Below are 72,089 nucleotides of genomic sequence, written 5' to 3' on the forward strand. Positions count from 1 at the left end.
TTTCATTCGGAAACCAAGGTCCTAGAGTCTGGAGGAAGGGTGGAGAAGCTCATAGCCCAAGTTGCTTGAAGTCCAGTGTTAAGTTTCCACAGTCTGTGATGATTTGGGGTGCAATGTCATCTGCTGGTGTTGGTCCATTGTGTTTTTTGAAAACCAAAGTCACTGCACCCGTTTACCAAGAAATTTTGGAGCACTTCATGCTTCCTTCTGCTGACCAGCTTTTTAAAGATGCTGATTTCATTTTCCAGCAGGATTTGGCATCTGCCCACACTGCCAAAAGCACCAAAAGTTGGTTAAATGACCATGGTGTTGGTATGCTTGACTGGCCAGCAAACTCACCAGACCTGAACCCCATAGAGAATCTATGGGGTATTGTCAAGAGGAAAATGAGAATCAAGAGACCAAAAAATGCAGATGAGCTGAAGGCCACTGTCAAAGAAACCTGGGCTTCCATACCACCTCAGCAGTGCCACAAACTGATCACTTCCATGCCACGCCGAATTGAGGCAGTAATTAAAGCAAAAGGAGCCCCTACCAAGTATTGAGTACATATACAGTAAATGATCATACTTTCCAGAAGGCCAACAATTCACTAAAAATGTTTTTTTTTATTGGTCTTATGATGTATTCTAATTTTTTGAGATAGTGAATTGGTGGGTTTTTGATAAATGTGAGCCAAAATCATCACAATTAAAAGAAGCAAAGACTTAAACTACTTCAGTCTGTGTGCACTGAATTTATTTAATACACGAGTTTCATAATTTGAGTTGAATTACTGAAATAAATGAACTTTTCCACGACATTCTAATTTATTGAGATGCACCTGTATGTTTGTTCTTTGTGTTATTTGTGAAATTCTGAAGTCCCACACACCTGTATGCAAATGTTACTCTGGCAGTAATCATTTATCAGTGTCATGCAGCCTGTTTTATTCAGCTGCGTGCTGAATGGGATGCCAAACAAACCATTGACAAGACCCACATCATGAGCGTGTAAACAGAATGATAATGCTTTCAGAATAAAACAATAAACTATAAAATAAGCTTTTAGAATCTATTATTGCTGAATATTTTGCTATTAAACCAGACTCCTGATGTAGTGTTAAATTGAATACTAAATTACCACTGCATTGAAGTATGGTAAAATAAACAATAATTATACTCAGCCTTTATTCAGTTTTACTAACACGTGATAGAAAAGTAGCAGCAAAACTTCAAGCAATCACAGAATGGTCCCATCAGTATGCACTTCAGAAAATTGTGCATCATTCATATTTTTGGGCTTAAAAGATACAACTATGCAGAAATTTGTATCTTCTCTTTTCCATGTTCTACTTAACGGCTGATATGGCCCTTGTACCAAAATAACTGCACACACCTGCTCAGTTGAATATCTAAGACTAATACTGTAAATTGGCAAGCAGATTTCTTTGAGTCCCAGCAAACACAAAAATCTCTGAATTTTGTGAACACAAAATGCAGCATCAATGTATTTCCTAATCTGCAGGTGCAGCATTTTGCTGTCATTTTCAGCGACAGATCATGTGAGGGGGGGAAAAATGAAGCAAAAAATGTACATGGAAAAACTGTTCTTTACGTTGTTTTAGTAGAATTTAAACGTGATTTAATCTATTACAAAATGTGTAATAACGATACATCTCCACTTTATACAGAGCACCCTCAGTGATTTTGATCTGGAACTGGGCCTGTTGTCATATACATCTAACTGGTGTTCAACAGGGTTTAGGTTTTGCTATCAATTATATAAATTCTCTTTTCATCATACATACATACTGGATCAGTATGACTTTTCAAGCGGCAACGTTTGATTTTAAGAGAGCTTGCTGCACGCCGATCGTTGTGTTTGGTGTGTAAAAGTGTGTGTGCTTTTCCAGCGTGGCGGCGCGTCACGTACATGGGGGACCCTCGTTCACATTGCTCATACGTTTATGAAAGTGTTTGCAGGCCCGATTATTCTCCTGCATTGGGAAATCATTGTCAATATTCATGTACGTTGATTATGCATATTACTTCGATGGACGTGGTCTGATTATCTATCTCCATTAAGTTAGAGAATGCTTTTCGTGTTCTATCGCTCCTATCGCACGTTAAAGATTTCCTTGAATTGCATAACATGTCTACGTTGCTGTTCTCTTAAAGGGGAAGTATCACATGTCGCTGTGTGCCTTCTGACACCTAGTGGTAGTCTATGGCGCATCAACATTACTAAATTCAGTCAAATATATGAGCAGTATACCTGGAACATTATCTAATATGGTGACAAACATCTATCTATCCATCTTCTATAGCCGCTTGTCCTGTGTAGGTTTGCAGACAGTGCTGGAGCCTATTAAATGCATTTTATGTTTTGATTTTTACACATTTTAGATCATAATTGTCAGTAGAGCTGTTTAGTCATGACGTCAATTTGTAGGTGAAGTCTAATTCGCCTTGGGATTTTCCTATGTTTTTTTAAAAAATTTTTTTTACTTATGTGTAAAATAAGATCAGTGGTAAACATTACTTGACGATACATGAACGTTTTTTTCTACAACATAAATTATACAGTCATGCCGCAAAAATGAATTTTGAAGCTAACGTGCATTTTGAAAAAAAAAGTATGTAATTCAATACGGCTTCAAAATTCCCGTTTGCGGTATGACTGTGTGTAATTTATGGTGGTTCGTTACAGGTGGTTCATCAATGTTCAACCCTCAGCTTCTAAGGGCAAAAACTGAAATGTAATTTTAACATTCTTAACTTGGGCAGTCATCTATTTTAGTTTGGCCTGTTTTTTGTTTAATACATCTAATAACCAATTTAACAATGGTGTCTTACATTATTGATAAGCTTCTATACTCTAATGTCTGACCAACGATGTCAGAATTGAACAAACACTTCTACTAAATGCTTCTACAACGTAGCTAGACAGTACTAACGTGTTTAGCATGGAGCTAGGTGTTGCTAGCATGTTGCTAGGTGTTGCTAGCATGTTCTTTTTTTTTTTTTTTTTTTGCTAGCATGTTCTAGCATGTAGGCAGAGAGAGAGAGAGAGGAGAGATATTCAATAGAGCAGCTGAAGGCCTTGTGTAGGTCTGTTTACATTTGAATTTTGACAGTTGGAGTTTGAATAGTCTTGGGTCATCTGAACATTCCGTCAGTTTAAGTGAATGGGATTTTTCCGGTTTTGATCGTCTGCTGTGTGGAAACCGGAAGTTTGATGAGTTTGAAAAGATATTATTAAAAGATTATATAACACTATTCCAGAACAGTCTGAAGGTCTGTGCAGAGTTTGGTGGATGTAGCTTGAAAGCTCTAGGAGTTACAATTACAAAATTTTGGTCAAGCCAACATAATTTGTGTGTTATTAGTTAAAACAGATTGTTTGTTCATTATTGTAACACAGATGATCAAACCAGATTTTAAGGCATACATAAATGCAGGTAATTCACATACTTTTTCTGGCCACCGTATATGAAAAAATAAACCTAAAATAAATCTATTAAATATCTAGTAAGATGGATTAATGCATTGTCAGTCAATAATGATCGATTTTAACATTTTAATCACTCCTCATACAGTATATAAGGTGTGGAGTTGCTGGTTATGTACACAGTATTTCACATGAAGCTGAATAAAAGCACACTAGTATGTCTTTATATGAGAAGATGGTATGCGTTAAGAAGACCTATGACAAGATAACATGACACACAATATTCTTAAAATGGTTGCTTTTTAATTATTCAATAGTAGGCCTGGCCATATTAATTTATAATAATATAAAATTATATTATATAATCTAAAAACACAATTTTAATTAATATTTTAAAATAAACAAGTCTTTATGTTCTTGTCGTGGACCTATTAATTCACTTAAAGTGTACAAATAGCTAATATATCAGTGTGTATGACATTCAGATTTTTTTTTTTTTTCCAGCAGTGGTGTTTGTTCTTGCTGTGTGAATGTCTGTAAATTCTTCTTTTATAGTCAGGTGCTGTGTAAATGTGTTTTAATTTATCAGATTTTATAATGACCTCTTGTGCTGTGGAAATGTGTTTAAATCCTTCCTCGAAAGCAGAAAATTAAATGACTTTGCTGCATGTGACTGGCTTTTCGGAACACATCATTCATTCATGTAAATGCGCTCGTGAACTAATCAGAAACAGGATCAAACTCTGAGTTGATAAAGCTGATGACCAGCATCTTGAAACCACTTAACCATAATAAAGTCTGGTTTTGGAATTTGTCGGGTTTTGTCAAAATAAAACCAATCCTGGAATCCTGCGTTTGTTCAGTTTTCTTTGATACAAAGTGCTTTTATTTAAAATCCTGTAACCCATTCTGACATATAGTGGCTTTTTTATTAAAACTTTGAACATATGATTTCATTATTATGTATATTAATTTAATTGCTAGGGCATAATAAAATTATACAAATCAAAGTTTTAAACTCTGTTCAGACTTGTCCCAAATATTGGTAACAGACTGCAAACCTCGTAATATAATAAATGACAGAATATGTTTAATTTGACATCCTGATGTGGATGAACCACATTTTCTGAAGGTAAGCACCTCTTTACACTGACATGGTCTACTTTGTTGAAAGAACAAAAATTTTAAGATGTTTTATAACCTGTTAGTGAAAAGTGCCAAGTCGGTATACAAGCACACAAAAGACATGGTACTGGTTATTTAACATGTATGATGAACTAGTAGTCAGGAACTCCATCATCTCACTGTCTGAGGTTATGAAAAAATAGTTCACTCAAAAATAAAAATTCTGTAGTTATTTACTCAAAAGGAGATTTTAAGCAGAATGTTAGCCTCATTTACCATTCATAGAAAGTCATACCAGTTTGGAACAACATAAGTAGATTAAATGACAAAACTTTCATTGTTGGTTGACCTATTCCTTGAACCTATGACAACAGCCGCTTTGATGAAGGCTGCTCTGAAGAAATTATGTAATCAAAATAAAATATAAATAAAAGGCACTAACCTGCAGCTTTCACTGCAACAAACTCAATGTGCACATTTTAAAATGACCTTTAACTGATCAAACTTAAGTAAATGACCAAACTACAGGCGTTTAACTGCTGCAACATTTCAGAAAAAATTAAGAAATTTCTTAATTTCATTAAGAAATGCTTGGATAGTTTCAGGAAGCTCCAGCTGTGCCTGATCCATACTTAGGATTTCTTGGTCTCTACATGAAGTTCAATCCCTTCCAGACACTATGAGAAAATCTATGTTAGTTTGTCTGGGTTTGAACAGTCAGACACACTACAGTCACAGAGTTCTCTGTAGATCCTCTTGCGGATTTGAGGCATGTCCTCTTGAGCGAACTGAAATGGTTTACTGAACGCCAAGCACTTACAGTACTGCAGAAAGAACACAACACTTTTTAAAGGGATAGTTCACCCAAAAATTTAAATAATTAAATGTACTCATTATCATATCTTTCCAAACTCAAATTACTTTCTTTTGTGGAACACAGGATAATTTTAGAAAAATCTTCTCACAGTTCTTTTCCATACAAATGTTCAAAGTAAATGTCTTGTAAATGTAAATGTAGTGCTTTACTGGTTGTTTAGATCAGTGTTACTATCAGAAATAATTAATAATTATTTCTTTAGTTATTAATTCATGTTTAAATTAATTAATTGAATCTAACTCATTAAAACCTCATATGGGGCTCCAGTAAATGTAGTGTGCTATGTTTAGGAGCAAGTTTGGTTATTAGCAATAATTAATAATTATCAAAGATAATTATTAATTATTAAAATCAATAGAACATTGATGAGAATCAATGTTAGCTTTTTTTAATCCTTTAAATCAGCAATTATCAAAGATAATCGTTAATTGTTAACATCGATGAAACATTAATTAAAATTAACACTAGCTTATTGATCATTCAAATTCAACAATCATCAAAGATAATTATCAATTATCAAAAATCAACAGAATATTAATAAGGATTAACATTGATGGGGCACCACCCTGGAATCAGGGACTAATAACCAGATAGTATAACAGTCTCAATATTAGATTGTTTTCTTAGGAAAATCGACATCCGAAGAATATCGATTTTCGGGAAAAAAAACAATGAATGAAGGCTTGAATCCGAGCACTGACATCCCGTCAGCATGACACAGGCGTATGCAAAACAAACCAAAACACTTCTCTTTGTAACATAAACAAAGTTTATTTATGCAGTAATATCAATTAATAATTAATACAATGCAGTCAATAAACTTCTGATTTACAACTACAAACTAAACAGTGATATGATTAGATATGGAAATAAAAATAATTCTATAACACGAGGGTGTGTATGTGTGAGAGAGCAAGTGTGTGTGTGTGTGTGTGTGTGTGTGTGTGTGTGGTTAGTACGAGAGAGAGAGAGAATTAAGTGATGGCCCTAAAGCCGATTTCGCGATCGTGAGAGAGAAAGCAGCTGTTAGTTTATCACTCAGAGACACGGTGGACGGCTCGTAAAAGTCCCGCGTTCTTTGACTCTTTAATGGATAACTCAGTTTGCCGGTTTCACCCGCGATGGCGAAAATGCACAACAGTCCAATTTGGTTGGACCACAATACAGCAAAACAAATTTGTGATAATTAATACCCTGAGCATTAATAATGAGCGGACATGGCGGTCCGTAAACTGTACAAGCAAAAACCTTGAAACACAAGAATAATACACTATAATATTCTATCTCTGCCCAGATGTAAACCTCTTACTTGAATCGCAAGAGGATGCAGAATGTGTGTTCATCCGTCCTTTAATTCCGACCCGGTTCCTTGAGGCTCATGTGATGACGGGAGGCCGTTTCCTCGCTCTGTTGGCGGGCACGGCTGTTGATTCTCGGCGGGCTGGCGGAGAACTTCAGAAATGTCGACTTGATTGAAGATGGAAGAGAAATCTTTAATCTCTTCACTTCTGCAGGCAAACGGATGAAGATGCGGATTGCTCGGCGGTCTCCTTCGGATCCATTAGAGTATTCGGTTGAACACAGAGTGATCTCAACTCGTCCAGCGAGATGGAGATTGTATGGCCACAGTTTCAAGTTGTACGTTACTTCCTTGTGCCACGAGGTTGCACCTGAGAGCAGCGATGAGCTACGTCTATACTCGGCGAACAAAGTTGCTAGAAGCAAATCCCGGAAGCATTTCAGAAGTATTTCTACTCCTGGTGATGTCATGGTTTGAGGGACGTTCTGTTGTGTGCCTCATCCAATAGGAGTTGAGAGTTCGATCCTTTAGTGAGCAAGGCTTCATGGGATTTGTAGTCTGTTTTGGACTCCCTTTGTTTGATTTTGGAACTATTTTTATCAGTATAATTTATGACCTAGTATGTGGGGGCTTGAGTTATGTTTTATGACTGTGTAAGGCCTGCCTTTGTCTTCTATCTGAATACATGAGGCCCAACACTTACAAGCTCCAAAAAGGACAAAAACACCATAAAAGTATCATGAAAGAAGTACATATGGCTTGTGTGTTACATTCTAAATCTTCTGAAGCCATATGATAGCTTTGTGTATGAAATAGACCAAAGCCTTTTTTTCACTAAAACCTTCCCCACTGCTGTAGCTCTCAAATATCATTCTACAATCCACATATGTGGTTGGTGTATTGCGTTTGGTTACAACACATGCAAGAACTAATGCCTTTTTGCATCAAACTTGCTGTGACATGCTGATATTTTTTAATCTGAACATGGACGCAAATGACATATGAGAGCTACTGTGTAGGAAAAGACTAGCAACTTAAATTTTGGCCTGTTCCAAATAGTGTTCCAAATGTTATTAGATGACTTCAGAATACTTGGAATATAGTGCATAAATCATGTAGACTGCAATAATGATACTTTTGTCATTTTTGGAGCTTGACAGACTGACAGTCATTGCATGGAAAATACTCAGGCATACTCGTTTGGAATGTGGACCCACCGGCTAGTCGTTGGGAGGGGCAGAATGCATACGATAAGTTTACTCTTAAATTGTAAAAGGCCCCGGATTCATAAGTAACATATATTTGGTATCATTTGAAAGCTTAGAATCTGAACTTTTCATAGAACCATCACTTTTGCACTTTTTGTATGTAAAATAACAAGTCTTAAAAACTTTGCATCTCAAATAAGCACCACCTAGAGGTGACGATGTAGAAATATGCATATGAATTAGTGCTGTCAGTCGATTACATTTTTTTATTGCGACTAATCGCATGTTATGTAGTTAAGACATAATTAATCGCATCATTTTATCACTGACAGGGAAGCGCTGCCAGAGATTCTTTTATTTATAGAGATAACAACCTCTATCATAGGAGAGAGCTTAACGGTCAACTAGCGTGTTAAGAGCGTGTTCCACCCACAGGATGTCAATGGGACCGCTGCGTTATTCTATTTTATGCTAAGCTTGTAGGCTCTCCTTGGTAGAAGGGTTCTGGCGCTGTGGCATGTGTGTCAGTGTAATGACTCCGAATGGACACATTACAAAGTTTCCGTCCTTCACACCAGTGTTTATGCTCTATTAACGGTATATGCGTTAATCGCGATTAAGCGAATTATGCGTTAAACTTTTTTAATTAATCACATGTTAACGCGTTAATTCTGACAGCTCTAATATGAATATAAAAGTTTTTCACATAGCACTTAAATAGACAAGTCATATATCAAATAAAAGCACTCATTCTCAGGAATTTTTCTGATCTGACATAATATATCTCATGGTGTAATTAAGGTAGCTCCGAAAAACTGCTTTCGTTTAGTTCCCAATCATGTCACCTGTAACTGAGTAACATTTTGTGGTGATACGACAAAGCAATCAAAAGATATAGCATTAAAAAAATTATTTATCCTAGTATCCAAAAATGTCTCCAAGTGTCCATGGTGTCCAAGGTATACTCTCTCTCCAAAGCATGCAGACATGAGTAACGAGATCTCATTCAGTTCCATTCTGTGTCATTTGAGCCATCATTGAGTCTGTACTTGCCATCTCCTGGTGGCCATATGTAATTAGAATGAACAATCCTCTCTGCCCATATTTGGATGACTTCCACCTCTGGTTGCAGCGATCCCATGATGCTGGACAATGTAGTAGATAATTTCCAATGAAGTCATCAGATCCAGAAAAGCTAACGTATTTTAAGCCAGATAGCACATTATGTGCTGTGTGCACATTGTGCTTTGTGTGGATTATCTAATGATCTATGCATTCGATTACGTTGTGTGGGCTCTTTTTAAAGAGAATCCCCTCCTCTAAGTTATATTGTGATATGTGAAATTTTATGTCCTGTTTATTTTTCATGAAGTAATAAGCGAAAACGCTGCTTATAAGCAACACCTGTTTACATGTAACGTATGTCAAAGACATGTACTTAGCTATTACTCGCTATATTTTTGTCTGTGAGTAAAACAAATAGGCTGGTTGTATTCTACTCTTTGAAAGCTTTCCAGTGACATAAGACACATGGCTATTTGATCAGTTTGATGTTTTTACAGATTACAATAATATGTACAGTAAAAATTATTAATAAATTATCAAAACAGAACACTTCTTATTTGTCTGCAAATTTCAAAACACTTGTTCAGTTTTGGTCATAATGACAACATGCATTGTAAAGTACAGCTTCTAAGCTTTAAAACTATACCTATTTTGTGTTGGTCAAGACTATAGTTATTCATATTTTGATGATTATTTTTTTCTCTGTGGGCCAGTTTTCTTCTTGGTGGGTCCAGAGCATAAAGGGCTAATGTCCCATTTCCAAAAGTAATTTAACTTTTTTTGTTTTAAAAGTATAGTTAATGAAAATGTACGCAAACATATACAGTATATATATATATATATATATATATATATATATATATATATATATATATATATATATACACAGTATATTACCTCCAAGACAAAAACTCCACAATCATTGTCATTCTTCTGCTGTGGAATGGGCTACAGAGGAGTTCATAAAATAAAACAATAATCACAAATCTGTCTCAAAGCAGAAACAAAGTTTTTCAAAACATCAGGCATCTTTTGATGTGAACTCGATTTACAGTGGAGCAATAATCTGAACACAAAAAACTAATTTTTAAACAGACCTTGTTGACAGCAATCTTCCAGCCCTTTTGAAAGACCAGTTGTTTCTTTTGCTTCTGCAAGAATGTATTTCAGGATGTTCTGTGGATAACAGTGACACATCAGGTGTATGTGAGCATTTTAACATAAATCACACTTAAAGAACACTCACATCAACAGCAAACTTGAACAGGATGCCCTGGGAGTCGTAGAAATTGATGTTCTGCTTGAAGACGTCCACAGTTATAAGCAACTTAGAAGAGGAGTCAAAATCAATCTTTTAGAGAATAGATCAACCTAAACACATCAACACATATGATATTAGACAAATAAAACAAATAGAATCTTACAGGAGTTTTATCATCATGTTGTAAATAATAACAAATAAGGTGTAACTTTTCTGCATCTATATATGATATTTTGCATGCCGTAACATCCACCTTTTTGGTCCATCGCCTCACTCCTTCATACCCTTTAGCTGCAAATTGGCGATAAAAGAAACTATTGAAGAAATGATCCTTGAAAAGACAAAACAATGTGGGTTAAATCAACAATATGAGCAGCCGTCACCCATCTGTGAGAAATCTGGTGCAGAAAATGTGCAGTACTAAATTTGTGAGACAAGGGCTTCATCCAAAATAATTGCAGTTTCAGGTTCATAGCGGCACAAACATTAATGCAAAAATAATCACTGTTCCTAAACATACAAAAGGCCACAGAAGCCATGCAATAATTATGTGTCTAATTTGTTTTTTGTTGTTTTGTTTTTTTTGTTTTTTTTCAAAAACTTGACAACAAGTAATCTCGAGCTGCCTTGAGAAAACAACACTAAACAAATAGCCTTGGAGACGCGTGATGTTCGTGCGAGGGTTGGACGTGTGAATGGCGAGCTCTGCGCACCTTGCTAGTTTTTAATACTTTTTATGTCATAAACTGGTGAGGTTCGATACACTCTGATTCTTAACTGTATTATGAAGACAATATGTCAAAGAATTCAAAATCCTCAGGCTCTGCAGATATTAAAAGACACTTACGTGCTCAAGCTGATACCCCAGACAGGGCCGCAGACCAGGGACTCAATTTGGACGGTGCGGCAGGAGAAATTCAGTGGCTACTGGCAAGCATGTCTGCAATGCTGGCGAAGGTCATCGCAGACTTGGAGGATCTGGCTGTAATATGTCGATCGATCACTTCCATGGAGGCGAAATTCTCTGAGTTGGTTACAAGATTGTCGGACATCGAGAAACGGATCGATTATCTGGAGTCATCGGAGAGGGAATTAGCTGCTAACCCGCTAGCAACCAAGACAGACTTGCAGCGCTTTTGGGAAAAACTGGAGGATTTGGAGAATCGTAATCGACGAAACAACGTCCAAATTGTTGGAATTCCTAAACACAAAAAAGGCCGAAATATGGTGAAATTCCTAGACGAGCTCTTCCCGAGTCTGCTCGACATAACAGGCTCACAGAGTCCTGGCTCAGAGATCCGTGGAGAGATCATCCGATAAAGATCTCATGTTACGCAAGGCGAGGAGTAAAGGAAGGCTTTCTTGGAAGAACCATTTTCTTGTTCCCATATTTTGCGAATTCGACAAGAGAGAAACGTGATCGATTTAGGGAATGCAAGAATCTCTTACATCAACGGAAGATCACGTTTGCTCTGATGTTTCCGGCCAAACTGAGAATAGATGCAAAGGATGGCCATAGAGAATTTACATGCCCACAGCAAGCAATGTCTTTCATAAAGACATTGGAGTGAGTAAGCCAATTGGTGTTTTTCATGTTGCTGTTTAGTGGGCCTGTCTCACTGAACATACACTCGACTGCCCGAGCAAGCTAGGCACCTTCATTGTTTCTTTTTGTGCTGGTTCCGCCTAGCGGCTGGAATTTGTTTTGTGTAATATAATTTTGTAGAGCCGAGGAGGGCGGGGCCGGGCTGGAATGAGACACACCCGGTCCCCAATCAGCCTGATGGGGCGCGCGAGGGATAAAGGCGGCCGGGGACGACAGTTCGAGAGAGAGAGAATTGCAGGCAGCTGTACTGTGCGTTTTGGTTGTGTTTTTCGTTTAATAAATTGTTATTTAAGTTGTCAAGCCGGTTCTCGCCTCCTCCTTTCCACTAAACCCCCTTACAGATTTCTTCGGGACAGCTTGTGGATAAATCTGCATGTTTTTGGTGCTTATGCCTCCTGTTGCTTGGAGTTTGTTTTGTGGAACATCTCTTGCAGGACATTGGAGTGATTGGGTCTTTTGTTGCACTCATTTATTGGCCGAATGGGCCGGCTTACTGACCATTCGTTTGACTGCCCGAAGAACTGAACTTTTTTATTTATTTATTTAAAAATTAAAATATTTATATTTTAATTTTTTTGTGCTGGTTCTGCTAGCGGTTGGAGCTTGTTCTGTGGAGGAACACACCTTCGGGACAGTTATGTGGATGAATCTACACATTTTTTGTGTTTATTCCAATTTTGGCTGGAGTTTGTTTTATAGACTATTTTTTGCTGTGTAATTCTGTCTTACAAAATCTATATAGAAACACTGGATTTGAGCAATCCGATGGAAAAGTTGCCTTGGGGACTCTCGTAGGCGTACATGGACTGTTTGAGTTTAGAGGGATGGACGCCGGTTAGCGCTGTTATGCGGGGGGTTAATGCGCACATTTTTCTTTTTTCTGTTTGTTTGGTTTGGGGGGAAGTTTGGGGTTTGATCGTTACACTCATGTTGGAATGTGGTCTTTATAATATTGTTTTTGACACACAATCTATTTTTTCTAATATGTCAAATGTTAATATGAGTGGATTATCTCTTTCCACATGGAATGTGAATGGGTTGGGGCACCCCATAAAAAGAAGTAAAGTTATTTATTTTCTTAAACGTATGAAATGTGATATAGTGTTTCTTTAAGAAATGCATCTTTCCCTGTAGAAAGTTGGAAGATTTGGGAAGATATGGGGTGGACATGTTTTCTTTAGTGCTGGCTCAAGTAAGAGCAGGGAACAGCAACAATTCAAATGTCTCAAACAGATTAAAGATAAATTAGGAAGAGTCTTTATTGTTTCAGCAGAAATTCAGGGACAAAGGTTGATTTTGACTAATATCTATGCATATAACACTGATGACCAGGGCTTTTTTTATAGATCTTGAAGGGATGTTGCAAGCCGCTGGCACCCCTCATGATATAATATTGGGAGGAGACTTTAATTTTTGGATGGACTCAGTCCTTGATCATAGTGAAGCAAAAATGTTGAAGCCCCCAAGAGCAATATTGAAGCTTCTCAGGATGTGTACAAATCTTGGCCTTACGGATATTTGGAGACTTTTGAACCCATCTGTTAAGGACTATAAATTTTTTTCATCAGTCCATAAGATTTATTCTAGAATGTATATATATATATAAGTCTTTCATTTCATCTGTTATTTATTGTTCACTTGGAATCATCTCAGTTTCAGATCATGGTCTGGTGAGTTTAGAGGTGTTGCCACATACAGAGAAAAAGAAATCATATAGTTGGTGCTTTAATGCATCCCTTTGCAAAATCCTGAATTTCAACAAATGTTAAAGGCTGAAATTTATGTTTATATGGAGACCAACTGGTCCTCAATATCCTCTGTGGGCATGGCTTGGGAGGCACTTAAGGTGGTTCTTAGGGGTCGGATCATTTGCATCATTCACAAAAAATCCAAAGCACAAGAACACGTGGAGTTGTAAGGGAATATTAAAAGTGCCGAGGCGGGGCCTGGGTAGCTCAGTGGGTAAAGACGCTGACTACCACCCTTGGAGTTCATGAATTTGAATCCCAGGTCGTGCTGAGTGACTCCAGCCAGGTCTCCTAAGCAACCAAATTGGCCCGGTTGCTAGGGAGGGTAGAGTCACATGGGGTAACCTCCTCGTGGTCACTATAATGTGGTTCGCTTTCGGTGGGGCACGTGGTGAGTTGTGTGTGGATGCCGCGGTGGATGGCGTGAAGCCTCCACACGCGCTATGTCTCCACGGTAATGCGCTCAACAAACCACGTGATAAGATGTGCGGATTGACGGTTTCAGATGTGGAGGCAACTGAGATTCGTCCTCTGCCACCCGGATTGAGGCGAGTCACTATGCCACCACGAGGACTTGGGAATTGGGCATTCCACAAGGACTTGGGGATTGGGCATTCCAAATTGGGGAGAAAAAAGGTAAAAACAAAAAAAAAGTGCCAAGGCAAAGCTGAAGTGCTGAATGTCGTTTGAAAGTCTCTGAAACCGATATAATACTATTTTGTCACGGAAGGTGGAGTTTTGGCTATTCAGGGCAAGACAGTCATATTTGAGTCGGGAGACAAAGCAGGGAAGCTTTTGGCTAGATACATAGAGCAGAGAGAGTCTTTTTCTACCATTCCCTCAGTGAAATCTGCTGGTGAAGAAATATATACCTCGGCCATTGATATTAATAATGCTTTTAAAGAATTTTATCTTGATCTTTATAGTTCCATGTCTTCGTCTACTTATGAAGATATTAGGAACTTTGTGGAACCATTAGAACTCCCTAAACTGATGACTGAGCAAAAACATTCTCTTGATTCTGAGATAAACTTGGAAGAGCTTGACGAGGTAATTAAGGCCTTGCCTGTAGGTAAGGCTCCGGGGCCAGATGGTTTTGCCGCTGAATTTTTTAGATCTTATGCTACAGAATTGGCTTCATTTTGTTAGAAGTTTATATGGAATCATTAAAGAATGGAAAGCTTCCGCCAACCATGACACAAAACCAGATCAGTCTGATCCCTAAAAAGGACAAAGATCCAAGCGAGTGTAAGAGTTACCGTCCAATTTTCCTGATCCAGCTAGACGTAAAAATATTGTCTCAAATTCTGGCTAACCGATTAAGTAAAGTTATGACATCCCTTATACATATAGATCAGGTGGGGTTTATTCGGGGCCGCAGCTCTTCTGATAACATTAGGCGTTTCATCAATATTATGTGGTCAGTGGTGAATGATCAGACTCCGGTCGTGGCCATCTCACTAGGTGCCAAAAAGGCGTTTGATATGGTAGAATGGGATTACCTTTTTAAGATTTTGGAAATATACGGGTTCGGGAATACTTTTATTGGATGGATTAAGTTACTTTATAGACACCCGGTAGTGGCGGTACAAACAAATGAATTAATTTCAGATTATTTTCCTCTGGATAGGGGCACCCGGCAGGGTTGCCCTCTTTCCCCATCATTGTTCTGTCTTGCCCTGGAACCATTAGCAGCCGCGATAAGAAGGGAAGATGATTTTCCAGGGGTGGTAGCGGGAGGTATGCGCATAAGGTTTTGCTTTACGCAGATTATATTTTATTATTCATCCCTGACCCCATTAGATCTATGCCTTGCTTCCATAAAATTATTAATTCCTTTTCTAAGTTCTCGGGATACAGAGTCAATTGGTCTAAATCCAAAGCTTTGGCTCTGACAGCGTACTGCCCAGTAACGGCTTTCCAGCCGGGCGCCTTCCAGTGGCCTAAACAGGGCATTAAGTATTTGGGCATTTTATTCCCAGCAAATTTGTCTGATTTAGTTAGATAAATGTAATGAAGCCCACCTGCCCACATCACTTGAAAATCTTTTTATTAAGGGGTCAAAATTAACTCTATTATTGGGAAGGTTAATGTTATTGAAATAAATTGTATTCCAAAATTCAACTACCTGCTACAATCTCTCCCTGTAGATGTCCCCCTCTCTTATTTCAAGCAATTTGATAGCATAGCGAAGTCCTTCATTTGGAATGGTAAGCATCACAAATTACATTTCAATAAATTACATAGGCCGATTGACAAAGGTGGGCTAGGCCTACCCAAGATTTTGTTTTATTATTATGCATTCGGTCTCAGACATTTGGCCCATTGGTCGCTTCCACCTGAAAGAGCCCCTCCCTGGTTTTATATTGAACAGGAAGTTCTTGCCCCTATTTTGCCATTGCAAAGCCTTTCTATCAAACTAATCGGAGAAGTTAAGTTACACCGTTATCTCGCATTTGCACTTGGTATGGACAAAAGTGTCCAGAGTGTTTAATTCAGACATTTATTTAAATGTTGCCTCAAGCATATGGCTGAACCCTAAATTATGTATTAATAAGTCCCCTTTCTGCTGGTCAGAGTGGATTGCGAGGTGGGTTACTACACTCGGTGACCTGTATGAGAGTGGAGTGTTGAGATCTTTTGAGAATTTGGTTCAACATTTTGGGATTCCCAGATATCAGTTTTATAGGTATTTACAGCTGCACCACCTGCTCTGTATTGTTTTTGGGAGTAGCACACAGCCCTCTAAAGTGGCAGATACTCTGGGAGAGGTGATTACTGCTTTTGGAAAAGGTAATGAGGCATCAGTGTATTACTCCCTGCTAATTCAGAGTCTGGGGGACGGAGCTTCAACTTCTCTCAAGAGATTATGGGAGAAAGATTTTAATTTGGTATTGGAGGAGGGAGTGTGGGCTAGGATTCTAAAAAATGTCAAGTCTGCATCTAGAGATGCAAGGGTTTGCCTTATGCAATTCAAGATTTTACATAGATTTTATTGGACCACCTCTATATTGTATAGGCTTGGTCTTAAAGACACAACCACCTGCTGGCGATGCCAATCAGAAGCTGGAGACACAATCATGTCTTTTGGGGGTGTGTTAAGATCCAAGATTTTTGGTTGAAGGTTCAGAGTTATTTGTGTGACATTTTGGGCACTCAAATTTTACTTTGCCCCAGACTTTGTATTTTGGGCGATGGGGCAGTCATAAATTTGGGGGACAAACATATAAAAAATTGGGTTCTGACCAGTATTATGTGGGGTTGGTGATTGGGAAGTGATATTAGTGGGGGTTAAATGTTAAATGTTGATTCGGTGTGTATGTGTTGTGTTTTTCTCTGTTGCGTTTTTTTTTTTAATCAATAAAAAAATGTTAATTACAAAAAACAAAAACAAATAGCCTTTAGATAACGTCCTACTATTAAATAACTATCAGTTAACACAGTGGGGTAGTGGTGACTGAAGAGTTGTTCATAGTCTGACCCTGCGTTCCAAATGGGATAAATCCGCCTCCGAAGGGCACTTTGAAGTGGGAACGATTGTGGCCGCCATATTGAAGGGTCGATCCAAACCAAAGGGCTCTTCGAAACGGGCGTTTCCGTAGGGTTCAACAGATGGGCACTTTGCTGCCAAGCAGACCGGAACAGGAGCAAACATCACAAATATGGAGGTTTGCCTAGTGTGATTTATGGCATTTTCCAAACTGCATTTTTGTGCCCTTGAAGGGCACTTTGTACAGGGGATGCCACTCGAAACTTTTAGTGAAGGCAACATTTAAACTGTAATGCCATGCTGCCTTCAGAATACCCACATAAAGAGCTCTGTCTTTCATAGTGAGTGAGCACAGGGATGATCAGTTTTGTTTGGAATTCGCCCTTAGTGTAAATTAAACAAGCTGAAACTGCTATCTGTTTCTATAAACAAAAATATATGACATCCCTTCATCTCCATAGTCTATAAAAGGTTTTAATTATTATAATGAACTTTAAAAATTATTTTAAACCCATCTTTTTGTTTGAAACTGGTTAATGCTTGTGTTATTTTACTGTAAATTTGCTGTGTCCATTATTCTAAAGTAGTTTAAATAAAATAATAATACAAAAGTGGCATTTTATTTTATAATAAATGCACGGTACATTTGTTTATTGGTTTCTTTTTTATTAAAATAAATAAAACAAATGTTTAAAAACGAAGCTTCAATTTTTCATTAAGTCATAAAGATTTAAATAAGTTCTTTTCAGTTTCTATTCTGAAAGCAGTTAGTGATGCAAAATCATGTGTAAATATTTCTGATTAGGTATAGGTGATGTTCATTAGTGTCTGCCTTTGGCAGCAGCTCCTTTGTCTTGGATAGATGATGCTGAAGTGCATTCCGAATGACAGATATTTTTGAGTCCAACGCCCTTCAACCCTCTGAAGCTCTCAGGATTAGGGCATAGGGATGAGCCTTTCGGAATGGAACGCACCCTGAATGTGTGTGTGTGTGTGTGTGTGTGTGTGTGTGTGCGTGCGTATATGTGTATATATATATATATATATATACACACACATATGTATATATATATATATATATATATATATATATATATATATATATATATATATATACACACACACACACACACACACACAAGTCTGCTCCTGTTGCGTAAATGGTTTCTATTTACAAAGTGTTTTTGCAGCAGTTGAGTATTCTATCCAATCAGACATGTCTGTTGACCAATTAAATGGCAATGGCCAATCAAAAATGCTTAAATGAGTCCTTTGTCCTATCAGTAATGACAACTGATCCTAATGCTCAAGTTTTAAACAGTCTGATGTCCAGATACATGCTTTGTTTCACCTCTGTTCGTGGTGGCATACAAAAATTAATACTGAAGAAACATCACCTGACACTTGAAAAGGAGCTGCAGAACAAAAGAAAAATTAACTTTTGAATTGTTTTGGAATCATTGCATGTTGTGCCGCTCGCTTGCAAATAGATGGTAAATACAGGTGCATCTCAATAAATTAGAATGTCGTGGAAAAGTTCATTTATTTCAGTAATTCAACTCAAATTGTGAAACTCGTGTATTAAATAAATTCAATGCACACAGACTGAAGTAGTTTAAGTCTTTGGTTCTTTTAATTGTGATGATTTTGGCTCACATTTAACAAAAACCCACCAATTCACCATCTCAAAAAATTAGAATATGGTGACATGCCAATCAGCTAATCAACTCAAAACACCTCCAAAGGTTTCCTGAGCCTTCAAAATGGTCTCTCAGTTTGGTTCACTAGGCTACACAATCATGGGGAAGACTGCTGATCTGACAACTGTCAGAAGACAATCATTGACACCCTTCACAAGGAGGGTAAGCCACAAACATTCATTGCCAAAGAAGCTGGCTGTTCACAGAGTGCTGTATCCAAGCATGTTAACAGAAAGTTGAGTGGAAGGAAAAAGTGTGGAAGAAAAAGATGCACAACCAAGAAACATCACCTGACACTTGAAAAGGAGCTGCAGAACAAAAGAAAAATTAACTTTTGAATTGTTTTGGAATCATTGCATGTTGTGCCGCTCGCTTGCAAATAGATGGTAAATACAGGTGCATCTCAATAAATTAGAATGTCGTGGAAAAGTTCATTTATTTCAGTAATTCAACTCAAATTGTGAAACTCGTGTATTAAATAAATTCAATGCACACAGACTGAAGTAGTTTAAGTCTTTGGTTCTTTTAATTGTGATGATTTTGGCTCACATTTAACAAAAACCCACCAATTCACTATCTCAAAAAATTAGAATATGGTGACATGCCAATCAGCTAGTCAACTCAAAACACCTCCAAAGGTTTCCTGAGCCTTCAAAATGGTCTCTCAGTTTGGTTCACTAGGCTACACAATCATGGGGAAGACTGCTGATCTGACAACTGTCCAGAAGACAATCATTGACACCCTTCACAAGGAGGGTAAGCCACAAACATTCATTGCCAAAGAAGCTGGCTGTTCACAGAGTGCTGTATCCAAGCATGTTAACAGAAAGTTGAGTGGAAGGAAAAAGTGTGGAAGAAAAAGATGCACAACCAACCGAGAGAACCGCAGCCTTATGATTGTCAAGCAAAATCGATTCAAGAATTTGGGTGAACTTCACAAGGAATGGACTGAGGCTGGGGTCAAGGCATCAAGAGCCACCACACACAGACATGTCAAGGAATTTGGCTACAGTTGTCGTATTCCTCTTGTTAAGCCACTCCTGAACCACAGACAATGTCAGAGGCGTCTTACCTGGGCTAAGGAGAAGAAGAACTGGACTGTTGCCCAGTGTTCCAAAGTCCTCTTTTCAGATGAGAGCAAATTTGTATTTCATTTGGAAACCAAGGTCCTAGAGTCTGGAGGAAGGGTGGAGAAGCTCATAGCCCAAGTTGCTTGAAGTCCAGTGTTAAGTTTCCACAGTCTGTGATGATTTGGGGTGCAATGTCATCTGCTGGTGTTGGTCCATTGTGTTTTTTGAAAACCAAAGTCACTGCACCCGTTTACCAAGAAATTTTGGAGCACTTCATGCTTCCTTCTGCTGACCAGCTTTTTAAAGATGCTGATTTCATTTTCCAGCAGCATTTGGCACCTGCCCACACTGCCAAAAGCACCAAAAGTTGGTTAAATGACCATGGTGTTGGTGTGCTTGACTGGCCAGCAAACTCACCAGACCTGAAGCCTATAGAGAATCTATGGGGTATTGTCAAGAGGAAAATGAGAAACAAGAGACCAAAAAATGCAGATGAGCTGAAGGCCACTGTCAAAGAAACCTGGGCTTCCATACCACCTCAGCAGTGCCACAAACTGATCACCTCCATGCCACGCCGAATTGAGGCAGTAGTTAAAGCAAAAGGAGCCCCTACCAAGTATTGAGTACATATACAGTAAATGAACATACTTTCCAGAAGGCCAACAATTCACTAAAAATGTTTTTTTTATTGGTCTTATGATGTATTCTAATTTTTTGAGATGGTGAATTGGTGGGTTTTTGTTAAATGTGAGCCAAAATCATCACAATTAAAAGAACCAAAAACTTAAACTACTTCAGTCTGTGTGCATTGAATTTATTTAATACACGAGTTTCACAATTTGAGTTGAATTACTGAAATAAATGAACTTTTCCACAACATTCTAATTTATTGAGATGCACCTGTACACTGCAAATGAGCAACGCAACAAAACATCTCCGATTATACATGTAACCTCGGTGCCCTGAGATGAAGGAAATGAGACATTGGGGAATTCCTTCTAAGACGACCTTGTGGAAGCCCTTGTATAATAACGGCAATCTTATGATTGGCGATGGTGTTTGAGCCCCGCTCTTTTAGGTGCGCATTTGCCCTATATAAGTGGGTGCTCTATCACCATTTCTTCCGAATTTTCTGACTGAAGGAAAAGAACGTATCGCTCATACCTCGAAACTCTGAAGTAGTAGTGCAGGGAACCGAGGTTACATGTGTATCCGGAGACATTCCCTATCGATTCAGTTCACTGGACATTGTGGTGAAACGCTTTGGGGAACGGAGTCCCATCATGCAATGACATGACGTCATACCCCGAGAGATACACGCTTGTAAAAGAATATGTATATGAGGTCACTGGCCCGCCAGGCGGTGACTTATTACAATCATATTTCAAGTGTATAGAATAATGAAAATCTCCACAAGGTGACAACCAGACGGGAAGTTAATCTTATGCTGGGGATATAAATATGAGTCATATAATACACACAGTATACATAGTATCAATTCATCATACCCCCTGAGGTATAAACACTTGAAAAAGAATAGCAAGTATGGAATATTTTATTTAATCATTAGGTTAATCAGTTTTTTGATAATTGAATTAATATATATGCAATATGCAATTATTTAAAAATGACAATGTGTAACCAACGTACTATGAATAACTGCATTATAAATGTTATTCAATATGTTAGATATTTAATCATTCATTTATTGATTTAATTATCATTTACTCAGTTTAATAATCAAAGTGCAATTTTTCAATGAAAAAATGCAGCTTGGCTTCTCTACGGAGAATTACATCTCTCTCTGTATCTCTCTGTATGACCCTTTCTGTGAATGACCCAGAAAATATGTGTGTGTTGATACTAAAGGGATGATCTAATGTTTTAATTAGAACAGAGCCAGGCACTGTCTGGTACCTGCCTGAAAGATGCAGATGATATATGTGTGTTAATTAGTGTTAGAAACTAGATGAAACTAATGTTTGTGGGTGTGTACACATTTCCCATCTTACAGGAATGTGTGTAACCAACGACTGTAATAAGGGAAATCATTTAATATACTAATAAAATTCATGCAGAAAGTAATGATTGCTAGTTAATATAAAATATGTAACCATATGAAGTGATTACAGTGTGTTTTATGCATATAAAATGAAATAGTCATGCTTTTGCCACTATTGAAGCAAGTTGGGTCAGGATGACCAGCTAGAAGGGAGACGATGATGACGAAACTAGGGGAGCATAAGTTTATTTTATTGGATGAAGTAGCCATCACTCAAAGAGATAAGAGGGAACAGAAACTGTATAAAAAATGCATAATTCTGAAGTGTAATTTTAGATGCTCCATGGAACACTTTGTAATAACAGTTTATTTTTGGAATCAGAACTTTGCGCCTCTGAGAAATCTTTGACTCAGCCTGGGAATCTATATGAACCATATAAATACACACAATCTAAATTTAAACCCTTCACAACCAAAGGTATGGAAAGGAAATGTATTCCTTATTGGAAGTGCTTGTGACTTATAAGGGGGGTAATTTCAACAACAGCCTATATAGAGGTGGATGTTCCAAAATATACATAAACTCAGCTCTTCGGATTCAAAAAAGAAACATCCCTTTTTCAGGACACTGTATATTAAAGATAATTTTGTAAAAATCCAAATAACTTTACAAATATTTATTGTAAAGGATTTAAACAATATTTTCCATGCTTGTTCAATGAACAATAAACAATTAATGAACATGCACCTGTGGAACGGTCGTTAAGACACTTACAGCTTACAGACGGTAGGCAATTAAGGTCACAGTTATAAAAACTTATTACACTAAAGAGACCTTTCTACTGACTCTGAAAAACACCAAAAGAAAGATGCCCAGGGTCCCTGCTCATCTGCGTGAACATGCCTTAGGCATGCTGCATGGAGGCATGAGGACTGCAGATGTCGCAGATAAATTGCGATGTCTGTACTGTGAGATGCCTAAGACAGCACTACAGGGAGACAGGAAAGACAGCTGATCATCCTCGCATTGGCAGACCACGTGTAACAACACCTGCACAGGATCAGTACATCCGAATATCACACCTGTGGGACAGGTACAGGATTGCAACAACAACTGCCCGAGTTACAGCAGGAAAGCACAATCCCTCCATCAGTGCTCAGACTGTCCGCAATAGGCTGAGAGAGGCTGGACTGAGGGCTTGTAGGCCTGTTGTAAGGCAGGTCCTTACCAGACATCACCGGCAACAACGTCGCCTATGGGCACAAACCCACCTTCGCTGGACCAGACAGGACTGGCAAAAAGTGCTCTTCATTGACGAGTTGTGGTTTTGTCTTACCAGGGGTGATGGTCGGACTCGCGTTTATCATCAAAGGAAAGAGCGTTACACCGAGGCCTGTACTCTGGAGCGGGATCAATTTGGAGGTGGAGGGTCCGTCATGGTCTGGGGTGGTGGATCACAGCATCATCGGACTGAGCTTGTTGTCACTGCAGGCAATCACAACGCTGTGCGTTACAGGGAAGACATCCTCCTCCCTCATGTGGTACCCTTCCTGCAGGCTCATCCTGACATGACCCTCCAGCATGACAATGCCACCAGCCATACTGCTCGTTCTGTGTGTGATTTCCTGCAAGACAGTAATGTCAGTGTTCTGCCATGGCCAGCGAAGAGCCCGGATCTCAATCCTATTGAGCATGTCTGGGATCTGTTGGATCGGAGGGTGAGGGCTAGGGCCATTCCCCCCAGAAATGTCCGGGAAATTGCAAGTGCCTTGGTGGAAGAGTGGGGTAACATCTCACAGCAAAAACTGGCAAATCTGGTGCAGTCCAAGAGGAGGAGATGCACTGCAGTACTTAATGCCCCCCCCCCCCTTTGTTCAGGGACACAATATTCCATTTCTGTTAGTCACATGTCTGTGAAACTTGTTCAGTTTATGTCTTAGTTGTTGAATCTTTTTGTTCATACAAACATTTACACATTAAGTTTGCCAAAAATAAAAGCAGTTGAAAGTGAGAGGAGTTTATATCTGGTAGCCCGCCCCTAATAAAAGGGCCTGGGCTCACCTGCTGAGTGTTGGAACAATAAGTGCTCTAGACAGAGAGGACTTTGGAAGAGATGGATGCCACGTAGTGTTTGTGATGACCAACCTGATGCAAAGCATATATCCTGCAAGGACACACCATTTGTCCATGCCCATGAAGAGGCCATGCCTTTAGTTGAATGCGCTTTCACACCAATAGGGCATCTCATGCCCTGTGATTCATAAGTGAGGGCACTCGCATCAAAGATACAGTGAGAGAACCTTTGCTTGGAGATGGACAGTTTTTGTGCGTCCTCCATAACAAACAAAGAGCTGATCTGACAGCCTAAACTGGCGGGTGCGCTTCACATACATGTGTAATGCACAGGGCATAACAAACAAATGCATCGACTGATCCTCATCCGAATTTAACGGTGGGGGAGAAAAGGCTTGTAAGTGGACCACCTGAGCCCCGAAGGGCGTGGATAGAACCATAGGCACATAGCCATTCTGGGTTGACGGTGGCTTTTGAAAGGCCCAGTCCAAATACCAGGCATGAGCTGTCAACTGACAGCACCTGCATATCACCTACTTGTTTAACTGAGGCCAGAATTAATAGGATTGCGGTCTTACCAAATGCAACTCAACAAATTCCAATGGTTCGAACTGGGGGCTCGTGAGTGCCTTCAGCACCAGGTTTAAATCCCAAGCTGGGACTGTAGCAGGGCGATGGGGTTTAGGCACCTTGCTCCCTTGAGGAACTGAAAAATAGAACATGTCAGCCCATGGCGTGCAGCCAATGTTGGAGAAGTCTCATGTAAAAGACCTAACAGTGCGATGGTAGATGCTTTTCACCCAGTCTGACATTGCAATTTGTACAGCCTGGGCCTCAGAGTAGTAAATTCCTGTGCTCACACAACAGAGCATCTGATCGGGCTAATAATAGCCCATCACAGAAAATGCATCAATACATTTTGAGAGTGTGGAGAACCAAGGAAAGGACTCTGAATTAATAAGCTGTTCCATCAAATACGATTCTCAAAAACAGCCTGAGACTAGGTGCAACTCATACATGAAAGTATGCGTGCGTCCTTTAGGTCTATTGACGGAAATCAGCTCGAGGGCAGATGCGCAGTAAGATCTGTTTCTGAGATACCATTTTGAATGGGTGCTTTGCAAGTGCATGATTCAAGCGTCTCGGATCTAAAATGGGCCGAAGTCCACCGTTTCACACAGGAACGGAAGACATCGGCTGTAGAACCTTTGTGTGCACCGCAGTTCAGAATAATCTCTATCGTGTTCTCTGTGAAGAGATTGTGAGTTCCTGCACGCAACATAGGTGCATCCCGAGCCGGGACCATAGATATCCAAATGCCGTAAGAGGAGATAGATCGCCGCTTGCCACAAGGAAGCGGTGGTGCACAGAGTGTGTGGGTAAAAGAAGCGTGAAGGGCTTCTTTGAGTGCATGCACCTAGTGTAGTGCAATGAGCGCTTTTCTCTTTATGAGAACATCCTTTATTTAAACACAACACATAGAAGCAACATTCTGTGTAAAATCCCAGTCCTGCCACACTCCGGCGGGGAGGGGGAGAGAAATGAGAATGTTTGGGTGTCTTGTGAAGGCATCACGAGTGCTTTTCTCTTTTTTGTAAGAATCTTTGTGTATCATCCCGGTGAACTCTGGCGGGGAATGAGCAGCGTGTGAATGTGTGTGTGTGTCTCTTACAACAAGTGTGTTCTCTTTTGTGTGAGAACATTGGTTGTGTGAACACAACACACAGAAACACATTTGTGTATCATCCCAGTGACCTACGGCGGGGAATGAGCAGCGTATGAATGTGTGCATCTCAATATTTGCGACTAGCATGTTTCTGATTTTTTATGAGAACAGTTTATGTGAACACAATACACAGAAACAGCCTGCGTGAAGCCTATCGGTAAACACCAGTGGGGAGGGGAAGTGAACAGTGTGTAAATGTGCGTGTGTCGAGCATGTGCAGCACAAGCAGACACAACAAGCACTTTCTCTATTGTGTGAGAAGATTGTTTATGTGAAAATCATCACACAGAAACAACATATGTAATCTCCCAGCAAACTCCGGTGAGAAGGGGAAGTGAACGGTGTGTAAGCATGCGTGTCGAGAACGTGCAGCGTGAGCAGACACAACCGGTGCTTTGTTTATTCTGTGAGAAAATCATCGCACAGGAACAACACACATGCAGTCTTCCATGAACTCCGGTAAGGAGGGGAAGTGAACAGCGTATAAATGTGCGTGCGTGTCGATCACATGCAGCGCACGCAGACGCAAACAGCGCTTTCTCTATTGTGTGATAACATTGTTTATGTGAACACAACACAAAGGAACATGCATGTCTACCATCCTGGCTTACAAGGATGAGCAGTGTATGAATGTGGCATCTTGCAGCGAGCGCATTTCTGTTTTTTGTGAGAACATTCTCTATTTGAACACAACACGGAAATTATTTGATGGCTCGGCTGTCTTTGGCAGAGCCAGAGAAGCAGGGGTGGGGTTCTCAGCTGGGCACTGATCTGAAATAGAGCAGTGAGTCATACTGAGTCACCGGTGAATTTTTGTGACCCGCAGCGCCATCTTGAGGCAACCACTAAATTTTGTGTCACATCCAGGACTCTGTCATGGCACATATCAGCTTGAGTCAATGGCTGGTTTTAAACCGCAGTCCTCTGATTCTAAGGCCGACATTTAATGAGGCGAGTTAACACACAAGCCGGATCTCCAGGAAGAATGGCGCTGCCCTTTGAGATGCAGTTTTTGACGGTGGCCAGAATGCAGGACCACTCATCCAGGTGAGATTTTCCGGCTCAACTGGAGGGGACCACTGTAAACCGAGCTCCTCAACCACCCGCGTGAGGACGCGAATCAGCTCTTATGGGGGAGGGGCTGCAACATCCTCCATGGACCATTCTCCCATATCCGAAGCTGCAAGGGACACGGCATCATTATCACCATCAGACCCGTTGAATACAGCAACACTGTGCTTCGGCGTGGGTGCGGCCCATGCAGCGAATGCAGCTTTCTTGTTGGTCTGATGGAGCGATGTGTTGCTCACAGGAACACTTGCGATATGACATTTTTAAAAAGATGTGTACACACAAGCATCTCTTTATATGAGTGTTTTACGTCACTTGGACGGAATATTATATACAGTATATATATATATATATATATATATATATATATATATATTTCAAAGGATACAGCTCCTGCCGGAATGCTGCGGGAAGCAGGCAGATGTCTCGCTGAGGCGAAGAACCTCATGCCTGCGGCGAGGCGGAGAAACTCTTCGCCAGAACACTAGAGGGGCACTAGAGTGCCTGAATCTTTCGCTGCATGCACTGAGAATCAGGCAAAGAACATCCTGAAGCATCTGCAGGGAAATGCTGTCTGCTGGAAGGTGTCCATCGACGGCAAGGAAAGGGCTGTTCAGATGAGATGATTGTCGTAGTCAAGACGAGACGATGTCGGCCTTGAAGGAAGAAAATTCAGAAGAAATGTTGACTGAGTGTCTGCTTATATAGAGCAAATGTGTACCTAAAATGGCGGCGCTCAAACACCATTGCCAATCATAAGATTGCCGTTATGATACAAGGGCTTCAAATAGGTGGTCAGAGAAGGAATTCCCCAAAGCGTTTCACCGCAATGTCGAGTGAACTGAATCGATAGGGAACTGAAACACTCCTGTTCTAATCAAGGCATAGATGCGGTATAAATGGTTGATTTATTATGCTGATTAGACACCTCTGTTTTTAATGAGAGCATTCACAAGAGTGCAGAACTCTGTTTGGAGCATCAGTGAAATCGCACTGAACTGCAGGGCTCAAACAGTATAAACTTGCAGTGAGTGACAGCTTCAGCCATTGTAATGGGAGAGTTCGTCTTGTTTTTATTTAAAAATGTATAACTGTTTAGTTCTGTCATGTTAATAATTAGGCCAATGTGAATTTGATTTGTATTGTATAAAATAGCAATAAATTCAGCTTAAATGTTCTAAGCTTGTTTTTGAGGTATAGCCAACATAAAGAATATGGCATATTTCATGAATCACCGTCATTATTATTGCATCTGCTCTAATAAGATCCATTTGCCCCGCAGTTGCTATTCGAAGATTTCAAATTTTCACGAATCGCACAAACTCCAAACGAATCGCACCAAAAAGTTTTTTTTTGTTTGTTTTTTTATTATTATTATTATTATTATTATTATTATTATTTCCAAAGTGCAACCGCTGAGTCCAAATATGATCTAACGATGAGCTTATGTGAACAATGCTGCCTTCAAGTGGACCTGGGAAGCTCATACCTCTGAGATGGGCATTCATTACTACGACATGTCACGCATTCAAGTGGGAAACAAAATAAGGAAGAAGCCGAACTCAACAAATACACAATGAACGACGGCAAAAGCTCGTTTTCAGTTGTACCGGTGAATAAACGTAAGTAAATTACATGTATCACTCATTCACAACTTTTTATCTAACAAATGATTAGTCAATTTGCTTAAAACTAACCGCGAAGGGTGCATCAGTAGTTGACTGTCATATACAACAAAATAATATTTTGAAATATAGTACAGAAGTTGAAATAATTTAGATAAATCATTCGTTTCCATCATCTTTCCTGTCGATACACACCTTCCAAAGTCCCAACACGGCAACTCGGGTATCCCACACTCGTAAGTATGACATCGCTGGGTCATTCATGTGCTCGGAACTCGTAATACGATATTTCAGAGTCCATCTGAAGTGCACACAAGATCAAGAACAAGATCTCAGGGGGTGAATGGGCAGTCTCGCCACCACCAAGTAACTTAAATCGTCAATTTAAATAGGCTGTTAATAAGTTTGAATATTGAATATGTCATATTTACTGTACGTGGACCAATAATTAATCATTACTGACACGCATGTCTGATGGTAGTTTTTGATTTTATGCCACCTTTGTCAGGCTTTAGAGGTGTGTTAAACAGGTGAGGATGTGTATATATCATCCATGTCACAGGAATAAAAAAAAAAATAAAACTACATACATTTCTTTTATAGATAGTATTCCATTACGTCATCAAACGCGCCCCCACCACCATGATGGATGGAGACACTGGTAAACAAAGCACTGCATTTTTACGGTACCAACAAAATAAAGAAATTCGAAACATAGAGACCGCGAAAAACGTTTAAGTGTATATAGAAACGTTGGATAATATTTCACGAAGATGTTATGAGAAGATAAATATTAAGATAAACTTAAATGGTGGATTGGATCCCTCCAACTTGAAAGAAAAACACATCTGGTTCTGATATTATCCAGGTGCTGTGATATCCTCAATACTCCATGCACACTGTTAATGCTTACATGAGTCAGGAAACATATTCAAGTCTCTAAAATCATTAGTCTGTGGATGGTTTCATTTTAAACGTGCTCTAAACTGTTTTATTATAGATTTTGTTCTGCTGTTCGCTGTCTTAGCTCACTACATTAACCGTGTTCAAAGAATACAGTATATAAAACTGTTAAATGGCTTCTTGTGTAATCATAACTTTTTTGTTTATCATTTTACGCATTCATAGCATATATCATTTATAAATCAAGAAGGGTCTATTTATTCCGGTTATTCATAATTTCATAGCTCTGTCTTCATTGAAACCTGCTGCAATACAATGACTGATACTCTGGACTTTAGAAACAAGAACCAGGTAAGTTTTGTATTACCTTGAATGTAACAGTGTCTACTTAAAAATAAATGTAATAAATGATACACGGTCAAACATTTAATAATATCAGAGTATTTAACAAGTAAAACCAACACACAAGATATGATAAGGTTGCATGCTGATGCTAACGCTAACTGTCCCGAGTCCTGACAGCTTAGTGTAAATAAAAGTACAGAATGCTAGAGTTGTACATTCAAGATTCAACTTATTGTCATTCAACATTTACACAGGTGTATAAGAGATACAAATATTTTACTAAAGGGCTAAGACAGCAACAGAAGAACACGTACAAATGAGAGAAACTTCCAGGTAAACATTAGCGTGCAATTAGACAGTATTTTAGCTTTTAGCTGGTCATCACTCGTCTGTATTACTCCATTAATAACGGGAGATATATCCTTATAGTTCCTTGATTTATCTTGAAAGACATGATCACAATACAACCAGCTGAAAGTTTTTTCTTCTATTAATCCTGCCTACGTATCCCTTCTTACTGAATGCTCTGATTTCCTCATCTTTGTGTTTTGTTGGCCAGATTATAGAACTATACAACTGGTTATCATTTAAAAATCGAAACAACCAGTTTATAAAGTACTGTATATAAGCTTGAAAGCTTATACCAAACTTGAAATATTACACTAAACTTTACATGGTTTTAGTAATACTCTTTCTCCCACTGCACCAGCAGACAAACTGATTTGATCTATGTCTCCAGACAAGATGGCGAAGGCACTTGTCGTGACATCATCGGAATACTATCTAATACCATAGATATCTCTTTAAAATAACTTTTATTAGGCATAACATTAACAAACATTATTACAATATTTAATGCTTAAAAATAAAACTGGAGCGCAGCTCATATCCACTATTAAAATCTGCTACTCTGACGAACCACACCATTGCCTAATTTGTGTAATCTTTTAATTGACATAATAATCGCAATAACGATATCAAGCGGTTTCCTAATTAGATACAGTGCATCCAGAAAGTATTCACAGCGCTTCACTTTTTCCACATTTTGTTATGTTACAGCCTTATTCCAAAATTGATTAAATTCATTATTTTCCTCAAAATTCTACAAACAATACCCCATAATGACAACGTGAAAGTGTTAGTTTAAAATCTTTGCAAATGTATTAAAAATAAAAAAACGAAAAAATCACATGTACATAAGTATTCACAGCCTTTGCCATGACACTCAAAATTGAGCTCAGGTGCATCCTGTTTCCACTGATCATCCTTGAGATGTTTCTACAACTTGATTGGAGTCCACCTGTGGTAAATTCAGTTGATTGGACATGATTTGGAAAGGCACACACCTGTCTATATAAGGTTAACAGTTGACAGTGCATGTCAGAGCACAAACCAAGCCATGAAGTCCAAGGAATTGTCTGTAGACCTCCGAGACAGGATTGTATCGAGGCACAGATCTGGGGAAGGGTACAGAAAAATTTCTGCAGCATTGAAGGTCCCAATGAGCACAGTGGCCTCCATCATCCGTAAATGGAAGAAGTTTGGAACCACCAGGGATCTTCCTAGAGCTGGCTGCCCGGCCAAACTGAGCGATCGGGGGAGAAGGGCCTTAGTCGGGGAGGTGACCAAGAACCCGATGGTCACTCTGACAGAGCTCCAGCGTTTCTCTGTGGAGAGAGGATAACCTTCCAGAAGAACAACCATCTCTGCAGCACTCCACCAATCAGGCCTGTATGGTAGAGTGGCCAGATGGAAGCCACTCCTCAGTAAAAGGCACATGACAGCCCGCTTGGAGTTTGCCAAAAGGCACCTGAAGGACTCTCAGACCATGAGAAACAAAGGTTGAAATCTTTGGCCAAAATGGCAAGAGTCATGCCTGGAGGAAACCAGGCACCGCTCATCACCTGGCCAATACCATCCCTACAGTGAAGCATGGTGGTGGCAGCATCATGCTGTGGGGATGTTTTTCAGTGGCAGGAACTGGGAGACTAGTCAGGATCGAGGGAAAGATGAATGCAGCAATGTACAGAGACATCTTTGATGAAAACCTGCTCCAGAGCGCTCTGGACCTCAGACTGGGGCGAAGGTTCATCTTACAACAGGACAACGACCCTAAGCACACAGCCAAGATAACAAAGGAGTGGCTACGGGACAACTCTATGAATGTCCTTGAGTGGCCCAGCCAGAGCCCAGACATGAACCTGATTGAACATCTCTGGAGAGATCTGAAAATGGCTGTGCAATAATGCTCCCCATCCAACCTGATGGAGCTTGAGAGGTCCTGCAAAGAAGAATGTGAGAAACTGCCCAAAAATAGGTGTGCCAAGCTTGTAGCATCATACTCAAAAAGACTTGAGGCTGTAATTGGTGCCAAAGGTGCTTCAACAAAGTATTGAGCAATGGCTGTGAATACTAAGGTACATGTGATATTTTTTCGCTTTTTTATTTTTAGTGATTAACATTTTTATTAATTTTCAAAACAAAGAAAAACAAAACATATATATAATGATTCAGCATTAACTCTCACTACTTCCCCTCCCTAATCAAGAACCCCACCTGACCCCAAACGAACATCCCAGTGGTCTTACATAAGTACACACATTTACAGACAATATATATATATATATATATATATATATATATATATATATATATATACATACATATACATACATACACATATACATACATACATACAGTGGTGTGAAAAAGTGTTTGCCCCCTTCCTGATTTCTTATTTTTTTGCATGTTTGTCACACTTAAATGTTTCAGATCATTAAACAAGTTTAAATATTAGTCAAAGATAACACAAGTAAACACAAAATGCAGTTTTTAAATGAAGGTTGTTATTATTAAGGGAAAACAAAATCCAAACCTACATGGCCCTGTGTGAAAAAGTGTTTGCCCCACCTGTTAAAACATAACTGTGGTTTATCACACCTGAGTTCAATTTCTCTAGCCACACCCAGGCCTGATTACTGCCACACCCGTTCTCAATCAAGAAATCACTTAAATAGGACCTGCCTGACAAAGTGAAGTAGACCAAAAGATCTTCAAAAGCTAGACATCATGCCGAGATCCAAAGAAATTCAGGAACAAATGAGAAAGAAAGTAATTGAGATCTATCAGTCTGGAAAAGGTTATAAAGCCATTTCTAAAGCTTTGGGACTCCAGAGAACCACAGTGAGAGCCATTATCCACAAATGGCGAAAACATGGAACAGTGGTGAACCTTCCCAGGAGTGGCCGGCCGACCAAAATTACCCCAAGAGCGCAGCGACGACTCATCCAAGAGGTCACAAAAGACCCCACAACAACATCCAAAGAACTGCAGGCCTCACTTGCCTCAGTTAAGGTCAGTGTTTATGACTCCACCATAAGAAAGAGACTGGGCAAAAATGGCCTGCATGGCAGAGTTCCAAGACGAAAACCACTGCTGAGCAAAAAGAACATTAAGGCTCGTCTCATTTTTGCCAGAAAACATCTTGATGATCCCCAAGACTTGGGAAAATACTCTGTGGACTGACGAGACAAAAATTGAACTTTTTGGAAGGTGTGTGTCCCATTACATCTGGCGTAAAAGTAACACCGCATTTAAAAAAAAGAACATCATACCAACAGTAAAATATGGTGGTGGTAGTGTGATGGTCTGGGGCTGTTTTGCTGCTTCAGGACCTGGAAGACTTGCTGTGGTAAATGGAACCATGAATTCTGCTGTCTACCAAAAAATCCTGAAGGAGAATGTCCAGCCATCTGTTCGTGACCTCAAGCTGAAGCAAACTTGGGTTCTGCAGCAGGACAATGATCCAAAACACACCAGCATGTCCACCTCTGAATGGCTGAAGAAAAACAAAATGAAGACTTTGGAGTGGCCTAGTCAAAGTCCTGACCTGAATCCTATTGAGATGCTGTGGCATGACCTTAAAAAGGCAGTTAATGCTCGAAAACCCTCCAATGTGGCTGAATTACAACAATTCTGCAAAGATGAGTGGGCCAAAATTCCTCCACAGGGCTGTAAAAGACTCATTGCAAGTTATCGCAAACGCTTGATTGCAGTTGTTGCTGCTAAGGGTGGCCCAACCAGTTATTAGGTTTAGGGGGCAATCACTTTTTCACACAGGGCCATGTAGGTTTGGATTTTGTTTTCCCTTAATAATAACAACCTTCATTTAAAAACTGCATTTTGTGTTTACTTGTGTTATCTTTGACTAATATTTAAACTTGTTTGATGATCTGAAACATTTAAGTGTGACAAACATGCAAAAAAATAAGAAATCAGGAAGGGGGCAAACACTTTCACACCACTGTACACACATACATATATATATACACACACACACACACACACACACACATATATATATATATATATATATATATATATATATATATATATATATATATATATACAGTGGTGTGAAAAAGTGTTTGCCCCCTTCCTGATTTCTTATTTTTTTGCATGTTTGTCACACTTAAATGTTTCAGATCATCAAACAAGTTTAAATATTAGTCAAAGATAACACAAGTAAACACAAAATGCAGTTTTTAAATGAAGGTTGTTATTATTAAGGGAAAACAAAATCCAAACCTACATGGCCCTGTGTGAAAAAGTGTTTGCCCCACCTGTTAAAACATAACTTAACTGTGGTTTATCACACCTGAGTTCAATTTCTCTAGCCACACCCAGGCTTGATTACTGCCACACATGTTCTCAATCAAGAAATCACTTAAATAGGACCTGCCTGACAAATTGAAGTAGACCAAAAGATCTTCAAAAGCTAGACATCATGCCGAGATCCAAAGAAATTCAGGAACAAATGAGAAAGAAAGTAATTGAGATCTATCAGTCTGGAAAAGGTTATAAAGCCATTTCTAAAGCTTTGGGACTCCAGAGAACCACAGTGAGAGCCATTATCCACAAATGGTGAAAACATGGAACAGTGGTGAACCTTCCCAGGGGTGGCCGGCCGACCAAAATTACCCCAAGAGCGCAGCGACGACTCATCCAAGAGGTCACAAAAGACCCCACAACAACATCCAAAGAACTGCAGGCCTCACTTGCCTCAGTTAAGGTCAGTGTTCATGACTCCACCATAAGAAAGAGACTGGGCAAAAATGGCCTGCATGGCAGAGTTCCAAGACGAAAACCACTGCTGAGCAAAAAGAACATTAAGGCTCGTCTCATTTTTGCCAGAAAACATCTTGATGATCCCCAAGACTTTTGGGAAAATACTCTGTGGACTGACGAGACAAAAGTTGAACTTTTTGGAAGGTGTGTGTCCCATTACATCTGGCGTAAAAGTAACACCGCATTTCAGAAAAAGAACATCATACCAACAGTAAAATATGGTGGTGGTAGTGTGATGGTCTGGGGCTGTTTTGCTGCTTCAGGACCTGAAGACTTGCTGTGATAAATGGAACCATGAATTCTGCTGTCTACCAAAAAATCCTGAAGGAGAATGTCCGGCCATCTGTTCGTGACCTCAAGCTGAAGCGAACTTGGGTTCTGCAGCAGGACAATGATCCAAAACACACCAGCAAGTCCACCTCTGAATGGTTGAAGAAAAACAAAATGAAGACTTTGGAGTGGCCTAGTCAAAGTCCTGACCTGAATCCTATTGAGATGCTGTGGCATGACCTTAAAAAGGCAGTTCATGCTCGAAAACCCTCCGATGTGGCTGAATGACAACAATTCTGCAAAGATGAGTGGGCCAAAATTCCTCCACAGCGCTGTAAAAGACTCATTGCAAGTTATCGCAAACGCTTGATTGCAGTTGTTGCTGCTAAGGGTGGCCCAACCAGTTATTAGGTTTAGGGGGCAATCACTTTTTCACACAGGGCCATGTAGGTTTGGATTTTGTTTTCCCTTAATAATAACAACCTTCATTTAAAAACTGCATTTTGTGTTTACTTGTGTTATCTTTGACTAATATTTAAACTTGTTTGATGATGTGAAACATTTAAGTGTGACAAACATGCAAAAAAATAAGAAATCAGGAAGGGGGCAAACACTTTTTCACACCACTGTATATATATATACATATACATACATACACACATACACCTATAATAAACATACAACTCTAAACTATACCTCTCTCTCCACAGACCCACTGTGAGAGCCCCCCAAAAACGTCAAATATCTACCCCATTTCCCAATAAAAGAATCCCATATCCCCAGTCTTCTACATGTTACCTCCTCGAAGGCTGCTACCCTTCCCAACTCCTTGCACCACTCCCGAATTGAGGGTGCTCCCACCGACTTCCAACCCCTTAAAACAATCTGCCTGCCTATCATCGCACTGGTGAGGACCCAATTTTTTATGTATTTATCACCTACGTCAATGACCGCCCCATCACCCAAAACACAGAGTCTGGGGCAAAACGAAATCTGAATGCCCAACACGTCACACAGAACACTCTGTACCTTCAACCAAAATTCCTGAATCTCAGCGCACCACCAAAAAACATGGGCCATGTCTCCTTCCTCTGATTGGCATCGCCAGCAGGCGGGTGTGTCTTTAAGACCAAACCTATACAATTTAGAGGAGGTCCAATAGAACCGATGTAAAATCTTGAATTGTATAAGGCGCACCCTTGCATCTCTCGATGCAGTTTTTGTTTTTTTAAATCCTAGCCCATTCTCTCTCCTCCAATTCCAGGTTTAAATCTTTCTCCCATAATCTCTTGAGAGTGGTTGAGACTCCGTCCCCCAGACTCTGAATTAATAAGGAGTAATACACTGATGCCTCATGGCCCTTTCCAAAAGTAGAAATCACCTCTCCTAGAGTATCTGCTGCTTTAGGGGGGAGTATGCTACTCCCAAAAATAGTACAGAGCAAATGGCGTAACTGAAGATACCTAAAAAACTGAGATCTGGGGATCCCAAAATACTGAATCAGATTTTCAAAGGATCTCATCACACCGCTCTCGTAAAGATCACCGAATGTATTAACCCCCCTCACAATCCACTCAGACCAACAAAAAGGGGACTTATTAATGCATAGTTTGGGGTTTAGCCATAGGCTTGAGGCAACATTTAGATAAATATCTGAATTAAACACTCTGGATACTTGTGTCCATACTGAGTGTAAATGTGAAATAATGGGGTGTGATTTAACTTCTCTATTCAGTTTGATGGAAAGGCTGTGCAATGGCAAAATAGGGGCAAGAAGTTCTTGTTCAATGCAGAACCAGGGAGGGGCTCTTTCAGGTGGAAGCGACCAATGAGCCAAATGTCTGAGACCGAATGCATAATAATAAAACAGAATCTTGGGTAGGCCTAGCCCACCTTTGTCAATCGGCATTTGTAATTTATTGAAATGTAGTCTGGGGCGCTTATCACTCCAAATGAAAGACTTCCCTATGCTATCAAATTGCTTGAAATAAGAGAGGGGGACATCTACTGGGAGAGACTGTAGCAAGTAGTTAAATTTTGGAATACAGTTCATTTTAATAACATTAACCTTTTCAATCATAGATAAATGTAATGAAGCCCACCTGACTACATCGCTCGAAAAACGTTTTATCAAAGGGTCAAAATAACTCTGACTAAATCAGACAAATTTGTTGGGAATAAAATGCCCAAATACTTAATGCCCTGTTTGGGCCACTGGAAGGCGCCTGGCTGGAAGGCCGTTACTGGACAGTACGCTGTCAAAGCCAAAGCTTCGGATTTAGACCAGCTGACTTTGTATCCTGAGAACTTGGAAAATAATTAATAATTCTGTGGAGGCAAGGCATAGATCTAGTGGGGTCAGAGACGAATAATAAAATATCATTTGCATAAAGCAGAAGCTTATGCACCACACCTCCTGCAATCACCCCTGGAAAATCATCATCTTTTCTTATCGTGGCTGCTAATGGTTCCAGGGCAAGACAGAACAATAATGGGGAAAGAGGGCAACCCTGACGGGTGCCCCTATCCAGAGTAAAATAATCTGAAATCAATCCATTTGTTTGTACCGCTGCTACAGGGTGTCTATAAAGTAACTTGATCCAACCAATAAACGTACTCCCAAACCCATACATTTCCAAAATCTTAAAAAGATAATCCCATTCTACCATATAAACACCTTTTCGGCATCAAGTGAGATGGCAGCGACCGGAGACTGATCATTCGCTACTGACCACATGATATTGATGAAACGCCTGATGTTATCAGAAGAGCTGTGGCCCCGAATAAACCCCACCTGATCTATATGTATAAGAGATGTCATAACCTTACTTAATCGGTTAGCCAAAATCTTAGCCAGAATTTTAACATCTAGCTGGATCAGGGAAATTGGACGGTAACTTTTACACTCGCTTGGATCTTTGTCCTTTTTAAGAATCAGACTGATCCAGGATTGTGTCATGGTTGGCAGAAGCTTTCCATTCTTTAATGATTCAGTATAAACTTCTAACAAAAGTGGAGCCAGTTCTGTAGCATAAGATCTAAACAATTCAGCGGCAAAACCATCTGGCCCCGGAGCCTTGCCTGTAGGTAAGGACTTAATTACCTCGTCAAGTTCCACCAAGGTTATCTCAGAATCAAGAGTGTCATTCGTCAGTTTAGGGAGTTCTAATGGTTCCACAAAGTTTCTAATATCTTCATCAGTAGACGAAGATGTGGAACTATAAAGATCAAGATAGAATTCTTTAAAAGCATTATTAATATCAATGGCTGAGGTAAATATTTCACCACCAGCAGATTTCACTGAGGGAATGGTAGAAAAAGACTCTCTCTGCTTTATATATCTAGCCAAAAGCTTCCCTGCTTTGTCCCCTGACTCAAAGTATGACTGTCTTGCCCTGAACAACCAAAACTCCACTTTCTGCGACAAAATAGTATTATACCTGTATTTCAATTGGGTCAATTCTCTGAGACCATCAGATGACATACGGCGCTTCAGCTCTGCCTCGGCACTTTTAATATTTCCTTCCAACTCCACGAGTTCTCGTGCTTTGGATTTTTTGATAAATGAGGCATACTGTATGATCCGACCCCTAAGAACCGCCTTAAGTGCCTCCCAAGCCACACCCACAGAGGATACTGAGGACCAGTTGGTCTCCATATAAACATTGATTTTAGTCTTCAACATTTGTTGGAAATCAGGATTTTGCAAAAGGGATACATTAAAGCGCCAACTATATGATTTCCTTTTCTCTGTGTGTGGGTAATCTGAGACTAAGATGTTTCCAATTGAGCAATCAACAACAGATGAAATGAGGGACTTATATATATATATATATATAAAATCTATTCTAGAATAAATCTTATGAAGTGATGAAAAAAATGTATAATCCCTACCAGATGGGCTCAAAAGTCGCCAGATATCTACAAGACCAAAATTTTTACAGATCTTGTGAAGCGTCAATGTTGTTCTAGGGGGTTTACACACTTTTGCTTCACTATGATCATGGACTGAGTCCATCAAAAGATTAAAGTCTCCTCCCAATATTATATCATGAGGGGTGCCAGCAGCTTGCAACATCCCTTCAAGATCTATAAAAAATCCCTGATCATCAACGTTAGGTGCGTAAATATTAGCCAAAATCAACCTTTGCCCCTGAATTTCTCCTAAAACAACAATGACTCTTCCTAATTTACCTTTAATCTTTTTGAGACATTTGAATTGTAGATGTCTATTAATCAATATAATGACTCCCTTGCTCTTACTTGAGCCAGCACTAAAGAAAACATTTCCACCCCATATCTTCCCAAATTTTTCAGCTTCCTGCGGGGAAAGATGCGTTTCTTGAAGAAACACTATTTCATATTTCTTGCGCTTAAGAACAGAAATAACCTTCCTTCTTTTTATGGGGTGCCCCAACCCATTCACATTCCATGTGGAGAGAGATAACCCATTCACATTAACATCTGACATATTAATATAATAAAAAAAAATAAAAAAAATGAGTGTGTCAAAAACAAGATTACACAGACCACATTCCCCATTAGTGAAACAATCAAACCCCGAACTTCCCCCTGAACAAAACAAACAGAAAAAAGAAAAACGTGCGCGTTAACCCCACGCACGACAGCGCCAGCCAGCGTCAATCCCTTAAAACTCATGAGTCCATGAACGCATGCGAGAACCCCCGCGACAACTTTGCCATCGGATTATTCATTATTCAAGTCCGATGTTTCTGCTCATATTTTGTGAGGCACAGTTACATAACAGAAAATACATTGTAAAACAGACCCCAGCCAACAGGCAGAATAACAGAAAAAACATGTAGATTCATTCACAAAACTGTCTTGAAGGTGTGTTCCTCCACAAAATAAACTCCAGCTGATATAAAGCCGTTCAGTTTCCTTGGACAGACAAACAAATGATCAGTGAGCCGGCTGTTATGAGTGCAGCAGATAAGGTAATCATTCAACTAGGAGGCATAAGCACAAAGAACAAACATATTTAACCACAACTGTCCCGAAGTAGTGTAATTCCACAAAACAAGCTCCAGCCATTAGGCAGAGCCAGCGCGAAAAACAAAACCGGCATCCCGGTTCCTCGGATGATCAAGAGCCAAACTAACTCGGAGGCCACGCAAAAAAAAAACAAAAAAAAAACACCATAACTTACTCAGCCCGTCAACTTTATAAAAGACTTCCTTTATGTGAGCATGTAGATATTTTGTGGTCGTCCAAAGCGTCCATTCTCGATCTGGCCGGGAAAAAAAAAATCTTCAGTCGATGCAAAAGTTTCTTGGAGTTATGCCATAAAACAAACTCCAGCCGCTAGGCGGAGTCAATGCAAAAAAAAACAAAAATGGCATCCAGCTTCCTCAGATAATAGAGTACCTGGACCGCAAGTCAGTCCACTAATATAAGAAGCATCAAATGGCTTACTCACTCCAATGTATTTATAAAGGAGAGTGCCTGTTTTGGACAAGTAAATACTTTGCGACCATTCTTCGTTTCTATTCTCAGTTTGGCCGGAAACATCAATGCAATGGCGATCTTCTGTTGGTGAAAGAGTTTCTTACATTCCTTGAACCGATTACGTTTCTCTCTTGTGGAATTCACAAAGTCCGGGAACAAGAAAATATTATGGTTCTAACAAGAAAGCTTCCCTTTACTCCTCGCCTGGCGCAATACGAGATCTTTATCGGATGATTTCAGAAATCTGGCCAGAATCAATCGGGGCCTGTCTCTCTCAGCAGATCTGTGAGCTGGGACTCTGTGAGCTCGCTCGATTTCCAGCTTGTGGCCTGTTATGTCGAGCAGACTCAGGAAAAGCTCGTCCAGGAATTTCACCATATCTCTGCCCTCTTCATGCTCAGGAATTCCAACAATTCGTATGTTATTCCTTTGGCTCATATTTTCAAAATATTCCAGTTTTTCCTAAATTAATTCCAAATCTGTTTTGGACACGGGCGGATTAGCGGATAATTCCCTTTCCGATGACTCAAGATAATCAATTAGTTTTGCAACTTCTGTCACACTTGTAAACAACTCAGAGAATTTCGTTTCCATTGCCGTAATCGATCGACGTATTACAGCGAGATCCTCCATCAACATCACCGACATGTTGGACAACTGACGCTGAATGTCTTCTCCCGACGTGCCATCCAAATTGAGTCCTCGGCTCGCAGTCCCGTCAGAGGCCTCAGCTTGAACACGTAAGTGTCTTTTAATGTCTCCAGAGTCTGAGAATTTTGACTTCTTTGCCATATTTACCTCAAAGAGCAAGTATGTAACTGGGTGTATCGAATCTCACCGGATCACAACATGAAAATAATTAAAAAACTAGCAAAGTTCGCAGAGCTTGTGTCTCACACATCTGTCTCTCACATGGCGTCACGTGAGCTCTTCGTTTTTTATTTTTAATAAATTGCAAAGATTTCAAACAAACTGCTTTCACGTTGTCATTATGGGGTATTGTTTGTAGAATTTTGAGGAAAATAATGAATTTAATCCATTTTGGAATAAGGCTGTAACATAAAATGTGAAAAAACAAAAAACAAAAGCGCTGTGAATACTTTCCGGATGCACTGTAAATCAGCCTTCGAAGGGCATTTTGAAGGTTTGAACATTCATGATAGCCATGCTTTGAGATCACTTCAAACTGAATTTCCAGTAAAAATTACTTAAAAGTTTAGTTACGAATTAATGTTATTTTTTAGCCCCACACCTTTCAGCCCTTCAAAGCTCTCACAGTGGATGGTAAAGACTTCATAGGGACTAGGGCATAGGGATGATCACTTCTGAATGAAATGCTATCGCTGCTGGCTCATCAGCAGTTCATGGTAAAGGCTACAAATGTTTTACCCTTACTGAAACAAAGTATAATTGGTTAGCAAATATTCCATCTCGGCTGAAAAGAATGTTCTGTTTGGTGCTCAGCAACAAGTCGGACTGTCTATCTTGCGTGCCTCACAATTCACTCAACGGTACTGCGGCATTGCATCAGTAGATTGGTCAAAAGCCTACTTGTTGTTCTGGCAGCCATACACATCTTCACTGATTTTAGGTGAGCATAAGCAAAATCTTAAGAAAAATAGGATGGGCATATGGCGTATTTCGGCGTATACAGCGAATTTCCTAAATATGCTGTTACCTTGTGGTTTGTAGCTTCCATGATCAGTTCTCCGTACATGTTAATCACCTGCAAAAATTCATAAAACATATATTTGATTTACAGTGGTGAATAATGTTAATATGTGAATGTGCTTCTAATGCATATGAATTTACAGGGTGCCCACCTGATCATTGACCCAGTTTTGGTCGTCGAGTGTTAAAAGGTCATCTAAGGTCAAAATGTGTTTATTGTAGGTCACTTGGAAGTAATGCATAGGAGCACAAGTCAGCCCAGCCCTGTACTTGGCCACTTCTGCTGTTATCAGCTTCATCCTGCAGTAATACACACAATATAAGGTTAGGCTTGGGACACTTAAATGTGTAAATTTTTCGATGATAAAATAATTTCTCCAATCCCATTTTAACCCTCAGGGGTCGACGGCGCGTCCTGCCAGATTATTCCCTCATAACAGTGGAAACAACTTAGGTTTTTGGGCATACAGATAAGTGTAAGACATCATTAGAGACTATAAAGGGTCTACTTTTATTTGTGTACACTCAAAATAACAAAGAAATCTTGTGCTTTTGTAAAATAAAGAAAATAAACAGGGTGCGCTTTCAGCCGTCTCTGTCTCCGCGAGCATCTTTCTGAAACACGTTACAAAAATGAACTGAAACTCAGCGAAAACTTATCAGACAAACATGAAACATATGTCTAAAGAAAGCTTAAAATGTCTACTTTTAAATAAAACAATTCAAATTTAAAACAAATATTCTCCTGCAATGTAATCTGTATAAAAACAAAGTGATGTACAGTTTCTCCTGGCTCAGCTAATTACCGCTAATGTGATACCACCCACACGCAGAGGGCACTATTCATACGGTAATGTGCTGAGGCGATCAATGTAAATGGTAAACGCCCCCAACAATGCCTTAAAAAACATCGTTCATCATCAGATTCATTCACTTTCCTGTGCGTTTGGAAGATGGCACACTACACAGGTGAGGAAGCTCTACAGATGGTCCTGGATAGTGACGAAGAGTTCACATTTTCCTCAGAAGAAGAGCGGGACTCCGACAATGAATGTTTAAAGAGCGACTTGATCCAGCCGAGGATACTTTATAATTATAATTATACGAGGATAATTTCGGATGAGTAAGTCTTTACTTTTTTTTTGTGGATTTTTTCCCCCTTTTTTCTCCCAATTTGGAATGGCCAATTCCCAATATGCTTTTAAGTCCTCGTGGTCATGTAGTGATTCGCCTCAGAACGTCTGAGCTGCCTCCACGTCTGAGATCGCCAACCCAAATCACGTGGCTTAAACTTGTTGACACGGAGACATGGCGCGTGTGGAGGCTTCACCCACCGTGGCATCCACGCGCCACCGAGAACGAATCACATTATAGCGATCACGAGGAGGTTACCCCATGTGACTCTACCCTCCCTAGTAACCAGGCCAATTTGGTTGCTTAGGAGACCTGGCTGGAGTCACTCAGCATGCCCTGGGATTTGAACTATGAATTCCAGGTGTGGTAGCCAGCATCTTTACCACTGAGCTACCCAGGCCCCCTGAGTAAGTCTTTTTTTATTTTATATAAACAAATGTACATATTTTACTGGTTGGACTATTTCCAGACTTGCCAGCCAGTATTCAAAGTATTGAAATTTGAAATATGTCCTAATAGGCAAAGGTTTAGTTACATTTAAATGTTGTTTCGGCTAAAGCAGGTATTTAAATTGTATACTGTATGATATTAATATGATATGTAATATGATTTTACATTTTAACTAGTGTTTATGCTGCCTCATCAAACAATGAAGCTTGTGCTTGCAAATATCTGTTCGGGTGTAAATGTGTAATATGTGCTGTAAATATGCCCATATTAGAAAATCAGCATATTAGAATGATTTCTGAAGGATCATGTGACACTGAAGACTGCAGTAATGATGCTGAAAATTCAGCTTTGATCACAGGCAAAAATTGCATTTTATAATATATTCAAATAGAAAAATTATTTTAAATTAAATATTTCACAATATCACTGTTTTTAGTGAATTTTGGATAAAATAAATGCAGCCTTGGTGAGCAGAAGAGACTTCTTTTAAAAACATTAAAAAATCTTACCAGTCTAAAACTTTTAAACAGTAGTGTAGGTCTAAAGTTTTTAAGAAAAGTTTTTTATGTAAAGAAAATGCATAGATTACTTCTTTTAACTTAAACTTGATTTTGTGAATAAACTACAAACAATACATTTAATCATTAAGTCTCCTCACATTCATTCTCTCTCAGGGGAGGGGTCTTTGTCTCCTCAGGTGTGAATTACATCAATATTCATGAACATCCACGCCTCCTCGCATATGGCCTTTCTAACACTAAATGTATCTTACAAAAGTTAAATGACTATTGTTTTGTATGAATGAGTGATCAGGATGGTTTTCACATCATTTTGTAGCAAAAACTCTAGGCTACAAGATCCAGTTCTCAAAAGTCTTGTGAACAAATGTTTATTATGTGTTATATGGCCTTATTTCAGTGACTTAAAATGTTAGTTTTTTCAAAAACGTCGCATAAACGTTATTTTCTCAAATATACAAACATGTATATACATGTTGCTCACATATTATTATAGCCCAGTTTGTGCTGAATACAGTGTTATCAGACTTTAGCCATTAATATGTTTTTAAACAACTGAAAAAAGCACAAATGTCAAGGCATGTCAAAACTTCTCCAGGGCCCAAAACACCCTCAGAACCCAGAGGGTTTTAATATGTAGAGACAACAATAAATAAACATTTGTTGGTTGATTTCCTCAAAACTGTTAACACTTTGCCTCTGTGATGCTATAAAATATTGCTATTTGACTGACTCGCAACACTAACTCAGCAAATGGTGTGAGTTTGATGTGGAACTATCTGTTTGTTTGGTCAACAGCAGACGGGGGAGTGTTTAGGGGCCTGTACCGTGAAGCCGATTTAGGTGGCTAGCCAGGTAAGTTTTACTGTAGTTTGCACCAACACTGGATTTTTGGTACAACGAAGGTGGGTCGGCTTTTTCCAGTGTTTATCACCATAGTAACTTACGCTACACAGCTAACCTGCTCTGGAGCAATTTTTGTAATGGATCGCTAACAAATACTGAACCATAATACTGAATAAATACTGAATCTCTGATGCAATGAAGTCCTCTGTATCTCAAAGCATACGTTACAAAAAGAATCTTTGAAATCCACCAGATTGACTCTCAAAGATTATAATTTGAGTATCTAAATAAAGGTCACACTATCAGTGTGCAAGGTACGATCATGTTTGGCCAGTAGTGGTTCTAGCTTGTATGGTGCCCATGCCTAAATCCGACACTGCGTTTGGCAATTGTGAGGAAAACAGGGACATTATATCACTTACAGCATCTGAAGGTGAGGCCTGGTCTCACTCAACCGATGAGTTTGCTGGCATTTGTTCCTGTGGGGTGGAAAACAGTGTGAGTATATCTGACGTTAGCTGATTCGGGTTCTCTCTCGGGCAGTCGAGAAGCAGACTGAGCAGAGTCCTGCACATGGGCGGGTACTCGCAGGTACCCGACGGGTGAACCACTACTATTTGATGTAACGGATGCAAAAATATTTTCATTGTCATTTGCGGTGTGGGTCGGGAATCGATAGGGACGGGCGGACTGCAGGTCAAATAGCCAAGGCAATTTTTTTTAAAATATCAAATAATGTTCATCTTTCTCATCTTTTTTCTGTTAATTGTCACCCAAATATTAGGATATGTGTCTATTTTTCTTAAATGCTCCTACTCAGAGTGCCTGATGTTAGTTTGATTGCTTGTGTGACGTGAGCAAATAAACAAGTTTTGTCTGCCTGATGTAGTAGATTTATTTTAATGCGGTGACGTTTGGATTATGGTCTTTATGTTAAAGGGGTCGGGTACGGAATTAAATTAGTGCTGCTGTTGGATAACATGTTGTGTGTTCTGTTAAGTACTGCAAGTGTGGGTTTACAAAACAGGACCCGTGCAGGACTCTGACCCAGAGTGTGCCCGTGCACTTTCCTCGATGAATGGTTCCTACCGAGTCGGCACAGCTCTGTGTCCCGTCGGCCAGCACCTTTTTTCCCCAAGCTGCATGACCAGCTGGTTAAAATGTGGTGTTCGGCCCCTATTCTGCATGAACACACACCCAGTTTCCTCTTCACTGGGATGGAAGGCCAGCCCGGCGCATTCGTCCAAACCTTGCAGGCATATATCTGCGCTCGTGGGCAAAGTCTATGAAGCGGTGGGTAAGGCTGGTTCGGCCCTGCACACCATGGCGGTCTTGCAGGCCTACCAGGATGACCTGCACAAGGATATGGACAAAAACGGCCCGGACCCAGAGTTGTCGAAAGAGCTGTGTTGCGCCACTAGAGCGTAATTTCTGGCACAATTTGACAGAGGTTTGTTATAAGGAAAAAGCTTTATTGCTTGAAACCCTGGTGTCATAACAGGGTGCCGCCGTAGGCCCATTGGGTTTACTACGTATGAGTGCCTCATCACTCTAGGCAACATAGTCGCTTACTACTTGTAGTGATGCCCTGCTGCCTAGACGCCCATAGATTCCAGAGCTGATGGAGCTGTTATTGGCCACCTGTGGAGAATTTCACTGAGGCATCCTCAGTGAAATTGATACAGTAAACTTATGCGTACTCTCTCTGAAGACTGTGCTGCTACTTGCTTTGGCTTCAGTTAAACGATTTAGTGATCTTCGGGCCCTTTCAGACCATGATTCTTGTTTGGAATTCAAACCTGGCCTGTCAAAAGTAATTCTCAAACCTATGGAAGGTTATGCACCTAAGGTTTCGGCCACTCCCTTCAGGGTTAGGAACATACATCATGATGGCGCCACGGATGGCCGCCTCGGTGTGGAGCACTTCTATTGTTTTGTTATTTTTGTTTTTTTGTCCTGTGTTTAGTAATCTTTTTTCAGTCAGTCTTACCAGAGATGAACTGCTGAACATTCGACAGCATATACCAGTCAATCTTTTCCCAGATTTTGAATATTTGGACATTTTGTTTGACATTTTAGTCAGAGGCACGGCTGTGTTGTTTAAATGCGCTATGAGATGCAGGCAAGGGAGACGAGCAGGCACGCTGGTCAAGCTCCGACGGCGTGGCTTTCGAACAGCCCTGCCGAGCATTCATCTAGCGAATCGCCATTCTCTCCCTAACAAAACGGACAAACTACATCTCCTCACCTGCACAAACAAGGACTTTTCAAACTCTGCTGCCTTGTGCTTCACAGAAACCTGGCTGAGTGAAGCCATTCCGGACAGCGCGTTACATCTGCCAGGCTTTCAGCTGTTCAGAGCAGATCGCATCGCGGAGTTAACGGGGAAAACGAGAGGCGGTGGAACATGCTTTTACATCAGTGAAAGTTGGTGTACAGATGTAACAACGTTAAAGAAGATGTGCTGTCCTAATTTGGAAGCGCTCTTTATTAACTGTAAGCCTTTCTACTCGCCGCAGGACTTTTCCTAGTTTATTCTGGTGAGTGTGTATATCGCGCCAAACGTGTGTTTGAATGCTGCGCTGCAACAGCTGGCTGATCAAATCACAGACACGGAACAACAATATCTTGACTCAGTTATTATTATTCTTGGGGATTTTAACAAAGCAAACCTCACATGTGAACTGCCCAAATACAAACAGCACATTACATGCCCAACCAGAGACAGAAATATACTGGATCACTGCTACACAACAATAAAGGATGCATATCGCTCTGTTCCTAGAGCAGCTTTGGGACTCTCTGATCACTGTCTGGTTCATCTTCTTCCAACCTACAGACAGAAATTAAAATCTGCTAAGCCTTTATTAAGGACTGTAAAGAGATGGACCAATGAAGCAGAGCTGGAACTACAAGCCTGCTTTGACTGCACTGATTGGAGTGTTTTTGAGGCTGCAGATACCAATCTGGGTGAGCCCACAGATACTGTTACATCATATATCAGTTTTTGTGAGGATATGTGTATTCCTACTAGGACTTATTTAACATTTAACAACTACAAACCATGGTTTACAGCGGAACTCAGGCAGCTTCGTCAGGCCAAAGAGGATGCTTACAGAGTTGGGGATAAAGTCTTGTACAATCAGGCCAGGAACACACTAAACAAGGAAATCAGAGTGGCTAAAAGAAGATACTCTGAAAAGCTGAAAAACAAGTTTTCAGCTAACGACCCTCCATCAGTGTGGAGTGGCATGAAACAACTTACGAATTACAGGACTCCTACCTCCAACCCTGTGATGGACCAACAACTGGCTGATGACCTGAATGTGTTCTACTATAGATTTGAAAGGCCCAATCTCACACCCCACACCCAATCTGACCTTCACTTCACACAAACACCAACACCTCCTGCAACCCCCCTCCTGCTACTCAACCTGCACTTAAGATCTGTGAAGATGATGTGAGCCACGTCTTGACAACAAAGGATAAGGAAAGCACAGGGCCCAGATGGCGTTTCACCTGCATGTCTTAGATCCTGTGCTAACCAGCTGGCCCCCATCTTCACACAGATCTTCAATAGATCACTGCAGCAGTGTGAAGTCCCATGCTGCTTCAAATGTTCCACTATCATCCCTATCCCAAAGAAACCAAAAATCACAGGACTTAATGACTACAGACCTGTCGCCCTGACATCTGTGGTCATGAAATAATTTGAGAGACTGGTGTTGGCCCACCTGAAGAACATCACTGGACCCTTTCTAGATCCCCTTCAATTTGCTTATCGAGCAAACAGGTCTGTGGATGATGCAGTCAACATGGGATTGCATCATATCCTGCAACATCTGGACAGACCAGGGACATATGCAAGGATACTTTTTGTGGACTTCAGTTTGGCTTTCAACACCATCATCCCAGCTATACTCCAGAATAAATTACACCAACTCTCTGTTCCCATGTCTATCTGTCAGTGGATTACCAACTTTCTGGTGGACAGGCAGCAGCTTGTGAGACAGGGGAAACTCACTTCCAGCACCTGTACAATCAGCACTGGTGCCCCCGAGGGACGTGTGCTCTCCCCACTACTCTCTTCCCTCTACACCAAAGACTGCATCGCGAAGGATCCCTCTGTCAAGCTACTGAAGTTTGCAGACGACACCACTGTCATCTGCCTCATCCGAGATGACGATGAGTCTGCATACAGAAGGGAGGTTGAACAGCTGGCTGTCTGGTGCAGTCAAAACAACCTTGAGCTGAACACGTTCAAAACGGTGGAGATGATTGTGGACTTTAGGAGGAACACCCCAACACTGACCCCCTTCACCATTCTAAACAGCACTGTGGCAGCAGTGGAGTCATTCATGTTCCTGGGTGCTACTATCTCACAGGACCTGAAGTGGGATACCCACATTGACTCCATTGTGAAAAAGGTCCAACAGAGGTTGTACTTCCTTCGGCAGTTGAGGAAATTCAACCTGCCACAGGCGCTGCTGATACAGTTCTACTCAGCAGTCATTGAGTCTGTCCTCTGCACTTCAATAACTGTCTGGTTTGGTTCAGCTACGAAATCAGACATCAGAAGACTACAAAGGACAGTTCGGACTGCTGAGAGGATTATTGGTTGCCCCCTGCCCCCCCTTCAAGAACTATACACTTCCAGAGTGAGGAAAAAGGCTGGAAAAATCACTCTGGACCCCACTCAGCCTGCCCACTACCTTTTTGAACTGTTACCTTCTGGCCGACGCTTCAGAGCTCTGAGCACCAGAACCGTCAGGCACAGGAACAGTTTTTTCCCTCAGGCTATCCATCTCATGAACAGTTAAATTGCCCCATTGAGCAATAACTATGTGCAATACACAGTTTAGTCTTTCTTATATTTATCCAACACATCCAACCTCTTCTGCCATTTCATTCCTCTGAAACAAAAAACAAAAAAAATATTTACACTGTACATAACAGATTGTATTAGATTTGCACTACCAATGTGTATGTGTGTATGTATGTATGTATGTGTCTGTACGTAAGTGTATAATTATTTTTATTTATTTATTATTATCTATGTCTTAATGCTGTTTTTGTATTGTTTTTGTATTGTTGTACACTGGAAGCTCCTGTTACCAAGACAAATTCCTTGTATGTGTAAGCATACTTGGCAATAAAGCTCATTCTGATTCTGATTCTGATTTCGCTTCCCCATTTGAAACAGATGAAGCACAGAGATTGCACATGCTCTGCCCCGTAAGGGCGCTATGCATGTATATCGAACAAACGAGTATATTTAGGCTGACGGATCACTGCTGCAATCTCTGGGCAGAAGTTGCTTTAAATTCTTCTTTTAAAATATCCTAGATATAACGATTCAGAACAACCATTCATTACCCAACAAGCCATGTCCTTCATAAAGTCAATGGACTAAGTGAACCTGACTCACTGAACATTCACTTGACCGTCCGAGGAAACTGAGCGCCTTTTTTGTTTCTTTTTGTGCTGGTTCCGCCTAGTGGCTGGAGTTTGTTTTGTGTAGCAGCACTCCATCGGGACAGTTTTGTGGATGAATCTGCATGTTCTTTGAGCTTATGCCTCCTATTGGCTGGAGTTTGTTTAGTGGAGTATTTTTTGCAGGACATTGGAGTGATTTGTTGCACTCATGTAATAGCTGAATGGGCCTGACTCACTGAACATTCATTTGACTGCCTGAGGAAACTGAACAGGTTTATTTTTATTTTTTTGTGCTGGTTCCGCTAGTGGCAGGAGCTTGTTTTGTGAAGGAACACACCTTCGGGACAGTTATGTGGATGGATTTACACGTTCTTTGTGTTTATTCTGCCTATTGGCTGCAGTTTGTTTTATAGATTATCTTCTGTAAAGTAATTCTGTCTCACAGAATTTGTATAGAAACACCAGACTTAAGCAATCTGATGGCAAAGTTGTCGCGGGGGCTCTCGAAGGCTTACATGGACTGTTTGAGTTTGAACGTGTGGGTTTAATGCGCACATTTTTCTTTTTTCTGTTTGTTTGGTTCTGGGGAAGTTCGGGGTTTGATGGTTGCACTAATGTTGGAATGTGTGATTATAAACAGTGGTTTTTATTATCTTGTTTTTGACACACAATCTATTTTTTCTTATATGTCAAAATATCAAATGTTAATATGAGTGGATTGCCTCTCTCCACATGGAATGTGAATGGGTTGGGGCACCCCATAAAAAGAAGGAAGGTTATTTCTATTCTTAAACGTAAGAAATATGATATAGAGTTTCTTCAAGATTCTTCCCTGCAGGAAGCTGAAAAATTTGGGAAGATGTGGGGTGGACATGCTTGCTTTAGTGCTGGCTCAAGTAAGAGCAGGGGAGTCATTACACAGATAAGTAAGCATCTACAATTCAAATATCTCAAACAGATTAAAGATAAATTAGGAAGAGTCATTATGGTTTTAGCAGAAATTCAGGGGCAAAAGTTGATTTTCGCTAATATTTACGCACCTAACGCTGATGATCAAGGCTTTTTTATAGATCTTGAAGGGATGTTGCAAGCAAATGGCACCCCCATGATATAATATTGGGAGGAGACTTTAATCTATTAAACAGATATTCGGAGACTTTTGAACCCATCTGGTAATCAAATCAAATCACTTTATTGTCACACAGCCATATACACAAGTGCAATGGTGTGTGAAATTCTTGGGTGCAGTTCCGATCAACATAGCAGTCGTGACAGTGATGAGACATATACCAATTTACAATAACATCAAATTAACACAACACAATTTAAACATCTGTTATACACATAATTACACTCAACAATATACAAATAATAACATACACTGTACAGTATACAATACGCTGTTTTTTTTTTTTACTATATAGATACACATTATTCAATAAAGATTAAAAATAAAAATATATATAAAAAAAGTGTGTATATATATATATATATATATATATATATATATATATATATATATATATATATATATATATATATATAGAATGTACAGTATTGTACTGTATTGACATTCAGGCTGTCGGTTGATTGTCAGTTGTTAAGAGAGAACATAATATAATAATAATAATATAATTTATGACAGTCCGGTGTGAGATATAAGAGTAAGGGTAATAAAGTGCAGTGCTGATGTATTTTGATCGTGGGAGATCAAGAGTTCAGAAGTCTGATTGCTTGGGGGAAGAAGCTATCATGGAGTTGGCTGGTGCGGGTCCTGATGCTGCGATACCGCCTACCTGATGGTAGCAGTGAGAACAGCCCATGGCTCGGGTGGCTGGAGTCTCTGATGATCCTCCGAGCTTTTTTTCACACACCGCCTTGTATATATTTCCTGGAGGGAGGGAAGCTCACCTCCGATGAGGTGTCTGGCAGTTGGCACCACCCTTTGCAGTGCTTTGCAGTTGTGGGCGGTGCTATTGCCGTACCAGGCGGAGATACAGCCAGTCAGGATGCTCTCCACAGTGCAGGTGTAGAACCGTGTGAGGATGTGGCGGTTCATTCCAAACTTCCTCAGCCGTCTCAGGAAGAAGAGGCGCTGATGAGCCTTCTTCACAACGACTTCAGTGTGGACGGACCATGTGAGTTCCTCAGTGATGTGGACACCCAGGAACTTGAAGCTGCAGACTCTCTCCACTGGTGCTCCATTGATGGTGATGGGACTGTGTTCTCTGTCTTTTCTTCTGAAGTCCACCACAAGCTCCTTTGTCTTACTGACATTGAGGGAGAGGTTGTGCTCCTGACACCAGTGTGTCAGAGTGTGCACCTCCTCTCTGTAGGCTGTTTCATCATTGTCAGTGATCAGACCTACCACCGTTGTGTCATCAGCAAACTTAATGATGGCATTGGAGCTATGTGTTGCCACACAGTCATGTGTGTACAAGGAATACAGTAGTGGGCTGAGAACACAGCCCTGCGGGGCTCTAGTGTTGAGGGTTAGTGATGAGGAGATGTTGTTGCCTATTCTAACCACCTGGCGTCTGCTTGACAGGAAGTCCAGGATCCAGCTGCACAGCGAGCTGTTTAAGCCCAGAGCCCAGAGTTTCTCATCTAGCTTGGAGGGCACTATGGTGTTGAATGCTGAGCTGTAGTCTACAAACAGCATTCTCACATAAGTGTTCTTTTTTTTCCAGGTGGGAGAGAGCAGTGTGTATTGTAGATGCAATGGCATCATCAGTGGAGCGGTTGTTGCGGTAAGCAAACTGCAGCGGGTCAAGATTGAGTGGCAATACAGAGCAGATGTAATCTCTGATTAGTCTCTCAAAACATTTGCTGATGATGGGGGTCAGAGCAACAGGACGCCAGTCATTTAAACAATTTATTTTTGATTGTTTTGGTACAGGCACAATGGTGGATGTTTTATAGCATGTGGGGACTACAGAGAGAGGGAAAGGTTGAAAATGTCCGTAAAAACACCAGCCAGCTGGTTCGCGTACGCTCTGATGACGCGGCCCGGAATGCCGTCTGGGCCCGCGGCTTTGCGGATATTCACCCGTCGGAAGGATCGGGTTACATCCACTACAGAGACGGAGAGTGAACTAACCTCTGTAGCTTCAGCCGCGAGAGCTCTCTCATTTCCCTCGAAACGAGCATAAAAAGTATTTAGCTCATCTGGTAGAGAGGCAGCGGTGTTCATGGCGGAGTTTTTATTCCCTTGAAAGTCCGTGATGATGTTAATTCCCTGCCACATGCTTCTAGAGTTGGTGGTGTTAAACTGTCCTTCAGTCTTGCTCCTGTACTGGCATTTTGCTGTTTTGATAGTTTTTCGGAGGGCATAACTGGCTTGTTTATGCTCCTCCGCGTTCCCGGAAATTAAAAGCGGAGGTCCGCACATTAAGTGCCGCACGAACATCGCTATTGATCCATGGCTTCTGATTTGGATAGATTCGTATAGTTCTGGTCGGAATCACTTCCTCTACGCACGTTCTGATGAAACACATTACGCTATCAGCGTAAAGCTCGATGTCGTCATCAGAGGCGGACCAAACATCTCCCAGTCCGTGTGATCAAAACAGTCTTGTAGCATAGAGTCTGATTGGTCCAACTAGCACTGGATCGTTCTGAGGGTGGGTGCTTCCTGTTTCAATTTCTGCCTGTAAGCGGGCAGAAGCAGAATGGAAGAGTGGTCCGATTTGCCAAATGGTGGGCGGGGGAGGGATTTGTAGCCATCCCGGAACGGAGAGTAGCAATGGTCCAAAACCCGGTCCCCTCGTGTGTTGAAACTAATGTGCTGGTGATATTTTGGTGCGACTGATTTTAAACTGGCTTTATTAAAGTCCCCGGTCACAATGAACGTGGCCTCAGGGTGCGCGGTTTCCTGCTCACTTATAATCCCATACAGTGCCTTGAGTGCCCGGTCTGTGTCGGCTTGTGGGGGAATGTACACAGCTGTGATAATGACCGCTGTGAATTCCCTCGGTAGCCAGAATGGTCGACACAGAAGCATAAGAAATTCCAGATCAGGAGAACAGAAAGACTTGATGGAATGTACGTTCCTCTGATCACACCAGGATTTGTTGATCATAAAACATACACCACCTCCTCTAGTTTTACCTGAGAGGTCTTTCGCTCTGTCCGCTCGGTGCACAGAGAACCCCGCGGGTTCAATGGCTGAGTCTGGAATCTCCGCAGACATCCAAGTTTCTGTTAGGCAGATAATGCAGCAGTCCCTCATCTCTCGTTGGAAAGAGATCCGCACTTTCAGCTCGCAGAGCTTGTTATCCAGAGACTGAACATTTGCCAGTAGAATAGTGGGTAGCGGGGGTCGATTTGCACGGCGTCTTACTCTGATGAGAACGCCGGCTCTATTTCCCCTGTTCCTCCTGCGTTTCCGCGGCCGTGTTGCCCAGACAAAGGGCTCTGCTTGCGTGTTTGTAAACAGCGGGTCGGCATTGAGGAATGTGAAGTCCGGTTTTCGGTGTGAGATCGCTGAACCAATGTCCAAAAGTGTTTGTCTGTCGTAGACAATAAGGCAGACAACATCCAAGACAAAAAACATAAGAATTGTGAACAAAACAAACAAAACATTGCTATGTTGTGTCGGAGCTCGCAACGCAGCAGCCATACTCGGCGCCATCTTGAGACTCGTCATTTGATCTTGTAGGGACATTTTTTTTTTTTTTATCAGTCCATAAGATTTATTCTAGAATAGATTTATATATATATATATATATATATATATATATATATATATATATATATATATATATATATATCTAAGTCCCTCATTTCATCTGTTGTTGATTGCTCAATTGGAAACATCTTAGTCTTAGATCACGCCCTGGTGAGTTTAGAGATGTTGCCACATACGGAGAAAAAGAAATCATATAGTTGGCACCTTAATGCATCCCATTTTGCAAAATCCTGAATTCCAACAAATGTTAAAGGCTGAAATCAGTGTTTATATGGAGACCAACTGGTCCTCAGTATCTTCTGTGGGCGTGGCTTGGGAGGCACTTAAGGCGGTTCTTAGGGGTCGGATCATACAGTATGCCTTATTCACCCAAAAATCCAAAGCACGAGAACTCGTGGAGTTGGAAGGGAATATTAAAAGTGGCGAGGCAGAGCTGAAGCGCCGAATGTTGTCTGATGGCCTCAGAGAATTGACCCAATTGAAATACAGATATAATACTATTTTGTCACGGAAGGTGGAGTTTTGGTTATTCAGGGCAAGACAGTCATACTTTGAGTCGGGGGACAAAGCAGGGAAGCTTTTGGCTAGATATATAAAGCAGAGAGAATCTTTTTCTACCATTCCCTCAGTGAAATCTGCTGGTGGTAAAAAAATTTACCTCGGCCATTGATATTAATAATGCTTTTAAAGAATTCTTTCTTGATCTCTATAGTTCCACATCTTCGTCTACTGATGAAGTTATTAGAAACTTAGTGGAACCATTAGAACTTCCTAGACTGATGACTGAGCAAAAAAATTCTCTTGATTCTGAGATAACCTTGGAGGGGCTTGGCGAGGTAATTAAGGCCTTGCTACAGGCAAGGCTCTGGGGCCAGATGACTTTGCTGCTGAATTTTTTAGATGTTATGCTGCAGAACTGGCTCCACTTTTGCTAGAAGTTTATATGGAATCATTAAAGAATAGAGAGCTTCCACCAACCATGACACAAGCCCGGATCAGTCTGATTCTTAAAAAGGACAAAGATCCAAGCAAGTGTAAGAGTTACCGTCCAATTTCCCTGATCCAGCTAGATGTAAAAATTTTGGCTAACCGATTAAGTAAAGTTATGACTTACACATATAGATCAGCTGGGGTTTATTCGGGGCCGTAGCTCTTCTGATAACATTAGGTGTTTCATCAATATCATGTGGTCAGTGGCGTATGATCAGACTCCGGTCACTGCCATCTCACTTGACTCCAAAAAAGCGTTTGATATGGTAGAATGGGATTTTTAAGATTTTGGAAATGTACGGGTTTGGGAATACTTTTATTTGTTGGATGAAGTTACTTTATAGACACCTGGCATCAGCGGTACAAACAAATGGATTAATTTCAGATTATTTTACTCTGGATAGGGACACCCGGCAGGGTTGCCCTCTTTCCCCATTATTGTTCTGTCTGGCCCTAGTACCTTTAGCAGCCACGATAAGAAGCGAAGATGATTTTCCAGGGGTGGTGATGGGAGGTGTGGCGCATAAGCTTTTACTTTACGCAGATGATATGTTATTATTCGTTTCCAACCCCACTAGATCTATGCCTTGCCTCCACAGAATTATTAATTATTTTTCTAAATGTTCGGGATACAGAGTTAATTGGTCTAAATCCGAAGCTTTAGCTCTGACTGCGTACTGCCCAGTAAAACGGCTTTTCAACCGGGCGCCTTTCAATGGCACAAACAGGGCATTAAGTATTTGGGCATTTTATTCCCAGCAAATTTATGTGATTTAGTTAGAGTTAATTTTGATCCTTTAATAAAAAGGTTTTCGAGCAATGTGGACAGGTGAGCTTCATTACATTTATCGATGATTGGGAAGGTTAATGTTATTAAAATGAATTGTATTCCAAAATTCAGCTACCTACTACAGTCTCTCCCTGTAGATGTCCCCCTCTCTTACTTCAAGCAATTTGATAGCATAGCGAAATCCTTCATTTGGAATAGAAAGCGTCCCAGGTTACATTTCAACAAGTTACATAGGCCGATTGACAAAGGTGGGCTAGGCCTACCTAAGATTTTGTTTTATTATAATGCATTCAGTCTCAGACATTTGGCTCATTGCTCGCTTCCACCTGAGAGAGCCCCTCCCTGGTTTTGTATTGAAAAGGAAGTTCTTGACCCTATCTCGCCACTGCAAAGCCTTTCTATCAAACTAATTGGAGAAGTTAAGTCGCACCCCGTTATCTCGCATTTACACTCGATATTGACAAAGGTGTCCAGAGTGTTTAACTCGGATATTTATTTAAACGTAGCCTCGAGCATATGGCTGAATCCTAAACTATGTATTTATAAGTCCCCTTTCTGTTGGTCAGATTGGATTGTGAGGGGGGTTAATACACTTGGTGACCTATATGAGAGTGGAGTATCGAGATCTTTTGAAAATTTGATTCAACATTTTGGGATTCCCAGATCTCAATTTTATAAGTGTTTACAGCTGCGCCACCTGCTCTGCACTGTTTTTGGGAGTAGCATGCACCCTCTTAGAGCGGCAGATATTCTGGGAGTGGTGATTGCTGCTTTTGGGAAGGGTCATGAGGCATCAGTTTATTACTCCCTGCTAATTCAGAGTCTGGGGGACGGAGCTTTAAATTCTCTCAAAAGATTATGGGAGGAAGATTTATATTTATTATTGGAGGAGTGAGTGTGGGTTAGGATTCTAAAAAAGAGATGCAAGGGTTCGCCTTATGCAATTTAAGATTTTACATAGATTTTATTGTACCCCTTCTAAATTGTATAGGCTTGGTCTCATGGTTTTTGGGAGTGTTGTAAGATCCAAGAATTTTGGCTGAAGGTGCAAAGTTTTGTGTGTGATGTGTTGGGCACTCGGGTCTCGTTCTGCCCCAGACTCTGTATTTTGGGAGATGGGGAGGTCATGGATTTGGAGGATAAGTACATGAGGGATTGGGTTTTGACCAGTGTGATGATTGGTAGGCAGGTTATTCTGAGGAGATGGAGGTTGGATGGAGCACCCTCGTTCCCGGAGTGGTGCGCAGAGATGGGGAGGGTGGCTGCCTTTGAGGAGGGGTTGAGCAGAAGGATGGGAGTTAGGGATTTTTACAATAAGAAGTGGGGCAATTACTTAGCATTTTTAGGGGAGTCTCGAGGAGTGGCGGTGGAGAGAGTAATTTAGAGTTTAGTTTTTTTATATATATATATATACTTGATTATTGTATTTTCTTTTTTTTGTTGTTGTTTTAGTTTTGTGTTTTTTTTGTGTGTGTGTCTATATTCTAATGACCACAGGGGTGTTCGTGGGGGGGTCAAGGTGGGGTGGGAGTTTGATTCAATATATATATGTTGTTTTTTCTTTGTGTTAATTTATGAATCAATAAGAATGTTAATAAAAAAAGAAAAGAATGGAGTAGGATTTTTTTAAATGTCAAGTCTATGTCTAGGGATGCAAGGGTGCACCACATTCAATTTAAGATTCTGCATTGTTTTTATTGGACTCTCTCCAGATTGTATAGACTTGGTCTTAAAGACACACCTACTTGCTGGCGATGTCAGTTGGAGGATGGGGACATAGCCCATGTTTTTTGGTTCTGTAATAAGATTCAAGAGTTTTGGTCGAGGGTTCAGTTATGTCTGTGATATTAAAGTATAAAGTATATTGATAAAAGTTGATTCCGTGTTCCCTATCTGGCACTCACTCGACACTGGTGTCGATGTAGTGACACTAGGGGTCACTCTTGGGAGCCCGAGACACCTCCGGTCTTTGAAAAAAGGCCAATGTTAATTGGCGAGTGGTATTTGCATGCCACTCCCCCGGACATACGGGTATAAAAGGAGCTGGTATGCAACCACTCATTCAGATTTTCTCTTCGGAGCCGAACGGTCATGCTCATTGAGCTGAATATCACTGTTCATTCACCTCTGCTGGATCTGACGGCGCATTTCAGCGGCTTCTCCCTCCTCTGCACTGGTGCACTGCAGAGAACGCCCCTGGGCACTTCGGCAGAAAAACTAGAGAGTATATTTTCTGAAAGAGCATTTTTCCCCTCTAAAACAGTATATTTCTCTAAAAGAGCGCACACATGGAACGTCTTTTTAAAGACGCGTCTTTCTAAAGGTGCCTTTCCGATTGTGTGTTATTCCTGGTTGCGGTCGTTATCTCTCAACTTCGGATGGTAATGATCGCTGTCTTTCGTGTCTGGGCGCGACCCACACAGAAGCACCGTTTGTGAATAGTTCATGTTCTTACTGCGAGAACATGACCATGGCAACGTTGCGGTCGCGGCTTGCTTTCGTAAGAAAAGCTACCCCAGCAGCCCCCCACCTCGGTCCTTCTACCTACGGGTATGAGGCCAGCGCGGCTAGCACTGGGGGCGATTTTGGGGACCCCGATGGGATCGTCTCCGCCGGGTATCCCCCCGTAGACCTCCCATTCTCCAGCATGCTCGTCTGCCCCAATCGGGCTTCCAGATGAGTTTGCCAGCTCGTTGCACAGTGAGTCTGGCTTCTTGTTCAGAGCTCACGAAGATGATGAGCTCTCGAGCGCAGCATCGGAGAGCGGGCTTGTCCAGTCGGACGCAGAAGCCTCAGCTGGGCTTCCCCCTTCGGGGATGATCGCCCAGTCACAGGCCGATGCTGAAATGACGGACATGCTTTCCCGGGCGGCCGCAAGCATCGGGCTAGAGTGGAACCCTCCACTCTCCCCTGAACCCTCGCGGCTTGATGATTGGTTTCTGGGCTCGTGGCGCCGCTCAAAGCAGCCACGCCCCGCTCCAGTGCCATTCTTCCCGGAAGTGCATGAGGAGCTGACGAAGTCGTGGGAGGCACCTTTCACTGTCCGGCCCCGACTCCGCAGTTCCCCCGCTCTCACTACCCTCGATGGCGGGGCGGCCAAGGGCTATACGGCGATTCCCCCGGTGGATAAGGCGCTCGCGGTGCACTTATGCCTGCAGAGTGCCGCCACCTGGCATGGACGCCCTAAGCTCCCGTCCAAGCCCTGTAGGCTTATGTCGTCCCTGACGGCTAAAGCCTACAGTGCTGCTGGACAAGCTGCTTCTGCCCTGCACACCATGGCTTTCCTGCAGGTCCACAAAGCCAAGGCGCTGAAAGAACTGCACGAGGGTAGTTCCGCCCCAGATTTGATGCAGGAACTGCGCTCGGCGACCGCCCTCGCCCTTCGGGCGACGAAGGTCACGATGCGGTCTCTCGGGCGGACGATGGCCACACTAGTGGTCCAGGAGCGCCACCTTTGGCTCAACCTGGTCGAGATGGGCGAGGCCGACAAGACACGGTTCCTTGCTGCCCCCATTTCCCAGGCGGGCCTATTTGGCGACACCGTTGAGGACTTTGCCCAGCAGTTCTCGACTGTGAAGCAGCAGACGGAGGCAATCCGGCACATCCTGCCCCGGTGCGGCTCAAGATCCCGTACCCCGTCTGCTCGTCGCAGAGGGCGTCCCCCTGTGGTGACTGCACCGGCTCCGCCGCATCCCGCCCCTTCGGCCTGGCGTGGAGCCCACCGCAGGAAGCAGACACCACCCATCTCACAGCCGGCGCCGAAGAACCCACGGAAGTCCTCGAAGCGCCCCTGAGATGGGCAACCCAGGGACGAGGGAACCCACTCACGTGGAGCTGGTAGGAAGACCACTCCATCCCCCGGCCGGGTGGAAAATCTTTTGTTGCCTTTTTGTTTGATTTCGCCGCACGCCCAAGTGGCTGTGGTACCCAACAGTTCAGCAAAAGAGTGGCTTCCTTCCTCCCTGGGTCACATACCCGGTGTATACGGTCGTCACCACGACTACCGTCCACTGGCTTTTTCTTGCAGGATTGGCGCTCCAGCGGTGCCCTTTCCGCTCCTGAGCGCCCAGCTGTGGCACACAGCCGCCCCCGATGTGGCAGCCTTCAGGGGTTACGAGGACAGGCCTCTTCCTCCCCCGTCCCAGGCTGTTCCGGGGGTGGTCACAAGGAGCCAGGTAAGTGCTTCGATGTCCCTAGACTCAGCACGGCCACGACGTGCTGTGGCACCTCGCGCTCCACCCCACTGCAAGGCCCCACCTGCCGGTACGTCCGATGATGTTGTCCCCTTGGTCCTGAGACCCTGACCGGGCTATGTGCCCAAGGTTCCCACCACCCCTTTTAGGGACCAGGTGGTGAACCTGCAAGCGCTGCCCCAGGAGGAGGCAGACCCAGCCCTGTCATTGCTGTGTCCGGTGCACGCTTTACGCATCTATTTGGATCGCACGCAGAGCTTTAGAGTCTCTGAGCAGCTCTTTGTCTGCTTTGGTGCACAGCGGAAAGGAAGCGCTGTCTCCAAGCAGAGGATCTCCCACTGGCTCGTTGATGCCATAACTATGGCATATCTCGCCCAAAACATGCCACCCCCGGTAGGGCTACGAGCCCATTCTACCCGTGGTGTAGCAGCTTCTTGGGCCCTGGCCAGAGGTGCCTCTCTAACAGACATTTGCAGAGCAGCGGGCTGGGCAACACCCAACACCTTTGCAAGGTTCTACAACCTCCGGGTGGAACCGGTTTCGTCCCAGGTAGTGGCACGCAACACAAGCGGATAAGCCCGGGATAGCTGGCCGGGTGTATCGCTTGAACATAGCACCTTCCACCTCCTTTTGATCTGAAGATGTGCGCCGTTAATTCCCAGTAGTGTTCACAAGCTTTGTTCCCTGGTTGACTTCCTCCGAGCCCTGTGGCAGTCGAGTTTTCGGAGAGACTCACTGCCGGCCCAGTACATGCGCTAAGAGCCCTGTTCTGGGGTAGGTGCTCCGCATGTGGCGGTTCACTGTAAGGCTAACCCCATGCGATCTATATCCTCTGCTAGTTTGTTTCCCTGCTGGCAAACTGCATCTTCTTTGGTCAGAGCCCCTCTGCCCCAGTCTCCATGTTTGTAGTAACTCCGCCACCTTGAAGGCTCTCCACATGGTTGGAAAGACCATGTGACGTATTCTTCCACTTAAATATCCCCCCCTCTCTTTGGGCGAGGTGTGGTCTCCGCGGTGTCTTCCCCTTGGGAGGGACACCCCCCGACTAGACCTGGCGGCCCAGTCGGATAATCCCCCTTCTTTTTTAGGGAGTGGAAAAAGAGAAGGGGAAAAGAGGCCACGACTGGGTTAAGCCTGTCTCTATCTTTGGGTAGTTGTCTTGTCCCCAAAAAGGGCCGTTTGACACTCATAACTGTGTTGGGGGAGGTTACATCTCGACCTGGTGTGCTGGCTATGAGGCACACAGCAAGTCTGCCCACCACACACCGCCAGTTCACGTAACACAGTTCAGCCTTGTGGCGTTTTGTAAAGGGACCCCTAGTGTCACTACATCGACACCAACGTCGAGTGAGTGACAGATAGGGAACGTCTTGGTTACTGGTGTAACCTCCGTTCCCTGATGGAGGGAACGAGATGTTGGTCCCTCCTGCCACAACGCTGAACTACCCGCTGAAATGGCTGGACCTTATATTGGCTCCTCAGCGTAAAACCTGAATGAGTGGTTGCCTACCAGCTCCTTTTATACCCGTATGTATGGGGGAGTGGCATGCAAATACCACTCGCCAATTTTCATTGGCCTTTTATCAAAGACCAGAGGTGTCTCGGGCTCCCAAGAGTGACCCCTAGTGTCACTACATCGACACCAATGTCTCGTTCCACGTCTTCATCTACTGATGAAGATATTAGAAACTTTGTGGAACCATTAGATCTTCCTAAATTGATGATTGAGCAAAAAACTCTCTTGATTCTGAGATAACCTTGGAGGAGCTTGACGGGGTAATTAAGTCCCTATCTACTGGCACAGCTCCGGGGCCAGATGGTTTTGCTGCAGAATTTTTCAGATCCTATGCTACAGAACTGGCTCCACATTTGCTAGAAGTTATACGGAATCATTAAAGAATAGAAAGCTTCCTCCAACCATGACGCAAGCCCGGATCAGTCTGATTCTTAAAAAGGACAAAGATCCATCGACACCAACGTCTCATTCTCTCCATCAGTGAACGGAGGTTATACCAGTAACCACAACGTTTTCATGTGCTGAGTATGAGTATGGAATCAATAAAATTGTGTAATAAAAAAAAATAAAAAAAGCTCAAACAATGTCTCCCGATGAAGTCATGCAGCAACTCTGCTCACTCCCCAAACACACAAACATACACATACACCGATGTGTAAAAACATTATGACCACTTGCCTAATATGCTGTTGGTCCTCCACGTGCCGCTAAAACAGTGCTGACCCGCCAAGGCATGGACTCTACAAGTCCCTGAAGGTGTCCTGAGGTATCTGGCACCAAGACATTAGCAGCAGATCCTTCAAGTCCTGTAAGTTGCGAGGTGGAGCTGCCGTGGATCGGACTTGTTGGTCCAGCACATCCCACAGATGCTCAATTGGATTGAGATCTGGGGAATTTGGAGGCCAGGACCTTGAACTCTTCATCATGTTCCTCAAACCATTCCCAAACAATGTGTGCAGTGTGGCAGGGTGCATTATCCTGCAGAAAGAGGCCACTGCCATCAGGGAATATCATTGCAACGAAGGGGTGTACCTGGTCTGCAATGATGTTTAGGTAGGTGGCACGTCTCAAATTGACGTCCACATGAATGCCAGACCCAGGGTTTCCCAGCCGAACCTTATCCAGAGCATCACACTCCCTCCACCGGCTTGTCATCTTCCCATGGTGCATCCTGGTGTCATCACTTCTCCAGGTAAACGGCACACATGTACATGGCCGCTCATGTCATGTAAAAGAAAAACGGGACTCATCAGACCAGGCAACCTTCTCCCACTGCTCCAAGGTCCAGTTCCGACACACGCATGCCCATTGTAGGCACTTTTGACAGTGGACAGGGGTCATCATGGGCACTCTGACCGGTCTGCGGCTACGCAGCCCCATACGTAGCAGGGTAAAATGCACTGTGTGTTGTGACACATTCCTCCCGTAACCATCATAAAAGTTTTCTGTGACTTGTGCCACAGTAGACCTTCTGTCAGTTCGGACCAGATGGGATAGCCTTCGTTGCCCTCGTGCATCGATGAGCCCTGGGCGCCCAACACCCTGTCGCTGGTTTGTAGTTTGTCCCTCATCAGACTACTGTCGGTATGTACTTGCCACTGCTGACTGGGAGCACCCCACAAGCCTTGCCATTTCAGAGATGCTCTGACCCAGTCGTCTGGCCATAACAATTTGGCCCTTGTCAAAGTCACTCAGGTCTTTACTCCTGCCCATTTCTCCTGCATTCAACACGTTGACTATGATAACTGATTGTTTTCTTACCATCTAATCTTCCCAGACCTTGACATGTGGCCTTGTTAGGAGATGATCAACGTTTTCGCTTCACCTGTGAGTGGTCATCAGTGTGTGAAACGGGTGATCCTCTTTGGATATTTTGTTGGTTTTATGTTATTTCTGTTAAGGGAATTGTAAAATTAGTGCAATCATCAGAGTAGCAGGCTAGCAGCAACAAGTTTGTTTACAAATGGCGGCTGAGGACTCCTAACGCTTCTCAGTTTTTTGTGTGTCATATGTAACCCTGGTTAAATAATTGTTCATATTGTTTATAAGATTGCTTGACTAAAATATTATGCCCATCCATATGTCGTAAATTCTTCGTACATCAATAAATATGTATATCTGAAATTTGTTTAAGAAATGAGTAACAACCAATCGGAGCAATGCATTATTAGCTCCGCCTCTCTTGCTTACGAATAGCGTCACGCAGTTAGAAGACAGACGCAGAGCAACAGAGAAACACGTTCTTGTGTGAGAGTGTTAAAATGAAAAAATATAACCCATAAACTGTTCAAAATACATATAAATTGAATGAATCAGATTGTCACTTAAAGAACTTGGATCATCAGGTGTTAATCGGGCAATCCAAAACTTATGTGCTGACTTGGCCGGACCACATGGTGTATTGCATGTTCGCAGCTGTTGATGCCATTTTGGTTGTACGGGCCTATAAAGAAAGAAAAGAGAGAGAAAAGGACATGAATAGACAGGCCAGGGTTTTTTTTTTTGTCTGCGTGGATATTCTTCTGAACTGGATTCCTTTAATTGATGGCGAGCCACCCACCTTGATGCAGAAAGTATAACGGACCTAGAGTAAAGGACACTTCTTCTCACTTTAACATTTCTCTTCAGACAAGTAAGAGAGTTCGTCCACAGAGACTGATTCTTTTACTTTATGGGACTGAAACATTTCAGGAACACAACTAAAGGAGTTAAGACTGATCCATTTTCTAATTGAAAAGGATTTTTGAACTTAAAAACTGAATTCAGTGTGGGTAACATACATCATTGATTTAAATGTGTTTTCTTCCATTTCTGTTCACTTTTTACAGTGATTGCAATTGTAATTACTACTAAATGAAGGAAGATTTAGAGGGTGCACCCAGGGTATGTTTATATATATAGTTATTGTGTTTTCTCTGGTCATTGTTGTTGTTATGGTAATGTGAAAGAAAACAAAACACTAAAGATTCAAAGTAAAGAAAACATTTATGGTTAACCCACCTTCTGCCTCTGTCTATTACTCAGCACCACTGCCGCCTCTTTTCGCATACCTTGTAGTCTTCTGATAATATTGTCTGGTCCAGCAGTCAGTGAGGTAAGACCTGCTACAATTGTGGCGAGCCAGCCAGGAGGTGGCGCTGTTGCTGAGAATTAACTACTGTGCAAGTGAGTTTATTTCTTTGACTCTTAAAACACAACAATGGATATCGTTGAGCATGACGATGGATTAATTGACACCCTAAAAAGGTATGGCTCTTTTGCCAGAACCCTCACCATTAGTGACAAAAAGTCAGAGTTTTATCAGAGCACAATAATTGAATATAACAGTGGTCAAGCCTTACAATCTCTAGAACCCCAGCTGCCTTATACCCACCAACTGTCCAGCGATCCAGGTATCACTTACCACGTGAGGGCGTTGTCTAGCGTCTTTACACAACATTTGGGAAGTAGCGTCACTAAATCCTACCTGGAAGGATTAAAAGAAATAGCTAAAGTGAGTGGAACAAACTTTGAAGCAGTATTGAGTTGGATGTTGTCACAGATGAGTGCAGAACTCACACCAATGTCCACTGATCTTGAACCTGGAGATGGAAACCCAAGTGAACAGCCATCCCAAGTGCTTCCTAGCGAGAGCTGTAGCATGACATTTGCTAAGCCAAGTCAGGTAGATGAACTACTGTCATAGCACACGCCTATCAAATCAAATGCTCCACCTCTCTATACTTCTCAGCAGGTGTTCAATCCACCTGAAGTCCAGAAACTTATCGTTGAACATGTTGTGAGGAGTGGTGAAGTGGCTGCTCAAGGGTCTGTACAATCACAGCTCAGGGTGTTCTCCGGTAAATGTCCTAGACCTGGAAATGAAGTTGATTATGATACTTGGCGCTCCAGTATTGAGCTTATATTGAAGGACCCTGGCTTATCTGATTTTCATGTGTCCAGGAAGATAGTGGACAGTCTTTTGCCACCCGCAGCAGATATTATAAAGCATCTAAGCCCTGAAGCTCCATCCTCAGCTTACCTTCAGTTGCTGGATTCGGCTTTTGATGTTGTTGAGGACGGCGATGAACTCCTTGCAAGATTTATGAATACTCTGCAAGACGCTGGTGAGAAACCATCCGCTTACCTTTATAGATTGCAGACAGCCTTGAGGATGACTATCAAGAGAGGTGGCATTTCTCCAGAAGAGGCAGACCGGCATCTTCTCAAGCAGTTTTGTAGGGGCTGCTGGGATAATGATTTGATCACTGAACTGCAGCTCGAGCAAAAGCGCAACCGTCCTCCTCCTCTTGAGCACCTTCTGTTAATGTTACGTACAGAAGAAGATAAACATACAGCGAAGGTCAATCGTATGAAGCAACATCTTGGGTCTTCTAAGCAGAGAGCTCTGATGCATTCTCAAAGAACGTGGGTCTCTGCTGAATTGGAGCAAAAAGAAGCTTCAAACATGGCTTCACTTGCCACTGAGATGCAGGAACTCAAGAAACAGATAGCTAAGCTCCAAAGTCAGCTAGCCAATCTTACGACAAAACCTAAGATCCAGAAGAAATCCCCACTGCCAGAAGCAGTAGACAGACAGCACAAGAGGAGGACGGGAACTGCTGGTACCGAGAGTGTGACTCCAGTTAATAAAAAATCAATAAGAAGACCAAGACCATGGTACTGTTTTACCTGCGGTGAGGACGGCCATGTTGCATCTTCCTGCACTTCTGAACCTAACCCTGCGCTTGTCACCACAAAGCAAAAACTCCTAAGGGAGAAGCAACTCCTGTGGGACTCTCAGAACCCCACCCCCAACCCTGATTTAAACTAAAGCCAGCCCTTGTTGTGGGACAGATGGGGGCTGAATTGAAATCAGACCGTCCCACTACTAAACGTCTCAAACAAATGTCAATTTTCTAGAAAGTCAGATGCTAGCCTCCTAAAGGGTTTAGTTGGAGCTGGATGTATTGCAGAGATCAGCATAGCTGGTGAACAGTGTCATTGCTTATTGGACACCGGTTCACAAGTTACTACCATCCCCAATTCATTTTATGAGCAGCACCTCACTGAATACCCCATTAACTCCATCAATGACATCTTGGAAGTAGAAGGAACCAATGGTCTTTCAGTTCCATATGAGGGGTACATAGAAGTAGACATTACCTTCCCTGAGGAATTCCTGGGTGTGAGTGTTCAGGTGCCTACCATAGCATTAGTAGTTCCTAATGTGAAACCACACAATCAGTCTATGGTTTTAATAGGCACAAACACCTTGGATGTTCTCTATGAGCAAAGTTTGAAATCAAATTCCCCAACCTACCAACCATCTTCATTCGGTTACAGAGTGGTTCTGAGCACACTGGAGACAAGGTGGAGACAAAACACAAGTGGTGTTCTTGGCTATGTACGATTGAAAGGCAAAGTACCTGAGGTCATGGCTGCAGGACAGACTGTAGTTGTGGAAGGTTCTGTTGCAGTGCCCCCTGGGGTTGACAAGTGTGTGGTGGTGGAGCATCCATCTAACTCATCTTTGCCTGGTGGGGTGTTTGTTAAACGATGCCTACTTACTCTTCCAAAAAAACCGCCTTACCATTTACCAGTGGTGCTTACAAACGAAACTGAACGCAATATAGCTATCCCACCAAGGTGTACAGTAGCAGAGCTTCATGTGGTGGAGTCTTTGCTCCCTCCACCAAACTCCCCTTCAGACGATGAGCCTTTACCTGTGAAGGAACTTGATTTCACCCTAAATTTTGGTGAGTCCCAATTACCTCAAGAGTGGAAGGACCGTATCACTAAAAAACTCAGAGAAATGCCAGAGGTTTTCAGCCAGCACGACTTAGACTTTGGTCACACTCAAAAGGTGAAACATCGCATACAGTTGAATGATGAAACTCCTTTTAAGCACAGAGCACGGCCAATCCACCCACAAGATGTTGAGGCCGTCCGCAGCATCTGCGAGATCTCCTTGCCAGTGGAGTCATTCGAGAGTCCCAGTCGCCCTTCTCCTCACCAATAGTGGTGGTGAGAAAGAAGAATGGAGATGTGCGGCTGTGTATAGATTATAGAAAGTTAAACCTCCAGACGGTGAAGGATGCGTATGCACTACCAAATCTTGAGGAGACTTTCTCAGCTCTTACAGGATCCAGATGGTTTTCTGTGCTTGATTTGAAATCTGGATACTACCAGATCGAAGTTGAGGAGTCAGACAAACCCAAAACCGCCTTTGTCTGCCCATTGGGGTTTTGGGAATTCAATCGTATGCCCCAAGGTGTGACCAATGCACCAAGTACTTTTCAAAGATTGATGGAGAAGTGTATGGGAGACATTAATCTGAAAGAAGTACTGGTCTTTTTGGATGACCTGATAATATTCTCGGACACTCTAGAGGAGCATGAGAGACGTCTGTTGAACGTTCTATCTCGCCTTAAAGAGTACGGACTGAAACTGTCTCTGGAGAAATGTAAATTCTGTCAAACCTCCGTTCGCTATCTAGGACATATTGTGTCAGAGCGGGGAGTGGAAACCGACCCCGAAAAAATTCAAGCCTTAAAAACCTGGCCGAGTCCTAAGGACCTTAAAGAACTGAGATCATTTTTGGGCTTCTCCGGCTACTATCGCCGGTTTATTAAGGATTATTCAAGGGTCGTGAAGCCGCTCAATGACCTTACCTCAGGTTATCCACCATTAAGGAAAGGTGGTAAAAAGACAGACAAAAAGGGTCCATACTACCATCCTAAGGATCCCTTTGGAGACCGTTGGACTCCTCTTTGTGAAGAAGCTTTTCAGTCCGTTATCGAAAAGTTAACTACCGCACCAGTCTTGGGCTTTGCTGACCCCAAACTCCCCTACTTCCTCCATACAGATGCCAGCACCAAGGGATTAGGAGCTGCATTGTATCAGAACCAAGGTGGACAGATGCGCGCTATTGCATTTGCGAGTAGAGGGCTGTCACACAGTGAGTCTAGGTATCCTCCTCACAAACTTGAGTTTCTTGCCCTTAAATGGGCAGTAACTGAAAAGTTTAGTGATTATCTTTATGGCAGCCAATTCACTGTCGTCACTGATAGCAACCCTCTCACTCATGTTCTTACCACTGCAAGATTGGATGCTACTAGTTATCGTTGGCTTGCAGCCCTTTCCACTTTTTCATTTAAGTTGCAGTACAGGGCAGGCAAGTTGAACATTGATGCTGATAGCCTTTCAAGGCGACCTCAAGAGCCGTTTCCAGAGAACCCCAAAAATGTGAAATGTGCCAAAAAGAACGTGAAAGGATTGAACAGTTCATACAGCATCATCTTACCAAAGCAGAGGATTCTGACAGTGCCACCGATGAAGTCGTCCAAGCTATCTGTGAGAAGCACCTCGTTAGGCAATCAGCTGAATTCGGGCTGGGCATTGCTCTTATAAGCTCTCTCTCGCTCTGTTCTGACTCTGTACCTGACTGTTATGAACAAGAAGATAGTTCTGATGGGTCATCTGTTCTGTCTCACCTTTCAAAAGACCTTGGTGACAAACAAAGAGCCGATTCAGTTCTTCGAGAGGTGATGTCACACTTGGAGTTGGGAGAAAAACCCCCACCAACAGTAAGGAAGGAACTTCCTGGTCTTCCGTACTTCTTAAAGGAGTGGAACCGCCTTGAGTTAAAGGATGGAGTACTTTACAGGAGACGGAAAGATAAGGATTCCATTACTTACCAGCTAGTGCTCCCGGAAAAACTAAGATCCTCTGTGATGAGCAGTTTACATGATAGTATGGGTCACATGGGGATGGAGAGGACCTTGGATCTGGTCAGAGCCCGATTCTGTTGGCCAAAAATGGCTGCTGACGTGGAACAGAAGATCAGGACATGTGGTCGTTGTGTGCGAAGGAAGTCCCCACCTCAAAAAGCAGCACCTTTGGTCAACATCCAGGCCACCAGACCATTGCAATTAGTCTGCATGGACTTTCTCTCCTTGGAACCAGACAGAAGTAACACGAGAGACATATTAGTGATCACAGATTTTTTCACTAAGTATGCTGTGGCAGTCCCTACACCCAATCAAAAGGCAAGAACAGTAGCAAAGTGTCTTTGGGAAAACTTCATTGTGCATTATGGGTTTCCTGAACGCCTTCATAGTGACCAGGGCCCCGACTTCGAGTCACGCACAATCAAAGAGCTTTGTGAAATATCAGGCATTCAGAAAATCCGAACAACACCTTATCATCCAAGGGGGAATCCGGTTGAACGCTTCAACAGGACTCTGCTGGACATGCTTGGCACATTAGAAGAGAAAGACAAAAGTCGGTGGAGAGATTTTGTCAAGCCATTAGTTCATGCCTATAACTGTACAAAGCACGAAGTCACAGGATTCACCCCCTATGAATTAATGTTCGGGCGCCAGCCTCGGCTGCCCGTCGACCTTGCCTTTGGGTTGCCATATCAGGACACTCCGCAGATATCCCATTCCGAATATGTCAAACATCTAAAGTCTCATCTGGAAGAAAGCTATTCGCTTGGCTCCCATAGAGCATTAAAGAGTGCCGAGAGGAACAAAATCAGGTTTGACAAGCTTGTGACAAACTCCTCCTTGGAAGTCAATGATCGTGTGTTGGTGAGAAATGTTTGGCTGTGTGGTAAGCACAAGTTAGCAGACAAGTGGGAATCCGAGGTGTATGTAGTAGTAAAACGAGCTGGCGACTTGCCTGTTTACACAGTTCGTCCTGAAACAAGGGATGGTCCTCTTCGTACACTTCACAGGGACATTTTGCTTCCTTGTGGATTCTTACCAGCATCTGAAGTTTCAAGTCCGACCTTGGCTAAACCTACTTCTAAACCTAGAACATGGAGGAGTCCTGGTATTGAACCATCTGATGATGATAGCTCTTTCTCTGATCCAGAGGATGAATATCCTGATGGTCAGTATGATGCCCTTCCAGTCATCGAAACAGTACAGTTCTCTACAGTTCATGACATCTGTAGATCAAAGGGAGCTTCGGATGTTTCTTTGAATACAGACTCAACTAATCCAAAACTTTCAGATGGTAATACGGCACAAGCAAATCCAGTTGACGACTCACCTGTCGAAGCTCCAGATACATACTTACCTGTCGATGCTCCAGATGAGTACTTGCCTGTTGGCACTCCAGCAGACAACTCACCTGTCGATGCTCCAGGAGTCCCTAAAACAAGTAAGATACCCAACAAAGACCATACCGAATCAGAAGAGAACTTAACTGTTCGAAGAGATGAAGTGACAAACGTAGCTGAAATCCGGGATGCTCCTGTCAAAGGGAGAGAGCAACAGCCAAAAATTGAGGAAGAGCAGAATTTGAGTATTCCGCTCAGACGTTCTAGTAGGCAGAGAGGTGAACCTGAAAGACTTACCTACTTCCAGCG

The 72,089-nt window shown here is 41.9% G+C and overlaps 1 pseudogene; it reads right to left on the reverse strand.

The window, feature by feature from the left end:
* Window positions 1-5,246: 5,246 nt before the first annotated feature.
* Window positions 5,247-42,464, reverse strand: LOC127438089 (sentrin-specific protease 5-like; annotated as a pseudogene).
* Window positions 42,465-72,089: the final 29,625 nt, after the last annotated feature.

Source organism: Myxocyprinus asiaticus, chromosome 49, assembly GCF_019703515.2.
Source record: "Myxocyprinus asiaticus isolate MX2 ecotype Aquarium Trade chromosome 49, UBuf_Myxa_2, whole genome shotgun sequence".
Classification (NCBI taxonomy): domain Eukaryota; kingdom Metazoa; phylum Chordata; class Actinopteri; order Cypriniformes; family Catostomidae; genus Myxocyprinus; species Myxocyprinus asiaticus.